The 65996-nt window shown below is 31.9% G+C and overlaps 5 protein-coding genes and 1 long non-coding RNA gene across 8 annotated transcripts; 1 reads left to right on the top strand and 5 right to left on the bottom strand.

The window, feature by feature from the left end:
* Window positions 1–10000: 10000 nt before the first annotated feature.
* On the top strand, window positions 10001–11518 carry LOC108839732 (U-box domain-containing protein 20). The gene has a single exon (XM_018612503.2). The coding sequence runs from the start codon at window positions 10160–10162 to the stop codon at window positions 11441–11443; it is 1284 nt and encodes a 427-aa protein (XP_018468005.2). The 5' UTR covers window positions 10001–10159; the 3' UTR covers window positions 11444–11518.
* A 1161-nt stretch (window positions 11519–12679) lies between these two features.
* On the bottom strand, window positions 12680–15516 carry LOC108827520 (PHD finger protein MALE MEIOCYTE DEATH 1). Of its 2 annotated transcripts, none has more exons than XM_018600934.2 (3): window positions 14955–15516; window positions 14563–14806; window positions 12680–14500 (listed from the first exon to the last, which is right to left on the bottom strand). In XM_018600934.2, the coding sequence occupies exons 1-3, from the start codon at window positions 15250–15252 to the stop codon at window positions 12883–12885; spliced, it is 2160 nt and encodes a 719-aa protein (XP_018456436.2). In that variant the 5' UTR covers window positions 15253–15516; the 3' UTR covers window positions 12680–12882. The 2 variants fall into 2 exon arrangements, with proteins under 2 accessions (XP_018456436.2, XP_056852881.1); XM_056996901.1 differs by having other exon boundaries at window positions 14963–15080.
* Window positions 15517–26012: 10496 nt separating this feature from the next.
* On the bottom strand, window positions 26013–27184 carry LOC108840140 (uncharacterized). Its single transcript, XM_018612968.2, has one exon. The coding sequence runs from the start codon at window positions 27059–27061 to the stop codon at window positions 26297–26299; it is 765 nt and encodes a 254-aa protein (XP_018468470.1). The 5' UTR covers window positions 27062–27184; the 3' UTR covers window positions 26013–26296.
* Window positions 27185–32708: 5524 nt separating this feature from the next.
* On the bottom strand, window positions 32709–39155 carry LOC108840023 (tropinone reductase homolog At1g07440). Its single transcript, XM_018612835.2, has 5 exons — window positions 39058–39155; window positions 38758–38965; window positions 38473–38689; window positions 33348–33454; window positions 32709–33264 (listed from the first exon to the last, which is right to left on the bottom strand). The coding sequence occupies exons 1-5, from the start codon at window positions 39135–39137 to the stop codon at window positions 33076–33078; spliced, it is 801 nt and encodes a 266-aa protein (XP_018468337.1). The 5' UTR covers window positions 39138–39155; the 3' UTR covers window positions 32709–33075.
* Window positions 34674–36110, bottom strand: LOC108825782 (uncharacterized). The gene is made up of 5 exons (XR_001945298.2): window positions 35847–36110; window positions 35416–35612; window positions 35230–35310; window positions 34855–34941; window positions 34674–34773 (listed from the first exon to the last, which is right to left on the bottom strand). It is a non-coding gene; the product is annotated as an uncharacterized LOC108825782 (long non-coding RNA).
* A 12444-nt stretch (window positions 39156–51599) lies between the features above and the next one.
* Window positions 51600–54014, bottom strand: LOC108843504 (glutamine synthetase cytosolic isozyme 1-2). Of its 2 annotated transcripts, XM_018616715.1 has the most exons (11): window positions 53798–54014; window positions 53574–53613; window positions 53360–53463; window positions 53221–53269; window positions 53033–53139; window positions 52867–52954; window positions 52659–52787; window positions 52503–52577; window positions 52319–52410; window positions 52074–52233; window positions 51600–52003 (listed from the first exon to the last, which is right to left on the bottom strand). In XM_018616715.1, exons 1-11 carry the CDS (start codon window positions 53869–53871, stop codon window positions 51851–51853), a joined length of 1071 nt encoding a protein of 356 aa, XP_018472217.1. In that variant the 5' UTR covers window positions 53872–54014; the 3' UTR covers window positions 51600–51850. The 2 variants fall into 2 exon arrangements, with proteins under 2 accessions (XP_018472217.1, XP_018472218.1); XM_018616716.2 differs by lacking the exon at window positions 52074–52233 and having other exon boundaries at window positions 51600–51952; window positions 53798–53974.
* Between the last annotated feature and the right edge of the window lie 11982 nt (window positions 54015–65996).

Raw genomic sequence — 65996 nt, 5'->3', positions numbered from 1 at the left:
GCCTAACTGCTCCTAGACATGTCACACACAAGCCTTAGCTGGTTGCCCAAGCCCCTGGTTCAACCACAAGTGCCCACCGGCTCACCGGCACACCCGGGTGGTCCACATGGTCCGACCACTGTCCGGACCTGGCCCAACTGCCCAAGACTTGAACACTCAGTCTAGCTGAGTTGAGCTGATCCCCAGCTGACCCAGCTGAGTGAGCTAGTTCATCCAGCTCAGGGAGCTGACACACTCTTCAGTGAGCTACACTGAGCTGCACTACACTTCATCTAGCTGGTCGAGCTTGCTCCCTGCATCGCCCAGCTGTCATACACTTTGTACAGCTCCTTTATACTTGTCTCCTTCTTGGTTTAGCTATATCTTAGCTTCCTGATGCCCTTAACCTTACTTCCAGGCCATGATACCCTTGTGTTTAGGTCACATGACCTGACTGGTGCGTCTCCTTGCACCATGGTCGATCCTAAGGATCATATCCATGATCAGGGACATGACAACTGTTCTCAAGCAAAGCAGTCTGCATATCATCTATCTTATGGCTTGGTTCCAAAACAGAATTTGATACCTCGTTTTCTTGCATCAAATCAGTTGATTCCACTTTGGTAGTTGAATCACCTTCCTCTCGTACATGAATCGGTGGAACTCCTGCCGACTCAACTTGCAATTCCAAAACAGTCCTCTCTTGAATCTCCTTGGCTGCTCTTCGTGATTCATCATCCACGAAATCACAGTCCACATTTGGTTCAAGTGAATCCTTCGAATCTACTTCCAACAATGCAACCTCTCGAGTCGAATGGATATCAAGATTGACGAGATGGTCCTTCACTTCTTGAATCACAGTAACTCGGTCAGTCAAAACCGACTCGTCTCTCTTCGCCTCCAACTGCTTCCGTTCTGGATCGTCAGGTTCACCAAACCACCATAGCAAGCTCGTCTTTAAATCTTTCCAAGTTTCAAAATACTTGATCTCGTGACGTCTTTGAACAAACGCTTCTGCTTCACCTCCGATCAGATACACAGCTAAAGCCAATTTGTTCAAATCCGTTTAATCATCAGTCGCAAACTGATCTTCCAAAGCTGAAATCCATGGACGCAAGTCACCGGAATCACCATCGAAGACCAGAAATTCCACACCTGCCATCGATTCCGAGGATGCGCTGGCTCTGATACCACTGATACGGTAAATCCGTATGTCGATAGAATGAAAGAGAATCAATGTTCATGAAACAAAGAGACTCAACTCAAGTGTGAAGAATCCAAATGAAGAAGAGGATTCTAGAACAACATTGAGTAATTTTCTAGGAAAATCTCGTAACAGAAAAGAAGAAGAAAACAAACACGTTTACAATTTTCTTGGTTGATTCTATTCATCTGCTCTTCCATCTTTTATAGCTCTGTTTCTGTGTAACAACCTTATGACGTGGCATCTCTTTTCCTTATGACGTGGCATCTCTTTTCCTGTATCATGTTTAGATATAAATCACATTAAGACACAGAGTTAAAACTTAAAACAAGAGAGAAGTGAAAATTAAAATGAAGTGAAACATTGAGATTAAATCAACCTAAACGTGTACGATGAAAATTTGGTAAGTGAGTCAAATCTAACTATGAAATTAGTTGATAGGGTCATTCATAGTTTTAATTTGTAAAGATGATCTTGGTTTTTGACCGTGTGTAAATGTCCCTGCACACCCTAATCGACTAACATATTAAAGGAATTGCCATTGTTTCCCTGGATCATTTCCACACGTGAGAGACGAGGTGGAGGCGGAGCTCTGCGGCAAAGGAGGTGGAGGCACGAAGAGTTAGGTTTTTTTTTTAGGTTTAATTTTTTTCGGTTTACCTTTTGGTTTACTTTTAAACCAATTTTGTTTATTTTATATGTAAACCAGATTTAATTTCTGAATAAGTTGTAATTTAATTTTAATTTATAAAATAATTTTAATCTATAAATTAGTCTAAATTAAATTGCAATTTTGATAATATAATTTTTTCTCTTTTTTTTTTAATTTTTAACCATACAAATAATAATAAAAATTATACGGTATTAAATAATATTTAATCGCATATAGAAAATGCTATATTATATTAAAATACGATAGCAATGCAAAAAACTGCTATCTAATGTATTTGATTTATTATGACGGGCGATAATATAATGTTCATAAAACCCGCTATCGTATAGTTAGATAGCGTTATTCAGCTAAGAAAAGCGTTTTTTCCCTTTTCTTCTTTGAACAGATTTGTTGTTCCAACTTTAACGGCTCGTTGTTCCATGCTCTCAACCGAATCTCCTTCTACTGAACCACATCTAAGTGAGTCAGAATGTTCCTGCGAAATCTTGGCCCAGTCTCACACTGCTTTTGCTACATCAAACAGGTTCAGAAAGACATAAATAAACACCAATCCGACCGTTCACTTCACAATCCCACCGTTGATTATGAAGTATGATATGTCATGATTATTTCTACAAAATTTCAACTTGATAAGAATTCATTTACCTTGCCAAATGATCTCTTGAAAATACTGCGACAGAACGATTTTCCCAGTTTCTGCAGATTTGGATATTTTGGGCCAACTTCGTAGGTGGTTTACGAATTTATTATAACTCCGATAAGTAATCCGATTGATCCTATAAATTCTATGAAATGAGATATTTCCAAAGATTACTTGTTTGTGATCCAGTTCCCTTTATTCTAACCGTAATTCTCTTCTAAAGTAGCCAACACGTACACTGTTTCCTGGGTTTTAATTGCAGTTTTTTCATAGATTTCTTGTCCAAGAAGATAACTTATTAAAATGGTTGGTTATCCAAGAGAACAAAGGCTCATACTTACATTTTTAGACTCCTGGGTTGATGGTGGTTATGTGTGCACCTTGCGAAGCGCCACAAGCCTTCAAATTGTCTCCTCTAAACTGCTTTACTTTTTCTTCTACTTATTCTTCTCTTCTCCAACACTGTTTTCTCTGCGCATCTGCTCCGTTCTACTTTTTACAACCATACAACCATCACAGTCATGCTTTAGACCATACCACTTCATCTTCATCTGGCGCGCCTCCACAATATTGCTCACCACGGCCGTTACACCACTTCATATTCTCCGTCTCTCCTCTCTTGATTTCACCTTCTCCGTCCGACGTATTTCTGTTGTATATTTTTCACTTCTCTGGTTTTTATTCCATGCTTTCCATTCCTCCATGAATCTGAGTTTTCTTTCTTTTCTATCACGATCTCTCATCTTTTTCAGAGCGGCTGCGGAATCGAATATGTATTCATATTATATATATATCCATGCTCACGACTTAGAACGACAAAACCCTTGATGTTCAATATTTGTCTTCTTAGTGCATGGGTTTTGTTAGGCTTGGCTTATCAACTTAAATGGATTCCCCGATTCCAGACTTTTTTTTAAATGAAAGGAATTGAGATGTTACAGTTAGGATGTTGCCCGGACGTTTAATTTGTGTGTCTTCTTTATTTTTGTCAGCATTTGTGTGTCAAAAGAGTATATTGCTAAACTTTAATCATATTTACACGATTACATATGCTTAGGTAATATCCAAGAGGACCAAGACAAAAACTATTCAATTGGTGACACACAAATGGCTCCAATTGACTCCAATGGGTGACACTTTGATGAATCAAAAAATGGAAAAATGAACAAATTTCATTTGAGGAAATGAATAAATATAAAAAGAGGAATGACGATGAATAATCTTTTAAAAAAAATTATATTTATTCCTCATCAAAATTTAGAAAGAATATTTTTTTCCATAAATTCATCTAAACATGAGGAGAAGAGAGAAATTTGATGAGATCTACATGTAATAAAATTGATAAAAAAATCAACATAAATGGTATAAAAGTAGAGGAACAAAGAATTCATCATCTTTTTTTTCCTAGAACATGGTCATCAATTGGAGCTATAACACTGAATTTGCTGGAACTGGAAGAGCAGGTATTGGGCATTTCAAATTGGAGTTCGAGTTTGGTGTTTCTGATCTAAGAGAAAAGAATAGTAGTCTGAAAAATGAATATGGACAGAGTGATACCTCAAGAGAAAAGATCAAACAGGTTAAACACGTAACGTAATGTACATATGCGCATGGTAGCGTTTTCAAGAGAAAAGATCAAACAGGTTAAACACGTAACGTAATGTACATATGCGCATGGTAGCGTTTTCATGCACCGACCGTTGACTGACTTAGTCAATCACTAGCCGATTTCACATTATTCATCATTTAAATATTAATTTGTCTCCTATTTACTAAAAACAAAAGTTATACTATTGCATGTAAAGTTACAGAAAGAAAATATATCATTTTAATTCTTATATTACGTATTAATAAAATATATATTATTTTAAATCGGCATGTGCTATGTCAAGAAAAAAACATATTTCATACTTCATATATCGCGATATGTTCAACTCATATCCAACTATAATAGAATACTGTAAAAACATACATACACATACTTTCAAAAATTTCAAATGATATATATGTTGTTAACTTTTTTTAGGCGAAGATATACACTATTCGCCACATGAACTATCATATCATCTAATTTTACTAACGTGGATGTTTTGTCAACTATTTTTCTGACGAGGATGCACATAAATAATATTAGAAAATAGTCATTTTATAATAAAATATTTTAGAAAATTTTAAATTTTTTATTATATCTTAAAATTAACAAAAAATAATTAAATAATAAAATTCTAATATTATAGAAGAAATATATTTGTTATAATATTTCGATCCTATCACAATATTGTCCTTAGACTATGTACAATGGTTAAAACATTCAACACTCTATTTTTCATCTTTTAATATTTCACACTAGATTTTGATCCGCCCTTAAAAGGGCGGGTATATATTTTGTTTTTAATTTAATTTTTGATATTTTTTCTTTGTGATTATATTTGTATTATATTTAAAATCATATTTGTGTATAAATATTAATCAAAATATATTTTATAGCAATTTAAAAATTGATCTGGTATACGCACAGTTAAAGTTGGGTTGCGGATCGAACTCGTCCGCTGACCCGCCAACCCGTGGATTTTCAATTTTGTTTTGGTCAAAATATCTGATCCGCGCAACCCGCAAACAAATAATTTTATACTCGCACCCGCTCCGCTTAATTTTGTAGTTATCCGCGGGTTATATATATATATATATTAAAAATTATTATTTGATTTTTATTATTAAAATATATTTATAATAAAAGATTTATACATGATTTAAATTTTAAATTATTATTTTTAAATTCCTGTATTTTTTTTAAATTTACCTTTTTAATTTTTATTTTCTTAATATTTTGCGGGTCGACGGGTAGTCACGATCCAAAATTCACCAACCCACATTCACTCCGCATAAATTACTCATAACCCATACCTATAAATCGATTTTTCAAATAGTTGGACCAAACTTATGAGGACGGATATATTTTTAGGCTTTGAATATTTTAAAAATAAATAACTTTGTTGATTAAATTTACAAACAAAAATGAAGAAAGGCGTTGACATGTGAATTAGAGCGCAAAATGTATTAAAGAAAATGCGGCAAGACTTAACTCACACGTAATAGGCCTGATTTTATTTTGAGTCTTTATGTGTGAGGGTCAACCCACTGGACTAATAGTAATGGGCCTGATTTAAAATCTATTCAATTGGGCCGAGATATAAAGGTGTAAGGTCAGTTAATTTTCGAGAAGGAAGAGAAGTTGTTGTTTAGATTAAAAGCACGGGCAAGTATAAGTGTATAGATAAAGTGTATTAAAATATATTAAAAGGGAGTTATAAAATTTAAAAATGGACAATTTTATCAATAGGACAAACTGCAGAATTAATAGAATAGATTATCTCATGAGTATTTTTTGTTATTTTAGTTATTTTAAGATAAGTTTGGGTAATTTGATATGAAATACCCACGAATAGAGTAGTTTTGTTATTTTAGTTACTTAATTTTAACCGAATATAACAGGTATACAAAACTTTTATGGTTCTTTTACATAAAAATCATGTCCACTTAAACCCATGAAGACACAATTTGAATCCAACCCAGTTTTCATAATATATGAATGAGACTTTTCCAAAACTAAAAAATGATACTCAAAAGAACTTCCCTACCCGAATAGATACGTGTATATTTATTCTTTTTTTTATCAACATAAACCTTCATTAAAAGATTAAACAGAGTTACAGTATACCTAAATCACTATGTAATAATTTCTAAAAATTATGTGTATTTATTTGTCAATCAAAATATATTTTAATTTGAAAATCTAATACCACATATAGGTTAAATATTTTTAAACGTATAACCGTTTAAAGTATATATCAAATAGATTTGAAAAAATAGATTCATTTAATTTTAAAATCTAATAGGATTATCTATTTAGACCTATGAGAACTATACTGATGTACTTAGACCTATTTAAATCTATTTAAATATTTGAAGTAATCAAATCTAATAATTTTAATATTTGAAATAATCAAATCTAATTTATTAAAACATTTTAAAATATTTTGAACCGTATAAAATATGATAAAGAAATCAGTTGTCAAACATATTGTTGCATGGATATTAAAGAATATAATTACTTAGCATTAGCTGTTAAAAATATATTAGTCGACCAAATATGAAAATATTAGTCATTTACATATTCGGTCAAAAAATAATTAGTCATTTATTTCTACATTTTCACATACATTATGTACTGTCAGTTATCTCTTGTCAGTTATTGTATGTATATGAGAGAAAGAACAGACAATTTTGGAATCGTAAAGGAGGTTACAAAATATATTAGTAAGTGTTAGTTATATAAGGCAGTTATATTTATACGCAGTTACCACTTACCACTAAACTCACATATGCACGTACATATTCGTTTACATAGAAATGCAGTTATATACTGATTTCTGTTTTTTTTTTAAGTTGGACATAACTAATATCAATAGGTCATGTTGGAGAATTAATAGAATAGATCTTCTCTTTTTTTTTCCATCTGGTGAAATTCATTCAAAATGAAATAGCAGTTGTAATACACAAGCTGGCGGCAAAATAAGAAAGCCCCAGAAACAAAAGCCCACATGAAGGCGGCAACTAGAACCCACACAGGGGTGACTTAGATATACGACTAATCACTACACAAGAGCATTAAACAAAATAATTCAACAGACTTTAGACACAAGCACAAACCAATGATCAGGGAAATATCGTTGCTGCCTCTAACCAGTACACGATAACATCCACTTCTTACAACCACACCATAACTTACCGCTGCTGCTTACGCCCGCCAAACGGTAACGTCCAAACTCCAAGAACCTGAGACTTCGTAACCCGACAAGAGGGACCGCCAATTCGATCAACCCAACCTTCGGATACGGATCCGACGCCCATACATCCACTTAATCCTAGATAGAAGCTCAACTAAAACCCCACAAAATCGAAGTCTTGCCGACAGAAACTCTCCGGATGCACTCTCGGCAGAAGAACCATACGACAAGCACTCACTGCATCTATAACTCTAAACTAAAGTCTGCTAAATCAAATGCTAAGCTCCACATATAGCAATACAAACGAACGGCCAAAAAGGAAATATGGCCACCACACACGCTGATACCAATCCCGAACCTTACCACTGTAGTCAAACCAAGCACAACATACAACTAAACCAACAACACCATAAACCAAACTAAAATCAACGCACACCACGAACAAGGAGGCCTCGAGAGAAGATCTAAAAGGGAAACACGACCTATCTCTCGGCCATAAAAAGCCGACTCGACCAACCATAACCCCTGCAACACACCGCGCCTCGACTCCAGAGCAAGCCGGATCTCCACCTTCGCCGAAGATCTCCCGCGCAGCTCCTTGAAAACAGAGATTCGCCTGACCAGAGACCGGAAACAAAGCGATATGAGAGGGGTTTTGATCGTGAAGCAAAGACAAAGACTATTTAAAGGAGAACGGAGCTCCCGACGGTCTGACGCGCGCGGACGCGCCGGTAACGTCGGAGCAGAACTAGGGTTTCAAATTCGTGCTCTTTTCTCTCTCGCCGCTTTTTTGATAGAATAGATCTTCTCTTTCTTCCACATTATTATTCAACATACAAACAATTTTAACAGAATACAATAGTTTTATTTGATAAATTTTAACAACCTATTTTACTAATTCATAATTATTTTTCCTACATCCAAATTATATAAATCTAGTCTCTATTTATAGAGATTCAAAATAATAAATCTTCATATAGAATAAGAAATACTAAATTAATAATGATATTATTAGTTTTAGTTAATTAAGAGCATACAAAAATATCAAAAACATTTAGAAAGTGACATTTGTCACAAATGGTCCCACAAATTTGGGTTTCAAGTAATTGAATGTTTTCAACTACATTTAATCTAAGTATACATTTTAAAAAATTCAACTCCCTTTTTACGATGGCTTCAACTATTGTATAAAAGATTCAACCCCCATTGTTTATAGTCTTATAAGAGTTATATATTTATATGTTATAATGATTCAAATTTAATACTAGTGTTGCAGTCGTGTTACTCTCGATCAATCATGGTTATGTTGTTTAGGAGGGTTTAGTGGGAGTACAATTTATGTAGAGTTGGTTGATTCAAAGAATCAATAGATTTGTTGAATGTATAAATTAAGAGTTGAAAATGATTTTTCATAGTTAAAAAATTATCAAAATTTGCTAGTATAATGATTTTCAGAATCCAGTGGCTATATGCAAGATTTTTAAAGTTTTGTTTATGAGTAGAATTATCTAGAATCAAGTCCCAATAATACTAGATTTAACAGGATTATATAATCGTTAAAAACTAAACTTTTTAAATAACAATTTTTTGTAAGTTATTAAACAATAATAAAACAATAATACTAGATCTTACTAAGAATGTTAGAATACATTAACCAATGACACTAGAATTTAAGAATTTTAACAATAATGAGAATTTCACATCCCACTAACACTCCCTTGCATTATTTAGAGTAGCATATCATTAATTATTAATCTCTTAAAACAAAATTATTTACATGACTGCACAACATAACCATGGTTTATCGAGAGTATCACGACTGCAACACTAGAATTTAATTTGAATCATTACAACACATATATAACTCTTAAAAAAATAATATTATGATAGGATCGAAATATTATAACTAATATATCTCTTACATAATATTAAAAATTTATTATTTAACTATTTTTTGTTAATTTTACTAAATAATGAAAATTTATAAAATTTTATATTTTCTAAAAAATTATGTTTACGTGTCATCTTCATCACCAAAAATAGCTGACATAATCAAAATTATATGATGTGGGGATTGGTGTATGTTTTCGCGAAAAAAAAAAGATATATGTTATTTGAAATTTTCGGAAGTACATGTATATTTTTGTTTGGTCATATAAGTTAGGTATGAATTGAACAAATCATGATATGTTAGATATGAAATGACTGTCTTCCTGCTAAATGACTGATAAAATTTGAATTTTTGATCAGATATTTTACTGCATGCTAATACTATTAAAAGTTTTAATAATTTTGTAAAAAAAAAAAGTTTAAACCACAAAAACCTTCCTTAAATTTATATTTTAGAATATCTACTCTGAATATTAGTAAGTATTTTTTGCATAAATTCGTTATTGTAAAAACTTTTCTTTTAAGTTCAGATCTTTTTTTGTCAGCAGTTCAGATCTAAACCAAAGAACTTACTAAAACACATTTTGGCATGTATGTATTTTCACACTTTTAAAGAAATAGAAAACCCAATCCTTGTGAAAAAGAGGAAAAAGAAAAGAAAACCCAATCTTAACCCAAAGAATAAGTTTACATCTCAAACTTTTTTTTCCTCTTTCCGCATTAGTTGTCAATTTATCATTCAAGATTTTCAAACATTCAACGGTCAATTTTTCCGATTCCTAACAGCTAGCGAATAATCAAATCATATGACATAAAAACCTTCTTCATTCACTTTGACCCACTCGCGTTTCCAGAAACCTATGACCAACCATTATCATCGCATTACAAAACATATATATACTCTTCCCAACTTGTCTCCTTCATTATTATGAAGACAGTCAAAGATTTCTCATAGTTTCATTTTTAATTTATATCCTTCTCTTGTTATGGGACTTTCGTTGAGAATGAGACGGCGAGGGGGAACCAAGAAGGACATATTAACTCCGGCGATTACTACCTCGGGGAAGGAGGAGGAGATAGTGATTCCGTCGCAGTTTCAGTGCCCGATATCGTACGATTTAATGAAAGATCCTGTGATTATCGCCTCCGGGATCACCTACGACCGCGAAAACATCGAGAAATGGTTCGAGTCAGGTAACCAAACGTGTCCGGTGACTAACACGGTTCTAGCCACTTTGGACCAGACACCGAACCACGCGATTCGGAGGATGATTCAAGAATGGTGCGTCGCTAAAGGGTCATCGTTAGATCGTGTCCCGACGCCACGTGTCCCCGTCACGGGCCATCAAGCGATCGAGATTTGTGGGAAGTTATTGTCTGCGACGCGGCGTGGAGATCACGTGGTGTGTGTGGAGATGGTCGAGAAGATGAAGAGGTTAGGGCAAGAGAGTGAGAGGAACAAGAAATGTTTTAAAGCGAACGGCGTCGGATTGGTTCTTTGCGTTTGTTTCGACGCGTTTTCTGAAAACGAGAGCGCGTCAGGGTTGTTGGAGGGTGTTTTGCTTTTGCTGACGTGGATGTTTCCGATTGGGTCAGAAGGTCAATCGAACTTAACTTCAACGACGTCGTTTACTCGTTTAGTGGGGTTTATGAAAAGCGGTGATCAAAACGCTGCGTTTTTGGTGAAGGAGCTTTTATCTCTTGACGAAGCAAACGTTCACAAGTTAGCCGCGATTAACGGCGTTTTCGACGCGTTGGTGAAGTCGATTCGCGATTCGTCGTCCCTGACTTCGATCTTCCACATGATCTCTGCTAAACCAGAGACTACGTCGAGATTTATGGAACTTGGTCTGGTTAATTCAACGGTGGAGATGCTTGTTGACTCAGAGAATAGCGTTTGCGAGAAAGCGTTACTGGTTCTAGACGCGATTTGTGAAAGCAACGAAGGGAGGACGATAGTGAGAGGAAACGAACTAGTGATGCCGATTCTGGTGAAGAAGGTTTTGAAGATTTCAGAGTCTGCGAAGAAGGATTTGGTTTCCGTGATGTGGAAGATTTGCAAAACTGGAGATGGGACTGAGGTTGAAGAAGCGTTGCGATTAGGTGCATTTAAGAAGCTTGTTGTGATGTTACAAGTTGGATGTGGAGAAGGGACGAAGGAGAAAGTTACAGAGTTGTTGAAGATGATGAATAGACATATGAAGATTAATGGATTTGTTGATGTTTCTGATTCTTCGATTGAATTTAAGCATTTAAAGAGGTCATCTTAATTCAAAGAAATTGCTTATATTTTGTTAATAAGTTGAAACAACATTTGTTTTCTAAATCATAGACAATTTTGATTCTTGTGACAAAAGAAAATAAAAGACAATTTTGATTCAAAAGAAAACTAGAGTTCAAGGTCGGGTTTGTTACGCGTGAGAGAGAATTTTTAATTCAGTTAATTGATTTGAGGTTCATTACAAAATGATTGGGGAGTAGGCATGCTAAGCCAAATCCGACTTGGATCCGTAATTTGGTGGTTAGCTCGAGCTTTGATATTCATTTTAACGAGGGGTTGGTCCATTTTGATTGTTTCTTTGCGGTAGTGAGTTGCATCTTCGAGTCACTAACCAGATTTAGAAATAGTCATTGTAGTGATGTAGTAATTGGTTTCTTTTTACTAGGGCTGGACAAAAAATCTGAACCCGAAAAACCGAACCGAACCCGATCCGAAAAAGTAGCACCGAACTCGAACCGAAATTGATTAAATATCCAAACGGGTTCAAAATTTCGGTATTCAAAGAACCGAAACCGAACCCGATCCGAATCGAAGTATTTTGGATACCTGAATATATCTGAAATCAATTTATATACTTAAATATATACATTATTTTTATATATAATGTATATTAAAAATATTAAAAATATATAAGATACCTTTAAGTTTTCCAAAATACTCGAAAAATATATGCAAATAGTCAAAAGTAAATGTTTCAAATAGCTAAAGTATAGTAAAAACACCAAAAATAGTTAAATATCTATTGATTTTTTATCCAAATATTCAAAACAAAACCAATTTATATGTTAAATTAAGGTATTTTGACATATATGTTATGAAAATTTATATGTAATATATTATCTTTTTATAGATTTTGAAAATTTAAAGTATATAATGAATTTTGAAAATTTAAAAACATTTTAAATGGATTATCCGAACCCGAACCGAACCCGCAAAGATCCGAACCGAACCCGAACCGAAATTTAGAAATATCCGAATGGGGCTGAAATCTTTGATCCCGAAAACCCGAAACCCGAATGAACTGAACCGAAACCCGAATGGGTACCCGAACGCCAAGCCCTACTTTTTACTAATAAAAGCGATCTTTTCAATAAAGACAAGGTTTTTTTTTTCTTTTTAAATAACCCAATGGTAACCAACCCATCTATAGCTTTATACATGTATAGTATGTACTATGTAACATCAATCTGTTGAAAAATTATTATTTTTACCTTGAAATGCAAGCAATCCGAACTCCATTTGGGTTAGAAGTCTAAACAAGTTTAGGAAAACCAGAGACCAAATTGTGACAAAGCATTTTGCTTCGTTAATACAAAAATGTCTATACAGTTTTTTTCCCCTTTTTGGTTTCATTACAATTTACAAAAGAATGATTTATCTACAAACAAAAAATCATCAGTGTTTTGGTTTGGCTCCAAAAAAAATGGTTTACAAAATGTATTGCTCACTAGCGAAACTATCTGAAGGAAACATTATCATTCCAAGACATCCCTCATCTTCGCCGAAGTAATCATCCGCTGCTCCAATCATCAGCATCTGATCTGGATTCGGAAACTCGTACTTGGGCAGCAAAACTCTCTTCTGTTGATCTGCAAATTCATCACAACAACTCGAACACACATAAAGTGGAGGCAAAGTATCTGAATCATCTATTCCACAGCATCTTGTGTGCTGCCAAACCTCACATACGTCACACGAGATCATCCTCTCTCCATCGTCATCTCTAGCTCTGCAAACACATTTCACCATCCATGTGTCACATCCACCTTGAAACTTCAGATCCGATTCCAAATCAATCCCATATCCTCTCACAGTCAAAGCAGAGCAAGACTCGAGTTTCCCAAACAGCAAGTCGCTATCCTCATCTTCCTTCAGCTCATCGATCTCGCTCACCACAAAGTTTGTCAAGATGCAGTAAGTATCTCTGAAAGTCTCTTCAATGGCTTGCTTTAGATCAAAGACTGTGGCTTGTAACGAGACTGTGACTAGTTCACCTGGAGGCAGCTCTGTGATCTGTTCTGTTCTCATATCAATCAAACTTGGATTGATACGACAAACAAATTGGAACATTTTGTCATCGCTGTCCCATAAAGGCCACTCCTTTATGAAATGTTTGCTGTCTAGGACTACTTGAACTGCAGCTCTCACTGACTCGGAGCTTGGGTAGTTCAACAGCACATTTGTGTATAGTAACAACAGATGATCTCCATGAACATTACCTCCAGCTTTTGATTCAGAGACAACCCTCAAAGGAACCGCCTCAATAACAGGATCTTTCTTCTGTTCCACCACTTCACTACATTCACCAAGCTCCTGTATGGTGTAGTGAAGAATCCTTGTAAGAGGATCCACATAACGTTGAACCAAAACATTCCCAACAGTCACATTGTTCATCGACTTCAACACGTAGTCTAGCAGACCCGTATCTCCGATATGCAATCTAGCTGTATCCCTAACATCTTGCCGAGTCATACCACTCTGCTTCCGTGCTTTCATCTCTTTTAGTGCCTCCACAATGACTCCAGCAGCATACTCCAGTCTCCTCACAGGCCATCTACTTCCCAAATTAGCTGCCACGGTGCTGTAACTCCTGTATCCCTGAGACTTCTCGTTCTCCACGGCATCGCTTTTCTTCATAAACGACCTGTTTGATAGTTTCTTATGAGGAGAATCAGTTGAGAGAGAAGGAGGAGCAGGAGCAGCGTGAAGCTTGTTCTTTTGAGGAGCGTGGGACTTGATGATAAGGATGAACCGCAAGAGATCTTTCAACGTCTTCAAGTGCCCTTCACTCATCTCTCTGTAGTACCGGAAAACCTGCTTGATCCTTTTGCACTGTTTATGCTCACCAAAATCAATCTCAATCTGATCAAGCTCAAGGGAGCCAAGAAGCTCTATAGCATTCTCGTAATCGTTCTTCGTCACACCGTAACTCCCACGACAGAACTTGTATCCCCATCTCCCAAACCACGAGTGTCCATACGCCACACCGTACAGCAACCGAAGATCCAAAGACCTCTTCTTACACGAATCCTCAACAGTTACCATCCTTCAACAAAACACAATTCACTCAATCTCCAACCAAAAAAAAAAACACAAAACGATCACTACCTTGCTCCGAGGCTAGTGCAAATTCGATCCCAAAGATCAACCGTCTCTCTCCCGCACAAGTACCTCGATCCTCCCTCCAAGCCATTGACGCAGATCAAATGACCAAACCCGTTAGTGTGAATCACTCCATGTAGAAGATGCGTTTGCAGATCGAATACATCATCTTCTAGAGGCATACTCCACTCGCTCTCAACCGGTATTATAAAATGATACTTTCGCTTTGACACAAAGTGATTGCTCCATCCTGTATAAAAGATTTAAACTTTCACTCATCTCTGATCCAAATCATTAACCATAACTCAGAATCTAATCCCCTAAACCGAAATTGATTCCGTAATAAACATCCGGTTCTAATCAGAAACTTGAATACGATTAAACCGAAGCGGACGAACCTGTGCACCTGCAGTGATCACAGTAGGGTTCGGAGGATCGAACGACGTCTTCTTCGATGACGTAGAGAGGAATCACTGAGCTCTTCGCCTCGTGATTCAGAAGCGTGCACCAAACAGGCGATCCGCGGACGTTGTACTCCTCGACCTCCGCGAACTCCCGGAGAAAAACCCTGACGTTGTCTCGGAAGCTCCCGCTCCGGCTGATCGGGAACTCTTCTTCTCCCAATCGCTGGAGACTGTACACGCTCGGCCTCCTCTTTCGCTTGCGGCAGGTTTCGATTATCGGAAGCGGCGGCATCGTTTCGTTTTGATCGATTGGTGTGAAAGCTAGGGTTTTTGAGGTTTCATCACCGATCGAAGACGACGAAGAAGACTGATCTCTCGCTCTCAGTCACTCTGTGGAGTTTTTTAGGCGCTTCAATTTGGAACGAAATGGAGTCTGTTTTGACGAAACGGAGTCTGTTATCATCTCGTCAAGATCTAACGGTTGAAGATTGATTTGGTTTTTAGATGCATACTGACCGTACATTTTGTAACTGTAAGTTTGTTACGCTGTAACTACCTCAGTGGAGTTGACCCCGAATCAGCCAACTGCAAACTGATTGTGTATTTTTATTTATTCAGGAGCCTTTTTTTTTATTTTTTACTTTCTTACTATTTTTATTTATTTTTTTGGGGATTAACAGTAAGGGTGGGTGTTCGGATACCCATTTGAGTTGGTTCGGTTCTATTCTGGTTTTTAGGGTCAAAAATTTCAGTTCGATTCAGATATTTCTGAATTTCAGTTCGGATTCGATTCGTATATTTACGGGTTCGGTTCGAGTTCAGATAACCAATTTAACTTATTTTTAAAATTTGAAAATTCATTATATACTTTAAATTTTTCAAAATCTATAGAAAGTAATATATGCATATAAATTTGAATAACATATTTCAAAATACATAAACTTAACATATAAATTGGTTTGTGTTGAATATTTAGATAGAAAACCAATAAAATATTTTAAGTATTTTTGGTGTTTTCAATATTGTTTAGTTATTTTAGACATTTACTTTTGAATATTTATATATATTCAAGTCCTTTGGACAATTTAAAAATGTTTTATATATTAATTTTTAATATATATTAAATTTAAAAATAATTAATATATTTAGGCACATAAATCTATTTCAGGTACATTCGGGTATCCGGACTATTTTGGTTCAGATCGGATTCGATTTTGGTTTTCTAAATACCAAAATTTTGAACTCGTTCGGATATTTAATCAATTTCGGTTTGGATTCTGAAATACCTTTTTAGATCGGGTTTGGTTCGGTTTGATTTTTGTTTAAAAAAAAAGAAATTGGTTTAGCATTTTTTTTTTGTTTTTTTTATCTTAAACGAATACATAATTACCAAAATACTTTCATCTTCATCTTCCCCAATTTCAACCTGCAACCCTAATTTCCGACTTTTACCATTTTCTTCACGATTTCAACCTCTTTTCTTGTGTTTTTGTGTTCAATTGTGATAGGATTTCAACCATAAATAGGATTCTAGCTTCGAAATAAAAAAAAAGATGAAAAATCAAAAAAATCCGAGTCCTTGAGCGATTTCAACCTATTTTTACCATTTTCTTCACGATTTCAACCTCTTTTCTTGTGTATATATATCTATTTACCTTAATGAGATATTTTAGTCATTTTGATTCTTAAAAACTATATTAATGATAAAAAAATTTAAGATCTAGGGAATTTTCTTCCACACTTATTCCAAAACTATTTTAGTTTGGAATTATTTTTCAAATTAAAGTTTTAATTTTTTTCTAGAATTTTATAAAATGATATGCAATGAAATTGAATAATTTTATATTTTCTTTTTGTATATGGTGAATATCTTAAGAAATGCTAAAGAAGTAAACATTCATAAAAAATTCCAAAAGATACATCTCAGTTGCACCTTTAATTTCAAAACAGTTTTTCATTATGCTACCTTAGGTTTTTTTTCCCTTTTCTTGTAAAACATCTATCTTTCCTCTCTTCTTCTCTAGCAAAGACTTTGTACATAATTGGTTGAGTTGCAGCTGTAGAAATTTTGCTGTAGAATTTAATCTATAATTCTTTTTATGTAATTGTATCTAATGTAGTTGTAAAGTTATCTTAAAAAGACGTGGAACTGAGAATGAAACAATTAATCACACCATCTTCAAATGCCCTCATGCTTTACAAATATGAACACTAGTAGCAACTCCAACCCCACCCTTGAGTTTTCCTTCTTCAAACAATTACACAAACATAGATTTTATTTTCTCGTAAAAGATTGATACTGTAGATCTAGATTTGGATAGAGATCCATATCCTTGGATAATCTGGTATATTGGGAAAGTAAGAACTGAAGATTATTCAGAGGAATAAACATGGACTTGTTGGAAACTGTTCGACATGTAGAATCTGAATGTCATGTGTGGTTTGAAGCAAACAACAAAAGAGAGGATATACCAGAAGTCAGACAACCTACTACAAAAAATGCAACCTCAGAGATCTGCATGTTTGACGGCTCATGGACACATGACACATTTTTTGGTGGTTGTGGATGGACATAGAAGAATCCAAAACAGAGCGTATAAATTTTGATAGACAGGAACCAAAGAAGAAGGATATCACATCTACATTCAGAACTTGAAGCACTATCTTGACAATGGAGTGCATGTTATAAATGTCGAGTGCAAGGAGCTAATCACAATGATTTAAGATCCAGGAGCATGGCTAAACGTTTTCACAGATTCGAAAGAGCTGTCAAGACTAAATGTTAGATTTAATGATTTTTCCACTCTTCAATTTTCCGTTTTGAAAAGATTTCGTCAGATTCATTAGCTAAGATACCGAGAGGTTTCTATAGGTATTTGTATTACATTGGTTGTTCTATTCCGTTCTGATTCCCCACACCACCTCAAGTTTGAGTAATAAATCAGTCATTTGATAAAAAAAGTTATCGTAAAAAGACTAAAAAGAATAAAAAGAGATAGAAATTTATGCATCAATAATATTTTTTAACTTTAGAAAACAATACTCATACATCCACTTCTTTATTTCTTTGGCTTTAACTTTCAAAATAAAATAAATCATGATTGATAGTTTATATAGTTGTACATAGAAACTAAAGATGAAGACATTTGGTACAACCTAACCAATTGCTCCCTTTATCACACATGGCACTTTTAGATTGCTATTCTGAAACTGATGGTGAACCAGCAGGCCGGTCCGAAACATAGGCAAAGGAACCAACGTTTAGAGCATGATGATTTAAAAGATAATTTTAATTTTATATTAAGCACTATAATTTGTACATGAATAATAAGAGCACAAAATTTTATATGAGCATAGGGCATCAAGAAAAAATTGAAAATGTTAATCGGCACTCAGCGACGGTACTATATCCGAACCTGGAATATCATCTCTCGCCTCCCTTGACTCCCCATCACAACCTTAATATCAATGCTCAAGACTTGATTCCCATCACTACTATTGCTGGTAGTGTTGATGGGATTATCTCATTCCGGCTAAAACTATAAACAAAAGCAACCAGCAACATTTATTCCAGCTGCGGTAGATGATGTTGAAGCTACACCTTCTATGGAAAATACAACGTCTCTATTTCCTTCTCTGGAATTTGGATGAAGCCTTTGAGATTGGAACCCTCAATTGAGACTCCTGTTTCCAAGGTTCATTCTTAATCATTTGACATTCTTCTTCCAGAGTTGAAGGAAGATGAAAATCTGTGATTTCCTTTGGAAGCAAAAAATGAATCAAAAACCCATATTCAGACCTGGTCCTGAGTGGAAGTTGTGGTCATGGCTTCCGGTCCTCAATAATTTAAATTAATTTCGGCCAATTTTTTTTGCAAAAATCTCTTTAATTTAGTGGTGTAACTAATGTTTCTCTAAGCTCAGCAGCCTTAGTTTAAAAGGGAAAATTGCCAAAACGGAACAAAAATTCAGCATGGTTGTCCCTATAGTATAAAACTATCATTTAGTTGTCCTTTTAGTATAATTTCTTTCATAATCCCAAAACTAACCCTTGATTAATCTAATTAAACACATTAAATTAATATAATTTTAAAAAATAATAATTAAAACGTTTAAAAAGGGAAAATAAAAATAAAAACTTTTATTTTCTTTAATAAAAATAAATTTTGTAAAATTTAATAAAAATAAAAAAAAATTTACAAAAGTTTTTAAATAAAAAACGTTAAATCAACCTAATAAAAAACAGTTAACAAATTTTTATTTTTTATAAAAAGTTTAAAATGTTTGTAAACTTTTTAATTTTATCAAAATTTTTAATGAAAATATTAAATGTATTTTTATAAAGTTTGTTTAAACTTTTTATTAAAAACTTTTTGTAAAGTTTTATTTTATTTTTAAAAATTTACAAATTTTATATAGTTTGTTTAAAGTTTTTATTAAACACATTAAACTAAAAGAACTAAAAATAATAATTAAAAACGTTTTAAAAAGGGAAAATAAAATAAAACTTTTAAAATTTTATTTAATAAAAATAAACTTTGTAAAAATAAAAATAATTTACAAATGTTTTTAATAAAAACGTTAAATAAACTTATTAAAAAAATTTTACAAAGTTTTATTTTTATAAAAAGTTTAAAACTTTTTAAATAAAATTGTAATTAAATAAAAAATTTAAAATTTATAAAATAAAAATAAAACTTTACAAAAAAATTAATAAAAACTTTAAACTAACTTTATAAAAAGAAACATTTGATAAAGTTTTATTTTTTATAAAAAGTTTATAACTTTTGTAACCATTTTAATTTTATCAAACTTTTTAATAAAAATATAAATTTTAAAAATGTTTTTAATAAAAATAAAATTTGTAAACTTTATAAAGTAAAAATAAAATTTTACAAAAAAATGCACCTAATTTCAAAACACCACATGTTGTATAGATATGTATCATAGTGAACAAGAGTTTGTGAAAAAAACAAAAGAAAAACTATGGAAAAACCATAGATTAATGAATAAGACAAGGGAAAATTATTTTTTAAAAAAATTTGACAAGCAAAATCGAAAATAACACGTTTTAGGAAGTTAGAATATTTTTAGAAGATTTTTAGAATATTTCCATAACTGAAATTTTCATTAATTTTCGCAAAAATCAGGTAATCTTATCCGTAGAAGGCGCATTCTAAAAGTTTAGAACATTGACAAAAATCCAGAACACGCATTCTACTTTTAGTAGACGGAAGAGTACATTTTAGAAAACGCATTCCGCGAAATTTAGAATACTTAATAAAAGTAGAAGATGCTTCCAGACGAAAAGTAGATAGCTTTAGGATTAGTAGAATGCGCATTCCACTTTTTTAGAAAATTAGTAAATAGTAGAATGTACGTTCTAAAAATAGTAGATGAACATGTTTATTTTAGAAAACGCTTTCTACTATACCATTTTCCGTAGAAGGCACATTCTACCTTTAGTAGAACGTATTTTCAAATTCTTATTTATCAACTTTTTGAAAACAAAAAAAATATCAGCATGTGTATATTGGTGTTTTATTAATTGTTTGTATTTTTAATATTTTTTTTGATTCACAAAAGTATTTATTTTATTAGTTTTCAGAAATACAAAGGGTAAAAAAGAGAAAAATTGGACAAAAAATGATTTATACCAAAGGGACAACACCTTTGTTTTTTTGTTCTCTATTAGCAATTTTCCCTTTGTTCTCTAGTTAAAACCCTCAGCTTTTTTCTCTCAATAAGCTTGTAGTATTTTAAAGCCAGGACCAGTACTGCCCATATTGTACGTTACACTACTTCACCAACTTATTTGGAATACGGCACAGCAAAAGTGACGATTCCAAACCATATGGTCTTGAAAACAAAAAGAGTATGTGATAACATTTTTATCGTTTCTCCATTCTATCGGGAGGTCTCACTCATGCTGTAATAAACTGGATGTGGAATAATAAGTGTGAAATATTGTCTCAGAAAATAAGGAGTTGTTTTTTTTTTTTTCATTTCTCGAATGAGTAAACTAGAGCTTAGTTTTAAGTAGAGGATTATGGCACACTGATAAGTGTATTACGTTTGTTACTCCTTAGACTCTGGATGATTCTTTTGTGTTAATCAAACTATTTAAAGGTCTATTCCGGACCTGAAGAAAATTATGACTATGAGCTTAAAGATCCAATTTTTTACTTTTTAAAAAATCGCAATTTTACGTTTTTAAATGCAGATATAGACATGTAAAAGTGTATCATATTAAAAAATTGTAACTTTTTAGCTTAATAATTTAAACTTACATTTATTTTTTCCGTATTCATGTGTGCATCTTCATTGAAACAACCATTTTATGATGGTACAAAATATATAAAATGGTGAAGTGGTTTTTATAAGATTCGCCATATGAATTTAAGTTAGGATTCTAATTCTCGGAGTATACTTTCATAATCATGGAAGAGCACTCATAAAATGCCTTTATTGTTAAAAAAACCCAAAATTTTATAGATGAGTTTATTCTGAATCAGTTATAGATATCCAAAATTCACACACAAAAATCTTCACTCTAAAAAGGATAGGTTTATTGTAACTAAATTTCCAAAATGATCAAGTTTAGAAACTTAATTTAATTTACGAAAAGCCTGACTAAATTAATATAAGATATAATTAAATTTTGTGATAAGAATAATATTTGCAGATTTGTATATTTTATAAGAGCATTTTCATTGTATTACTCTATTTTTTACTCCAAAATTTTGTAGCTTTGAAATGGAGATGGTTTTACTCGAATGTATTATTTTATTTTTTATTCAAAAAAGAATATTCCCAAATGATTTCCTTTTTATCTAATTAATAATTTTTGGTAATATTTTCAAATTATAAAAGTTTATCAATGAACCCAACTATTTTATTTTTACAAAAATTTCAAGAAATAGATTTTATCTAAATTAAACATTTATTATTAAATTACAATAAAGAATAAAACAGTTTTATTTTGTAATTTGAAGTTAGTACATGATCCAAATGTTTGTGCATCTATGAAGCTCAACAAGTACAAATATTATCAAATCAAAAAGTTGACCCATAATATAAATAAACTCATCATTTCAGTTTGAACAATAATTCACCGATCTAGGTAGTTCCAAAATCAATATATTGGATTATCAAATCATTTATTTCATATTATATTTATTTTATATTATTCTTTTAGTTTTGATTTTTATTAATTTATGCATATTTTATGTGAATTATTAAATAATAATTTGGAATATCATTTTTTCATGTTATCGTATCATTTTAAATATTATTATGTAAAAATAAATAGTATTTAAAATTAAAAGGACTATTTTATAAAAAAAAAAGTTCAAATCCAAAGTAGAGTATTGGTATGATTACTCTATAAATAGGGTAACCCTGATTATTATGTTATTTTAGAGTTGAATATAAAGTGGAGTTGGAGAAAGAATTTACTCAAAAATAAAATTTTGAGTAAAAAGTTGGATTAGGATGAGATGCTCTAAACATTTCTTTGGATTTGGAACACGTCAAAAGAATGAGAAAGGCATTTGATACTTTATGACCACTCACTTTGAAAAATCATAAAGAGGTGGTGAGAACTTTAGGTCGTTCGTGGAAATAGAGTCACTCTTCCCATTAGGATTAGATAAACACATCCCTCCCTCTTTTCTGTTATTCATCATCCCAGTTCTTAGATCTCAAAAAGAACTCTTATAATATTTCAAGAGAGATTCGTATGGATGATCCTCATGTTCCTCCACTTACATCTAAAGGTTCAAGTATTCCTCTTCTTGGTTGCATAATAGACATTTTTATTCATTTATTTACGTTTTCCAGTACAACCTTTTCGGACGAACGAGACCAAAAATTCATTGAAGTGGCGGTCGAAGAAAATCGTGCAGCTCATAAGCACTTTAGGCAACTCAAGTGTGCTAAGCTCAATTAGCCTTCATATTAAGTATTTCTTACTCTATATATATATATGTGTGTGAATATATAAGATGTGTTAACAGTTGCCTTAGATAAGAGTTTTCTATGGTATAAAAATATGGTTCTACATGAATAAATAAATAAATATATATATATATATATATTTTGGGTAAAAATGTAAAGACATAAAGATTATTTTTGAGTTCATACTATGTGAAATTTCCCATTTAGAACAAGAGAAGTTGTAAGCCTTTACCAGGAATATCCCAACTATGCATCTACGAATCCCAGCTCACAGTCTTCCAGATCCGCTGGCAGAATTGAGCTGTTCTTTTGTCCACATGAGAACGGAGAACATACTACTTGTGAACCAGTGATCCTATGTCTGTGTGTGACTCACATATATAGTGTGAGTATGTTCCACCATTATTTCATTAATACAAATCTTGTTTATAGCCACAAAATAACCCCAGAATATTTGTAGCAGTTTTGGAAAAGATACAAAAAGTTATGAAAAATCACAAAATGGAAAGTTTGACCGTTCGTGTCTGAATTGTGGCAAAAAACAAATATTGTGGCAAAAGCTATAGATTTGCCACAAGATAAAACCTGGCTAAAATAGCCAGACTTTTTTTTGTTCAAACAAAAAATAGCCAGAATTTTACCGTCAATATTTCGTAACAAAATGGGAATAAAATGAAATGTTGTTAAAACCATGACAAATCAGAAAAATATCTTTTTAATCATGATTTTTCATAACTATTTATAATATAGTTATAATTTTCCCATGAATATTTCATGAAAAAATAGTCATGAAATAAAATGTGGCTATAATCCACAAAAATATTTTTTGTCACGATTTTACTAAAATATTAAATCTCTAAACCAAAATGAGTTACCTCACTCAAATCAGCTCAACTCATAGTAAGTTTTTTTTTAGTGGGGTAGTTTAGCTCATCTCATTTATTATATGAGTTTTAATGTGTAACTTTGAATTCAGATTATTTAGATCATGAGTTAAATGAGGTAATTCACGATCTAATATGATTAACATAAAAATATATATAAAATAAAAGATAGAAGAGTTTCCATAATATAATTCAAAGTTTAAATATTAGAAAATAAAAACATTAATATTAAACATTAATATTAAACATTAACAATATCTAACCATGATATTATCTATTTTTCTTTCTTCTAAAAAGTTATAGATAATTTTTAAATTATAATTTATATATTACTTATATATGTTTTATAAATTTCAAATGTAAAAATATTAAATAAGATAAATACAAGTAATTTAGAAATTTTCTCTTAAAAATATATTGTTCTATATTTTAATTTTAAAGATATATATGATATGATGAGAGCTGACAAAAAAATATGATATAATGAGGGCATATAATTATGCTATCCAATTATATATATTTAAAACTTTTGTGTTTTACATTTTAATTATAGAAGATAAATATGAATAATGTAGAAACTATTTTTTTGCATAAGAAAAATGGACGTTATATATATATATATTATAAATATAAAAACCACCAATCTCATGAATTACATCATATTCATTAAAGATTATCCATATAACTCGTGATTTGAATTGAGTATGATCATTAAACTCATTTTTAAATGAGCATAAAAGTAAGAATTTGTTCTCATAGAAAAATCGAACTAAGATGAAGTAACTTATGAGTTATAACTCATTTTGATACTCATACTTATAACCTATATTTCAAACCCTATACTCTATTATAATAAATCTAAAAACTAAATCTAGCATTTTCAAATAAACACCAAATATTAAAAATAAAATATAAATATATTTTTAAAAATTTTATTCTCAAATCTTACTCTAAACCCCAAAATCCCATACTCTAAACCTTATATCATAAACACTAAACTTTAGATCAAAATCTAAAATTTAGTTCTAATATTTTAAAACTAAAATCCTAAATCTTAAACATAAACTCCAAAACATAAAATCTTAAAATTTAAACCCTTAACACTAAAAACAAACTTTATAGTTACAAATTAAAAAATTATATATTCTTAAATTACATACTCTCAATTAAATCCCAAATATAATATTTTCAAATTTAAAATCCAAAATTGTAATATCAATTTCTAGATGCACGTGACTTCATGGATAAACCTTATAATAATGTTTAAGACGATGTAAATTCATAAAAATAATTTAATTTTTTGATTGTAACGACTAAAAAGATATTGATGATTTATTTTGGCGAAATATGAGATTTTCAATTTACAAAAAATGTAATTTATGATTGGTGGAAAATGTGAGGTTTGTAGAAAAATGTGATTTTAAGTATTAGAAGAAAATGTCATTTTCAGTTTTGAAAATGTGATTTTATAAAAAATTTGCGTGGGAATATGGTTTTACGGTCTGAAAGAGAATGTGATTTTATGATTTTCACGAGAATGTGATTTTTGGATTTTAGAGAAAAGTTTGATATTTTGTTTTATTTGATTGGAATTGTGATGTTATGAATTTTGGATAAAATGTGATTTTTCATTCTTTTTCTGATAAATATGATTGTGGTCCTGAAGAAAATATGTGATGGAAATTTTAAATTTAAATACAGTATATTAAAAAACTTTAGATTATTTTATGTTTAAAATAGTCATTCTCTCATTTATTATTTGATTGAATTACGTTTATCTAGATGATCTGTGAAAACTTTATTAATATTTTATGAAAAATTCAGCTAAATTCAAAATTTATTTTGTTCCATTTCTATGTTGAATTAACAATATGGATATCGATTTGCAGCTTTATCCAGATGAATCAATGCATGTAAACAACACCATAATAAAAAAAATTATCTCTCTATTTTTTTATGTAAGTAGTTTTAGTTAAAATACACAAAGATTAAGAAAAATATTATATATTTTTAAAATAGCATTATATAAATTAGATATAGTTAAATCAATCATAAATAAGTCTATATTATTTGACAAGTCACACTATGCCCAATAAAAATAAAAGTTACATAGAATAATGAAAACTAGTTATATTTTGAAACAATTTTTTTAAAAAACTATTTATAATATTAAACAGAGGGAGTACTAGATGTAAAAGAACTGTTAAAAATCTAATGTTAAAATTATTTCGTATGATTTTAAGGCATCAGTACAAATGTGAGGTCACAACCGAGTTGGAAGAAATTCAATATTTTCTTGTCATTTTGGTCCCCCGAAGATGTACATATTAATTTGAAAAATAGATGTACGTTTTTTTTTGTTACAGAAAATATATGTACTTATTTAGTGAAACTGGAAGAAACTACACAGCTAGTTCATCAAAATACAGAAACATGAAAATGTACGAATTTTTAAGAAATTGTTCAAATCTTTCCATCCTAATAACCAGTAAAGTTAGCGACTACGGGTCTGAGTCTTGCCACTTGCTGCCGACCTGAGGAGAGCCTCGGCCGCAGCCGCAACCTTGACTGTTCTCCGGCTAGCTTTAGAAGCCCGTAAATCCACATCATCGCTTCTTCCACAAACCGTAGACACTGGACCCATAACAATCAGTCCCTTCCACAAACTTCTTTTGCTCACTTTTTTCACGGAAATCTTGTTATCAGTTTTTCCACTACTAGTAGTATTCTTATCATAGCCAGTTCTCTTTAACATACCATGATCATCACAACCACAATCATGATTATGATTATCGTCACTCAACATGAAAGCACTGCTCAAACTCACGGATAAACTAGGATCATCAGAATGAAGCCTTTTTGAGATGTTCTTGATCTCGTAAGTGTCAAGTAGACGAGAGTATTGAGTTTCTTGATCCTCTTGATAATGGAAATTTGTGTACCAAAGAGAAGACTTAGAAACCCTATTCTCGGCTAAAACCTTGTTGTCGGAGAGGATCATGTTCTTTGTAGCTTCAATCTTGTACCGCGAAGGTCGAGGTGTTCTCGGTGCTCTTGTTATCTCAAACTCTCTCATAATCGGTTTGCCTTCCTTCCTTTGATACCAAGCCCACGCCGCCGCCTTCACCACCGCCAAATTATCTCCTCCTCCGCCTCCATAAACCATCATCGAACGTTTCTTCTTCCTCCTCTTGCTGTTGTTAACATTGTTCTCGGACATGGATGAGTTAGAAATGTAGTAGTTGGTGAATGGGAGCATTGTGATTATGGTTTTGTGGGAAGGGGTGTGGGAGGGTCTGTGGAATTAAAATATGTCACAACATTTGGTTGATTATTGTTAAATAATGGCAATAGGCAAGGCTAAGAAAATTTATTGATGAACATATTTCATATTTTGATATGTGTATAATAAATAAAATGAGAGATAGTAGGTGCGTAGGTCTTACTTTAAGGTCCACCAGTGGATACGGATCTAAATAATTCCACAGGGAAAATGTTATTTATATTTTGTGTTAGTTGAAATTGGATGTACATAGTGTATATCCTACGTATCAACATCGGTCCCTCTACGCATATTTATTATCGTGAATTAATATATATCAATAAAGCATGAATGATGAAACTTAAGTCCATGTTCTGGACTACAAAAGTAGAATCTTTTCAATAGTAGTTCAAAGTGGAAAAGTAGTCATTGCAAAAGAGAGAAAAAGTGGTTATATACAAGATTTCAGATTAACAATTGTACTTTCATTTTGTAAAGATTATATTTAGGGGCTGTTATTGGTTTATGATTTAAAAAGAGTTTTGTTGATTCTAAAAATTAATTAGTAGATTAAATTAAAAATGATTTTAATTGTTTATCAAAAAGTTGTGTAGATTATCACAGATTCTGTTAAAGATATTGCTAAACTTTTGCAAAATATCAATACTGTCGTGTTTGTAGTTATCTTTATCATCTCTTCATTAACTATTCGTTTTCTATAATTTAACAGGTTGTAATTCAATTCATTTCAAAACTTGCAGAAAGTATAAAATTGCAGTTTTGCATGCACAAACTTGCAGCGATGTTTTTCTTTTCTTTTGTCCCAAATTATGTATTATTTATTATTGGGTGATTCTCATATTCCTGCTAAATTTTGGAATTTACCTTTTTAATTGAATATGTGTTCATGGAAAGAGACGAGAATCACTTGATACTGATTCGTTTGCTAGCAGTGACTGACAGTTTTGCAAAATTGAAGATCGGAAAAGAAAGATAAATGAGTTTTTTTAGTTATTATAGAAGTCTCTGAGAATACTGATCGAAATGCAATACTTCGAAAAATAGATTTTGTGAACAAATCATGTGTAATCAGTTAACTAATAACAGTGGACTTTAGAAGAATGACAAAGTCAGTCATTTACGAAAAAATTGAATAACATAAGACTTTTAGTGATTTTGTAAAGTGACAGAACGAATAACTCCAGACTTTTGAAAACTTGTAAGTATTTTTGTAAAATCCTAAACTAATAACATAAGATTTTAACGTACTCTAGAAAAGTTTTAATTTAATAACACCAGAATCTCTATAAAATCTAAATCTTTGAAAGTATTTATAAATACTCTATCTAATAACACCCCCTTAAACTTTCACCATTCTATCATAATCAATCGGATCCATTTAATCCATTGACAAAGAATATCACGCATTGTCTTATCTTCCTCAAAAACAAAGACAATCCAATATTCTTTTTAAGACAACTTGGCTTATTGTGGGGATATGTGCTCTTGTAGACGTGGATGAAATGCTTAGATTTAACAGCTTTCTACCGCAATTCAATGCCAAGACCATCTACCCTATCCCCAAATCCCATATGGTGGGTGATGAATATGGAGGTGGTATTTGCTTAACCAAACATGTTTTTTTTAAATAACTAATTTCTAAGGTGAAAGTGTTCTTGATACAAGATCAGAAACTGACCTTGAATCAACCATCCAAATTCCAATCATAAAGATTAAAGATGGCTCCAAGGACCGATCCGGAAGGGATTTAAAAGAAAGTTTCAACAAGTCAATAGAGGTTCTCCTGACTCAACCAACCAGCTTAGACAATCTAACCATCTGGCTCAACCAGCTCAGTCTCAATCAGAAGACAATCCGACAAAAGAGGGAATGCTTGAAGAAATAAGCCCAAAAGATATGCTTGAAAGATTAATTCATTCAGTCCAACATTATTTTATGAAGACCAGACCGGTCAGCTGAAACATCAAAGAGTGGCCCATACTTCTACCAGTCCATGGCCTCACTTTTTTTCATCGATATGGTCTAGCCATAGCCAAAATCCAACTCATTTCACCTAGATCAATAATCAAGCCAACAAGGAGTCTAGGTGCATGCTTAGTCAAAAAATCACTCATTGTCGACAGCCAATTAAGGTACGTGTGATTTTTAATACAATGAATTATTGACTAACCATCGTTTTCCTTTGTTTCTTCTTTATTTCTTTCTTTTGCTTTCATGTTTCGAATAAGAGTTTTCAAAGGCACCATGTTAGCCTCATTTAAGATTCTAGAATCAAGTCTTTATATTTTTGTCATTTGCTTCAAGTCTCCTAGTAAGGATATAGTTTCATCGGATATTCTATAAATCCGATATGAGCAGCTTTGTATCTTTTTACGACTACCAATCAATAAACAAAACCGAGTTTTTTCCTAAAGCAAACATTTTCTCTAAGTCTGTGTGTGTGTGAAAGAGCTCAAATAAACTAGGGTTGCCTGCCTAAAACCCCCTATAGATACATAGACTCTACTTATTCCCCCCTAAACTACGAAGCTCTTTACTAACCCACCCAAACATATACTTTTTTCTTTGTATATCCCCCTAATCTTTGTAAAACCCCCTCTCTAATTGAATTCCCAAATTGTGATTGATGAAACAAAAACAGCGTTTAAGAAATAGTGATTGCCCAATCGATATTAACCCGACCCAATATTAAAAAAAAAATTCAACCCAAATTTTATAAAATTATCGATCCCTGTTGGACTTAGGATTTAGGGTTTATTCTATTTTCTTCACGTCAAAGAAACAACCAGAAAGAGAGAGTCACGTGAACAGAAACGAAGAGAGAGAGAGAGAGAGTCACGGGAACAGAAACGAAGAGAAAGAGAGAGAGAGAGACGAAGAAGATGACAAAGAGAGAGAGAGAGACAGAATTTTTTGTTGCTTACAACAGAGAGACAGAATTGAGAGAAGAGAATGCAGAGGAGAGAGAGACAGTGAGGAATGAAGATGCAGAGGAGAGAGAGACATTAAAAAACGATGAAGCGGCTATATTTCTCCATCTTGAACGGTTTTGTACTCTTAATGAATAGAATATATAAATTATCCATAAAATAAAAAATGAATTTTAATTTTCTTGTTTGCGAAGAGATTTTTCGCAACGGAGCTTCCACGTTAAAAGTTAGAGCGGTTAATATTGATACTACCCTTAATGAATTATTCTATAATAATTTGTTATTACATAATTTTAAAAAGTCATATTATAAATATATGTATTAGATATTTACTAAACAATAGCTTATTATATGATCGTTATCTGAAAAAAACAACACTATAATAAACTAAGATACTTTGATGTAATCACGTGTATTCCCTTTCTCCAATACATATGTTTATGTTGCTAATATAACTTTTTAAAAATTAGTGATTTTTCGCAAGGGAACTCTCATGTTAAAAGTTAAACTGGCTAATATTAATTGTATTTTTAATGAATAGAATATATAAATTATCCATAAAATAAAAAATGAATTTTAATTTTCTTGTTAAAACAATTTTAAATTAGTAATAATAAGAAGAATTATCTAATATCTTAAAATATATTTTAAAAGAAAAAGACACTTCATATATATATATATATATATATATATATATATATATATATATATATATTTGGTTATATCTGAAATATTTTTAATATAAAAATTAAAAAAAAAATTGAAAATTATTTGATTAGATAAGTGGTTAAAATTATTATTTTTACAATTAAGCTCTTAGAGTGCTTAATATCGTAATAATATAATCTTATAAAATTATGTTTTAAATAATTATGTATTATTTGTCATGTTCTCCATAATTAGAGGTTTAGTAATATTTTATGCTTAATTATTAATATTAATTAATAAATAATTTTAGTTGCAAAATAATTTGTTCGCTTTCACGTTTACATTTAGAACGTTGAAAATATATATTATTCTTAGTAATTAATTATTTTTTTTTGTTAATATATATTTACCTACAAATTAAGAACAAAATTCCAGTGAAAATATTATTGTTTGTTTGAGATTTTTTTAAATATATAATATGTAAAATTTTCAAATGAGAAAATAGATAATAATTTATCAATATAGTCTTTAATTAGTTTTACACGTATTAGTAAGTAACTATAAAATGGTTATGTCCGCATGTGCGGACGAAACACCTAGAAACCCATTAGATAGAATATCTTTTTTTCTATTTGGATTTTTTAGGCTCTTAATATTTTGGGACATCAGATAATGGTCTAACCTCATTTATATGTTTGGTTTTATAAAAAGTTAATTTTAGTGACAAATGCATATGTATTAATTAACATGACAGAGATAATATGATCATGTATATAATAAATAGTTATATATAATATATACTATAACTAAAATGTTATTTTAATAATTTATGTTTATCTATTAGATTATATAATTGAACGTATATTAATATAATACAATTTTTGTCCAAAAATAAATAAACCAATTCTAAAATATATTATGTTGTTATCTGAAAATAATATATCCAATCATAAAGATTAAAAAACTAAATTCAATAATAGTCTATATATATTGTAATGAGAAACTTCATTATAGATACATATATCACCAATTTTAAAAATTTAAGAGTATAAACATAACTTATCATGTTAATTATTGAAATAATAATATATGTATTAATAGATATCTATAAGATTATTATGCCCGCATGAGCGGGCCAACCATCTAGTATCAAATAAATGTGGATGAAATTTGCATAAAATTAATTATTGATTAACTTAATTTATAATAAATAAATTTGTTTGTCATTTATGTCACGTCTGATCTAAAATTTTAGATTTTCACCTTACATTAATGTTCGATCAATTTATTATCAAAGAAAAAAAGATTGAAAGAACAATCCAAATACAAAAAATTTCGAGTACGTGCAAATGTGGAGAGTGTAATTAATGCCACAGGTTTATAATTTACATCATAAAAGTACCCTTAATGAATATTAATTTATGTTAAAGTATTATGTCATAAATTGTAATTCTATTTTAATAAACTATATAATGTTTAAAGGGATTATATATTGTATAACCAAATTTTAAGGGATATTATATTTAAGAAGTGAATATGTATAAAGTTAAATGAAAACCTTTTAAATAGATAAAAGAATGACTCGAAATTAATAGAATAGATAATAAAAATATGTATGTAGAATATTATTAAGTTTGTTATGACATCTTTTCTCGTACAATTAATTAAGAATTATTAGGGGTTTTCATTAATTTTTCATGGTAACATAAAAATATATATAAGCATAGTTAGAGTTATTAATTGTGTTGTTAAGAGTGATTAATTGTATGACAAAAAAATATAATAAATAATTATAGATAGGTTGAGCAACCCTCTACGGTAGATTTTTAGAATGATTTTCTTTTAATAGTATAGATTTTTTATTTATTCTAAAAAATATTTTACATTTATATACAAAACCTTAATGTTGTTTGGTATATTTGACCAATCATACTTTATTTAATGATTTTATTGGTTAGATTGGCTTTAATTAATGCAAAATGAAATAAATAAAAAATAAAAAAATTATTGGTTAGATTGGATTTAATTAATGAAAAGTGAAATAAAATAAAAATAAAAATTCATAACTTTTTAATAATTGTACATTTTTTGAAACATAACTTTTAATAGATAAGAAAATATGGGCTTTGACAAGTCCACCCAATGACGCACAAAGGTTTTTAGCAGTTTTTGGCCAAGCTATCTGCAGACTCATTACACGATCGATCTAGAAACATAGGAGAAAGAGCGAAGAGTAAAGGAAGATGATAAGCCAGCGATGTCGGAGAGAGCATCGTAGAGCTCCGAGAAGCTCCGAGAAACAGAGGGAGTAATGAAAAGCATAGACGCTAAAGTAATCTTAAGAAGGATACGAAGTCTGAACACTCAAACTTATTACTGAACTTCAAATTTTATTTGTTTTGGTGGTTGGGATTAAGAGTGTGGCTGATACGAGAAGCCATTGACCGAAAGACCTCCATCAATGCAAATGGTCTGGCCCGTTATATAAGAAGATGCAGGCATACAAAGAAATGCCACCAGCGATGCTACCTCCTCCGGTTTTCCTAAGCGCCCTAAGGGATTTGTTGATTCCACCACTTTCTTAAATTCATCATCAAACGCCTACAAATCATCATCCAACGCACAAGAAATCAAAATATTATCAAACTAAAAAAGCATATCTTCAATATACAATTGGATCTTACATTATCAACCAGTGGAGTGGCAATGAATGTAGGAGCTACAGAATTAGCCCTTATACTGTCGCTCGCCCACTCGCATGCCAAATTCCTTGCTAGCTGATTCATTGCCCCTATGTATTCACATATAATATGTGTTATATGACCTCAATTGTTTGTTTACCGTGTTGAAATTCATATTTAGTGTAATAGAACACATTCTTAGCCTTTTTGAACAAAGAAATTTTTTATTTAGCGTAATTTATTTATGATGTAACATGAACGAACAAGTTAATTTTCAAACAATCAAGGTATAAGTCTGATCTTCTATTCCTACTGGAACAAATATAATAGAACATGATTGGCATAGAAATATAATTGAAAAGATTCAAACCCGACAAAAAGGTAAATGACACAATCCATAAAGATTAAATTAGACTCTCTAAAAAAAAGAGTAAGAGCATCTACAAATAAATATCTAAATAATCTCTATTATATTCTTAATTTTCTTATAGAGTGACTTTCAATGTAGAACTACTTCCAATGTATTATTTATCTTTTATTTTAAATATTAATATTTAAATATAATATTTTTATTTTATTTTTAACGCCTTTAATTAAATTTTAGAATCAAAATTTATCAAAATTTAGTTTTATTTTTAAAATAGATGATTTTCCATACACATGCACAAATACAAACATTTACAAAATAATCAAATGATAATAACTTGTAACTAATTTCTTTCTTTTTATTTATAAGTTTTAAGTTATTTTATAATTTATATGTTATGATAAATAAATGAAATATTGTTCATCTTAATTAGACATTTCATTTAAAGTATATATTTTGGATCAGTTCAAGTATTCATTATGAGGTATAAATATGCATTTTCTGACATATAAAGATAATTATAGATAGTTTAAAATTAAATAGAAGTGGATTGATCTCAAACTGAATTATATTTTCGTTAGATGGATTTTTCAAATAGTGGAGACATCTACCTAATAATGTCTCAAATAAAAGGAAGTAGGATGAATTTTACCACTAGTTATAAATCTAGTTAATTCATTTATTTGAGATATCTGTGTTAGATACTTGCGTTAGAGCATCATTAACCCTAGCACCCCATTAGGGTGCTTAATCACTTTTTTAGTAATAAATGGGTGCTAAGCACTTTTTTTAAGCAATCTCTAATTTTTGTCCTCCAATGCAAGTATCTTATTTAGAGATTCTTAAAAAAATTAAACATTGTTTTATTTAAGATATAATTTTATTTATGATATAAAACATTTTAAAGATCAAGAAAATATATTAAGAAACACTTTGGTTTGTAAAATCTCTTGCCATCATCAGAAAGTAAGCCAACATTATTTGAAACATCCTATACAAATTTGACATATACATTCTACAGAAAAACTTACAATATGCTGAAGAGATGTGATGCTTTGCTTCCTGCCAATATGGAAAGGATCATTTAACATGAAAACAAAAGACTTACATCTGCTTTATAATCCACAACAAAAGAGGTCTGACCCGTTTATGAGAACTTTCGACCCAATACTTATTTGGATTGGAGTAACTAAACTACCCAGCTCTCGTTGCAGAGATAGCATCACCATCCTGAAAGAAACCCAATACACATGTCAAATCTCTCTCTAGAATTGTATTGAAACCCTAAAGTTTTGTATTAATAGAAAAGAAACAGACAATTATTTTGGGATGTAAGGTCTATAGGCTACTAGTATAATGTAATCAGCATTCATGTAAGGGTTTCAGACTAAACTCAAAGACAAGGTAATACTTTCAAGTGACTCTGTAAGATAGTTGCAGCTTTAAAGTCACCATGATCAGTTAATTGAAGTAGATGTGGATGGTTCTTCTTATCAGAAGTCAGAGACGATGACTGACCTGGTTCTCCAAACAGATATTAAGAGCATCAAAGCCCGATATGCAGCCTTGGGCAGCTTCATCCTGTGCGATTGCTTCTATCTGCGAATGTCCAAGTAAGTATCACAGTTATTCACTCTATACAAACCCACAATCATCTCAGTGCACACACATAGCAAGAAGAGAGAAAGACAATGTGCAACTTACAATGCCTTTGAAGAATGCAATCTGAGGAACAAAGTATTTAGTCCCGAGTTTGGATTGATCGTTAGAGACAATATTAACCACACCATAACAAACATGGCCATCATACTGATCTCTACAAGCCCTCAGCTTAAAGTGAACATAAGAAAGCTCTTTGTTTAACTCGAGAAGGTACTTGTCAAATATCTTATTAGCATCTCCTGCCAACAAAACCCAATGAAGAAAAACAATTCCTTTTAGCAATCAACATTAACATAAACCAGTCACTGAATCGTTTCCTCGGACAATCTCATTCAACATAAGCCGTTAACATCAATCAATTTACATCAAATTGGGTAAAATATAGATTTTTATTCAAGGAATAACCAATACCGAACAAACCCACAAAAGTTAACTACAGATTCATCCGAAACGTATAACAGAGAGAGACATACCTGGGTTTCTGCCGGTAACGCTAGTGGAGATTGAATGATTTTCTGAGAGAAGGAGACAACGGTGAGAAAGATCGCGAGTCGACAAAAGAGACTCAAAATCAATTGGTCGAGAGAGAGAAAGAGACGCTGAGTCTAAATGTCCAACACGTGTCTCATAAGACACGGCACTTGTGGAGCTTAATTAAGCGGTGTTGCTTAAGTAAATAGGTAATTTTCTTTTTCTTTTTAATTCTAAAAACTTAAAAACCTCACTAAGCAACCGCGTTAATGCTGCTCTTAGAGATTCTTCAAAACCACTATTTGGGTTGCAGATAGATTGCTATCAATCGTTATACGGAAGCATATCATACCGAATTTCATAGCTCGGTTAATTTAGGCGCTATTACCTATTTTGGAATCTTTTACTTATATTAAAAGGGACAATTATTTCACTGGACATGTTGACGACAGATCAGTATTCAAATCTATGTTACTAAACTTGAAGTACAAAAATAAAATAATTCTTAAACTTACAATTTAATTTCGATTAATAGTAACTAATCTTAACTTTCACCATCAATTAATATTTCTTTATATATTTATTTTATACATCTTAATAAACACTTCCTCAGCATTAACGACTGTTTAAAATGATAGTATATCTTAACAAATCTTATTTAAATTAAACGATTAATTAACTGTACATTTTATATAAAAGTTAATAAAGATATTAAAATATAAAATTCTGATAAAGTCATTTATATGTTTTCATAAATATTAAAACATATCAATTTTCCTGTGTAAAAATAAGTAGTCCATTTATTTATATATAGATAACTATTTTCAAAACTTTAAATATTAATGTACATGAATAATTTAAAATTGACATAAAACAAATAAAAATTCAAATATTTAATTAACTATTGTATTACTAATAATTTTTATGCGTTAAATAAATTAAATACAAAAAATATTCAGTATTGTATAACAAATACTTCCTCTGTTTCTTAAAGAGTGTCGTTGTGACATTTTTCACACAGATTAAGAAAGTTGTTGAAATATATGTAAGTTGTAATTAATTATACCTTTTTGACCAATAGTATTTTAGATAAATAAAATTATTTATAAAATCAATGTAGTTTGCAATTAATTTTCAGCTGAAAGTTAGTATAATTTACATTGGTATTGTAAAGTGACACTCTTTGTGTAACCAGAAAATGAGCTCAGAGTGACACTTATTATGAAACAGAGGGAGTAGTATATAATAAAAACAACATTCAATGCAAATAATAATTCAACATTAATTATAACAATATTTACGTACAATAAATATTTAAAAGTTAAAACATACACCCACACGAATAATGTATAAGTCAAAATCTAATCACTTTTAAAGTGAGCATGAATTCATATTATATAGGGGTTTGTATCAGCATGGAAGATAAACATGTGGCCGTTGTATTTTATTGACCAAACTATTTAGAATGTAATTCTTTGTCCACATTCGGTTTGAACAAAAAAAATTATCTCAATATATACATTTGAAATTATACAATTTATTTTAGATCAAAACAATTAAAACTGTATAAAGTTACGATATATATATATATATATATATATATATATATATATATATATATATATATTGGCTTTAACCTTTAAGCAACAAAAAATCATCTCAATATATACATTTGAAATTATACTATTTATTTTAAATTAAAATAATTAAAACTACATAAAGTTAGATATATATATACTTTATCTTCAATTACTAGATATTATATTTTTATTTATAAAAATATTTATTGTCTATACAATTCTTACAAATGTTTTATACAGCTGTAGTTCACCATCCGGCTAACTGATGATCTGCTATCAACTGTACCAACAAGACTCACACCGAGGTAGGTCTGGAATTAAAATCTAGATCTGTGGTCCGATCCAATATCCGGTCCGCGGATATCCGGGAAGCCCGGATCCGGATAGTATTTTTACGGATCTGCCGGATCCGGATACGGATCCGGGTAATGAAATTTTAGGTTCGGGTATCCGGATCCGGATCCGGACCTATTATATATTTAAAATATTTAAAATATAATTATATTTATATATGTACATCATATATAGTTTATATATAAATTAAGTAAAATTTTAATTTTATTAAATTTTAATAATTTTTCAATTTTATGTTTTTTAAATAATTTTAAATAGACTAAATAATGGTTAATTAGTTAATTTTTAATTTTTTTTTAATATTCGGATCCGGTATCTGCGGGTATCCGCGAGTATTCAGATTTTAGTCCGGATATCCGAACCCTTGATACCCGGAAGGCACGAATCCGGATCCGGATAATAACTTTAAAGATCCGGTGGATCCGGACTCCGATCCGGTTATCCTAATATACTCCGGATACCCGGTCCGTCCCACCCCTACACAAGGGGTTTGGATTTTTTCTGATATTTGGTTTTGGTTTCTTATTGAGTGAGTCAGTATCAGCGGGTGTCTATTCACCATTAGTTTTTCAACTTTTTGATTATTTATAAGGTAAGAAGTTATTACATTTGCACCCATTTACCAATTCATAAACTTTATGCACATAGTAAAATCTACATCTAGATTCGGGACTGGTCACTGGTCAGTATGTACCTTTTGTGGCACTGTAGATGGAGCTGATGCCAAGTGAGACGACCCCAGAAACGGAGGATATGAACACGATGTTACCACACCCTGAAGCCTTGAGCAGAGGATGTGCAAGCTGGCTAAAATGATATGCAGATTCCAAGTTGGTCGAAATGTGGAACGAGAAATCATCTGCCGTATGCTCTATTGTTGGCTTTGACCGGATTGCGCCAGCATTGTTAATCTAATAACAAAAATACAACAGGAGACATGAATCAGCCAATTTAATGATATAGGTTGGAGATTAGTTACAAGGATAGTGAGATTGGCATCAAACAAAGAGTACACAGTTTGCATCAGCTTCTCTCTTTCTGTCCAGGACGATACATCACAGACTGAACCAGTGACTTGAAACCCTTTATTCTTCCATTTGCTTAAACACTCGTTGAGATGTGCTTCGTCTCGAGCACATGTATGTACTATTACACCAAATCCTGCAAGTTCCTCTACTATGGCATGCCTAAAAAAATTCAAGAATCAAAAATATATATTAAAAAGAGTCTGTCACCATTGCTTTTAAGATGTATACCGAAAGAAGAGGGGTTTACGAACCCAATGCCTTTGGTTCCACCGGTGACAAGTGCGGTCTTGCCTTGAAGGCTCCATCTACGCTTTTGCTCTTCTCCAGCCATTCCCCTCAGATTAAAGTGGATGATGTAATGAGAATACTTGTGTTGGTTAATTATATATATAGTAAAAGTTTAGGCCACGTCCGCACAAATTTGAAGTGGATGATGTTATGAGATTTTGTGGTGGTTAGATTACATATGATTTTTTTTTCTTTTTGATTAAATAAAATGATAAAATTAAGTATGATTGATTATGGTTTCGAATGTTAAGTGTGGTTTGACTTAAACGCATGCAGTTAGGCTTAAAAGCATCCATTCAGTATAAAACACAAAGAAAATTAAGTATATGTGTTTCTGAAACGCATTTGAAACACCATAACTGCTAAGGTGGTGCGGGATAGTGGGTAAATTGGAGCAGATAGTGAGTTTGTGATATTCTTAAAAAAATAAATGAAACTTTTATATATGTGATACATTTACACATTTGATACATATGAAGTTGTTGACAAATTTCAAGGTACGTATATATCCAACTTTTTTTTCATTTTATTTTCCCTTAGTTATTAAATATAACTAATATGTTTACACAATATTTAATCTAATTTTCATTGATACAACAGAAAATTGTATGTTAAATTATATATATATATGTTAACGCTTAATTATTTAAGTTAGAATTGTAAGAAATTTTTTAGTTGTGTAGAATATATAATATAAAAATGTTAATTTTCTACTTATAAATTATATCTTTGAACAATATAACAAACCATAGATTTTAGGTGTTAAGAAAATTATATATGTTTATAAGTTAGTTTATCAAATGTCTTTAATTTTTAATCAAATTGTTATTGTTAAAATATGATAGTGTTCACTTAATAAATATTTTTTCAATAGATAATGTTTGATAAATAAACATTTCGAAATATATAGGTTTAAAAGAGAAATAAAATATTAATTTTATTACTAATATAATTAGGATAAAAATTATTGTGTAATTTCTGTTTAAATTTTCAATTTAGTATTATTAATATTGTGATAATAAAACAGAATGGTGTCTAATGTTGCAAATATATTGTGAGAAAAAAATAAATTCTTATTAGTATATTTTTCTATGTTGTTTCATAAGAAGAAATTTAAATTTTAGAATATTTATTAGTAATAATTATATTTTTGTTATATAAAAATACATTTAAATTTAATTTGTATTCGCACCGCTTATGTTACTTTTAACATTTTACTACTGGTTCCTTATCACATATAGTTTTTGTTACCATTCACATTTTACTTTGTACTGCTTTTTTTATTTAACCGCCGATATTCTGCAGTTTATAAAACTATAGTCAAACTATATCGCAGATCCAATTCCTTTTGTATCACACTTTTCAATTCGCTGTTACCATTCGAAATCTATTACTATAAAGTATGGTGTATCCCTCCTGTTGCGACAGCTAGGACGCCACATCATCAATTCGATCATTCTGGTCGCGACACGTTTCCATTAACTAAAACACAGCGTTTCATTTAACTAACATTTATTGTTACGGGTTTTACAATGTGTTTGGGCTTTAGGATGAGACCATCCGGCCAGCCCGATAGAGTCGACCCTAATCGTCTCTTTACGCCGTCTAAAAAAAATATAGGGTTCATCTCCTCTTTTTGTTCGATTGCGACGTCTGATCTTCATCACTGAAACGCTTCCAGTTAATTCAATCAATCAGATGTAGTTTTGAATGTGAGGCGGTGTACTGCGAGTATAAAAGGTTAGCCTTCTTTCTCTGAAAACCATCTTCTGAATCAATCAAGCAGTAAGCTTACTTTCTCAGAAATGACTAACTCATCCATCTTCCTTTTCTAATTTGAAAACCAGGTGCTGCTCCCCACCGATTGAGATGCCGAATTTGATGACAAAGAGTGAAACTTGGATTGAGATTTATAGATTTTCTCAAATAATTGCAAAGAATCACTTTCAGGAAGCGACCACACTACTCTGTCTCCTCCAGGATATCCTCGCCAGTTCATCATAAGTTTCTTCTATGAACTTTCCAGATTTTTTAAGGTCGGTTGTGGATTATTTGAGAAGATTTTACTTTCTTGATTTTGAATTTGTTTTCTTAAAAGATTTGTGGATTTTGTTTTTTACATTTGTTTCAGTCGACCCTCATGTTTGCAACCGTCAATGGTTCACATGCTCGCGACTTCACGACACCGGTTCAAGACTGGTTCGAAAAATTCTTAAAATGCACTATACCAATGATTTGTCTGTTGATCAGATCAAACGATGAGAAGAGAAAACCATCAGTTGCTCCTCCTTCCGGGTTAGGAATACAATGAAGTTGACTAAAGAGATAGAAAAAGAAGCTGGAAATTGGTTCATAAAGTTTATAGAAAAAGCTTTGGAGAAGGGGATGAAGAAGTGTAAAGGCACGGGTGATGCAGATGTTAACAAGTTCCACTGTCTCTGATTTTCTAAGTTGTAAACTAGGTGAAAGCAGAACAGACTGCTGATAGCACGAGATATAGGTACATCCAAAAGCATCATAGGTCACTAGAAAGCTCAGAATCAAAATGAAGAATTTAAACATGATTCTTTTATATTGTTCTCACTTCTATTTCAAAGGCTTTTTTTTGAACAACTTCAAAGGCTTCTTAGTTTCCACTTCTTATCGATAATTTTATTCATGGTATCTATTGCTGTTAATTAAGCTTATAATAAAGTGGCTGTTCTCAAATGTCATAAATAAAAGATGGTCATATCAGTAAGAAAAAAAAAAAAAAGACAAACAAAAAAATGTTTTACAAATTACACATGCAGCTTCGTGTAAATGTAATGAAGGTCAATTTTATCATCATCATAAGTGTTCATGTTTTATCAAACTTAGTCGAGAAATAAGCATAAGTCCAGCTGTTAAGGGTAAGTTGTCTGATTTGGTTTACAGTCAAGTTGGTCCCTTGATGGCAGTAACAACAAGCTTACATGAGAGTTAAAAAACAATTCAAGAACTGTCGACATGCACTATAACTCTTGACTTGAGAGTTAAAAATTCTTAAAATGCACTATACCACTGACTTTTTCATTTTTAGTCATAAAACTTAGCTTTGAAAAATCAATTTAAAAATAATGAAACAACAATCAATGATTAATACATAATCAGAAAATTCTAAGAGAAATGAAAACTAACAATATATAAAAAATATAATAACAAAATTATTGAATTATGCAAAATTTTTGAAGTTGAATAACATAACATCAAACAATTTTAACCGTCAGAGATGAACATAATAAGAGAAATTGAAAATAACGATTTAAAAATAACATTTAGTAAATGTTTTAATATAAACATAAACTTTAATAAATATCTAATGTTTCATAGTTTCTGTAATTTTAAAAAACTGTGTGTCTTATTGGCATAGTTAAACTAAAAGAAACTCCGACAGGAATTAAATAATTATTTTAAAAATTTTACTACAATTCGATAAGTTGATAATTTCTAAAATAAACTTTAAAATACATAGCTAAGATTGTTGCAAAACAATTATGAACCTTAATTGTATTTTCAGTTAAAATTAAGTTAGAATTTCAAATTTGTATTGTTAGTTTATTCATTCGCCCGCCCGTAGGGCGGGTTTACTCTAGTCTATATATAAGTAAAGGTTTAGGCCACGTCCACACAAATTTGAAGCGGATGATGTTATGAGATTTTATGGTAGTTTGATTACATATAAAACGTTTTTTAAAATGATAAAATTAAGTAAAGCCTAAATATCAATGTTTTGAACGTGGGATATTAAGCCAGAAGTCATCTTTGACGGCTTGTTCTTATCGGTGACTTTAAGAGGAAAACTAATAAATGCCTAGGAATAACATGCTTAACATACTTAGGGATGGTAATTGGGCTCTCCCGTCCTATCCCGTTCCGAACTGCTGTGGATCGGCTTCTGGTAGTACACGGTGGGCCTGTTCCGCGCGGAATACCGTCTTCAAACTAGCTGTCCAATCCCATACCGCAAAATATGCAGGCCTTTTTCACTGGCCATCCCGCATGACATCGAATATTACATTACTTGTTTCTACATGCACAAACAAACAAAGACAAGAATTGAGTTTCAGCTTGCACATGATCGAGCATACTCTTACAAGATCAATCATTAAGTTTATGCAAAACTAATGTTTCTATTATCATTTATGATGGTTTGAAGAAGCTCCACCGGTGCAGAGCAGATGTGCTTGGGAGACCGGAAGCATCATCGACCCTGAAACCACCATCAACGGGCTCCATAATGTCTAATCGCATTCTCTCTCTCTCTCTCTCTCTCTCTCTCTCTCTCTCTCTCTCTCTCTCTCTCTCTCTCTCTCTCTCTCTCTCTCTCTCTCTCTCTCTCTCTCAGGTGAAAGCAGAAATGGAGACTTATGATTGCGGGTCTTCAAAATCCTGCGGTTTAATCCATCCCGCTTTCGGTCCGTCCCGCTTTGAATCCATCCCGCTTTGAATCCGTCCCGCTTTGAGCCCGTCCCGCGAGGCCTGCAATTTTGCGGGCTTATCAAATGGAGGTCCAATCCTGCTTCGCAGCAAGCCTTTACGGGTCAGGCCCGCGGTCCAGGTCCTTGATTGCCGTTCCTAAACATGCTTATCACTAGATGTTGGGCTGGCTCATACTCCCTCCGTTTCAAATTATATGTCGTTATAGAGGAAATTTTTTGTTTCAAAATAAGTGTCGTTTTCGGTTTTCAATGCAAAATTTATTGACAATATTCTCTTTTCTATTTTTCTATTGGTTGATACATGATTAGGTGTATTGGTAATAGTGTTTTTATTTTGGAAATATGTAAAATTAAATGTTTTCTTAATCTGTGTGTATAAGGTTAGAACGACATATAATATGAAACGGAGGGAGTAGTTTATAGGGACCCTTGGACAAAAAAATATATTTTAGGCCCTTTAATAATAAAAATAATAATTCAATCAATTTTTTTTTATATTGTATTGTATAAAAGTTTTTAAATTTAGATATGAGAACATATAAATTTTCTTTTCTATTTCCATTCGAGTAATTCTTGGGTTCACTCCCTAGAGTGAACCTCTAGGTTCACCCACCAATAGGAGTTCACCATTTTATATTTAATATCTTTTAAAAAAAGAAACAAAAATATTGTCAAGTTATATTATCTTTTTAAAAAATTAAAAGATAAAAGCTCAATAATTAAAATAAAAAAATAATAGTAGTTGAAAAAAAATATTTTTTAAAAAGACTTTTAATACATCAGCAAAATGCTAAACCTTAAACCCTAAATCCTAAACTATTGGGTAAATCCTAAACCCTTGGACAAATTCAAAATTCTTGATTTTTTAAAGTAATTTTAGTACCGTCATTAAAACACTAAACCCTAAATATTATACCCTAAACCCTTGGATAAATCATAAACCCTAGAATTTAAGATTTATCCAAGGGTTTAAGATTTACCCAAGGGTTTAGGATATAGCATTTAGGGTTTAGGGTTTAATATTTAGGGTTTAGTGTTTTGTCGATGGCATTAAAATCATTTTTTAAAAGTTTTTTTGTTTCCAACTAATATTATTTTTTACTTATTCTTATCTTTTAATTTTAAAAATATGACAATATTTTGTTTCTTTTTTTAAAAAATATTGAATACAAAATGGTGAACTCCTATTGGTGGATGAACCTAGAGGTTCATCCTAGGGAGTGAACCCAAGAATTACTCTTTCTATTCAAGAGTTCTTATGTGTTTCCACGTTCAAAATTATTGCAACTAAAGATTACCATAAATTCCATTATTACAGGTAAATGTTATAAAACATACAAATAAAAAATTAGAATACATGTATATTTATTTATTTTTCTTCTTAAAACTATTTTTTTAAAGAAAATGGAAAAATCTGGATCCTTAATATCATGGACTCTGAGGGGTCGCACTGCTCGCCCTTCTATATGAGTCGGCCCTGAGTAGATGAACATAATCTCGTTATCGTTTTTAAACTAAATAAAATTTCTAGGAAATAACATGCTTATAGTAGATGAACGTAATCTTGTTATCGTTTTTAGGTAAACTAAATAAAATGTCTAGGAAATAACATGCTTACCATATGCTCCCGTCTGTATCATTAGAAGTGATTTTTAAAATTTTATATTTTTAAAATAAATGATGTTTTCATTTTTTAAATAAAATTTAGTGTCATTTAAAATTTGTAACCAATTACAAAACAATGTATTTTTATTGGTTAAACAATTTTATTTAAATGCTATTTTTATATAACCAAAATAAATTATATAAAATTATACATTTTTTATCTTTGTAAAACTTTAAAATAATACAGAAAACTGAGAACAGATCCAGTAGAAACAGAATGAGACTGGTAGCCGAGAGGATTAGAGTACGTGGCTACGAACCACGGTGTCGGGGGTTTGAATCCTTCCTCGCCCACAACCGGGCCAAAAAGGAAAGACCCTTTCCTTCAGAGGTAGGAAAATCTTATTCGAGATATCGGACTCAAAATTATGAAACTTGGTTGGGATGGGTCATTTTGTCACAATAGAGTGGAATGACCTTCTTTTTTTATTTGAATTTAGATAACTTATAAGATGTTCTATATCTTCATGAATCTAGAAAATTTTGCTTACATTATATTATTTGGTCTACGTACCGAAACTGATAACACTCGAGATTATCCGCAGGATTACACACAAAATATTTTTTTTGGCTCTCTCTTTGGCCCTATATCTTTTATTCCTAGAAGATTTTCCTATGCAAACATTTTTTTTAAACTCCATTTATTCTCGTATAAACGGCGCGAAGACTTATATTTTTTAGTTTCAATAGAACTCCTTAAGAGCATTCTTTCTATCTACAATTAGCATTTTTACTCATAAAACTTGAAAAATTAACTTATTTATATAAAATTTAAAATATTGTCACAGAGTTACAATATTATTTAAACTAAACAATTACTCCTTCCGTTTCATATTAAGTGTCGTTGTAGAGATTTTTTTTCGTTGCAAAATAAGTGTCGTTTTAGCATTTCAATGCAAAATTTATTAATTTTATTCTGCATTTTATTTTTCTATTGGTTGAAATGTATGAGTAATGATGTTTTTGTATGGAAAATATGTAAAATTTAATGATTTCTTAATCCGTGTGCACAACTCTAAAATGACACTTATTGAGAAACAGAGGGAGTATTATATAAAAGATAAAAGATAGACCACATAAAATCAACAAAACAAAGCAGACATTATCTAATCAACACTATTATTATATGTTCCCATACATAATTAACGGGAAAATGACCATTTCATATCCAACATATCACAATATGTTCAATTCATACCCGACTTATATGACTGTGCCAAAATATACCTGAACTTATATGGCCGTGCTAAAACATACCCAACTTATAATTTTTTGGTAAAATCATACACCAGTCGCCACATCAGCTGCCATGTCATATACTTTTATTCATGTGGATGCAACGTCAGCTAATTTTGCTGATGAATATGCCATGTGTATATTTTTTTTTTAAAAAAAATTGTTATAAAAATAAATTTTTAGAAAATATAAAATTTATATTTTTTTTATTTTTAGTAAAATTAACAAAAATTAATTAAATAATTAAATTCTAACTTATATAAGAGATATATTCGTAAATATTTCAATCATATCAAAAACTGTCATTACAAGAGTTATATATGTATTTTAATGATTCAAATCTAATGCTAGTGTTGCAGACGTATTACTCTTGATTAATCATGGTTGTGTTAATCTAATATTTTAAATGTAAATAATATACCCAAGATTAAAGCGTAAAAATGAATCATGTTATGCTTTATTAATTATAATTATGTTATTTACATTTAATCTATTTTTTGTAAATTTAAATAACATCATGATTAATAAAGCGTAAAAATAAATTATGTTACGCTTTTTTAATCAAGCGTAAAAAAAATCATTTTATGCTTTATTAATCATGGGTATGTTATTTATATGTAAAAAAATTAGATTAACACAACTATGATTAAATCAAGAGTAACACATCTGCAACACTAGCATTAGATTTGAATCATTACAATACATATATAACTTTTATAAGGACGATTTTTGATAGGATCGAAACATTTATGAATATATCTCTTATATAAGACTAAAATTTAATTAATTTTTTTAATTTAACTAAATAATAAAAAATATAAAATTTTACATTTTCTAAAGATTGCTTTTTATAACAAAATTATTTAGTTAAAAAATATTATACACATGATATCTTCGTTAGCTAATTTAGCTAACGTTGCATCCAGGCGAACAAAAGTAGATGGCATGGCAGCTGATGTGGTGACTGATGTATGATTTTGCCAAAAACATTATAAGTTGGGTATGTTTTGGCACGATCATATAAGTTCAGGTATGTTTTGGCACGGTTATATAAGTCGGGTATGAATTAAACATATTGTGATATGTTGGGTATGAAATGACCGTTTTTTCCATAATTAACTAATGCGTTTCAAATTGAGAAATATTTTTTTCAAATCTACCTAGAAACTTCTGGGAGCGATTATTTTCATCAACGGGAGGTGAAGCTTCTTTCTAACTCCAATTGGAACAAACAAATCTTTATAATAAACACATGCAAATTTTTAATTTATTTCATCATATAGTTACGGATTCACTATTTTAAATCATTTTAAACATTATTTATTTCTTCAATTCATAATGAACGAATTATTTTTTTCATCCATGATTATTAAGAACGTTAACATGTCAAAATTGAATCCAAATGTTTTGTTACCAATGTAAGAGAATTATATGCAGAAGCGTGTTAAACTGAATATATATCTTAGCCCATAACACTCGGTATGAGTTGAAAATGAATATAAAAGTCAGGAAAAAATAACAGATTGATCACTTATAGAATCCTTCTGGTTGATTTCTCAGAATTTTCTCTCTCAAAAATGTTTCGTCTCTCTTCAATTTTCTATAGAATTCTAAAAATAGTTCTTAATTATTGTTCTTGTTTTGATTAAGTCTCCATTCTTTGCAGTGTTTCATATATATATATATATATAAACAACCAAGAAATAATATGCGAAAAGTTACATATATTCAACGAAGAAACCTATCTGTCCGACAAAAAAAAATCAGGAGTTATGAATATAACTTTTCAAATATATTTTTAAAACATTCCATAAATACTGTTTTTGTATTAGAGATGGCAAACAGGTTGTCTCTTCTCATCCCGCAGAGTAATTGGGGGTCATGTCGGGTCAGGCCCAGGACTTTCTCAAACTTTTCACAGACCCTGTTTAAAAAAGAAAATAAGACCTCTTTTAATAATCTGAAATAATTTTGTTTTTTTTACAAAATACCATTATAATATAAAATAAATACATTAATTTAATTATTTTTAATCTAAATAACACTAATTAATTTAATTATTTATAATCTAAATAACACTATTTTTTTGTTATTAATGTAAAATCATTGATCAAATCACTAAATTTAATTATTTAGCATTTTTAATGCAAAATCATAGATCAAATCATCAAATTTGATCATTTTTTAACTTTTTCAGTTTTTTACGTTTATTATATTCACGATCAGAAATCATAATCTATAAATATAATAAAGTAAAAAAATCGAAATAGTAAACTATATACTCTTGATTGAACAAGTCACTCTTTTTTCTTGTCAAGCTAGCTTTATTTTCTTCGTGTTTGCTATTTTTAACTAAAAATGATGAAAAAAATATATTTTGTTCTCCGTATTTATAGATAATTGTTTTCTAAACATAATCAATTAGAATATTGACTTTTAATACTACCACTGAATATTCTAACACACACCAACTATTTATTACTTTCCATAATATATAATTGATATAAATAATAACTACTTCCTAATTTATTGCATTTTTAGTTGGTTATATAAAAAAAGATTGTAGTTTATATTTATTGGTTATAAATACGAAAACTAAATTAAAATAGTCATTCTGATTTTATAAAAATATGATTTTAAATTTATAACTATTAGTAAAAAAAATAAAAAAAAATATGGATCCTCTAAAATTTTGGACCATGTTCGACCGTTCCACTTGCACGTGCTAAAAGACGGCCCTGGTCAGGCCTATGCAGAATGCAGTCTCCAGAATGGCTGCCCAAAACCCTCCCCACTATATGCATGGGTCTATGCGGGTCGGCCTGCGGGAGTCTGAACTTCCACTGCCTGCACAACCACGAGCATGATTAGTACGGTTTGATGTCTAAGTCTCTTGATGTAACCAGAGCTATACTTTTTAGACAATTTCAAGTTGAAGATGAAGAGAAATTTGTATCATCTTATATATGAAATTTCTTTCAGACAACACATGAAATTTACCTGCTTGATAGGCGGCAAATAAGCATGTAACTGAGCTTCTCTAGAACAGCCTGATATTTTAATAATCAAAACTTATGCTCAGAAAGCGTGCGCAATTGAAGAAATACATCATTTGAAAAACACGATTCAGAGTAGTAATAGATTAGTATTAGAGAAGAAAACAGTTACCTCTCAACATGCAAGTTTGATTTGTGAAAACAGTAGAAGCCGAGGAGGAAAAAGAGAAGAAGAATCCCGAAGAAGAGAAGAAACTCCAGAAGCGCCATCACCGGAGGTCCATCAGTTGAGTCGGTGAAGATCGCATCTTTATCGTCATCGCCATTCTCTCTTGTTTGAGATGAAGCTCAAGTGGTTGCGGGTTCTATCTTTCCCGCAGAACAAATCAGGTCCGTCCCGTATGAAACCCAAATTCGCACAGGTCCTAACCCGCGAAGCCCGCTAAATAATGAGCCTCCTTTTGCCCTAACCAAACCCGCCCCGCATGGATCTTATATGGGCTAGGCCCGCGGTCACTATTTTGGTATCACTATTTTGGTTACTTCCTAATCATTGAGGCAAACAGACAAACTAATAAAAAGTTTCAAGTGGACAAAGTTCGATAGATCACAGAACAAGATTGATCTTGAGAAATCCTTGTTGCTTAAGAGTTAAGAGCATATGCAAAAGGAACTCTATAACTTCAGATATAATTGGTTTAGCAAAAATAAATTTTAAATTTAGAGTTTTGAGAAGTGAAAATTGAAGTTTTATTATTCAAAAACTCAAAATTTGAAGTTTATATTTTTATTTTCATTTTATTAGTTACAATTAATTATAGACTAAATTTATGGTTTTTAAATTTTCTCGTTTATTTTTAATCTTTAAAAATTTTATATCTCATAAATATTTCAGATTTGTTTTTATAAGTTCAAGTTTTACACAATGAAATTTTTAAAATAAGACATATTATTTTAAAACTAGAATTAGACAAACAAGAATATTACAAAAGAAAACATAATAAAAAATTCTTTAAAAAGTACATGAAAACATAATTATTACATAAATAAAAATGTTATAACAACACTAATAGTCGGGTAAATTTGCTTTGGAACTTCCAAAATCTCCTAAATATCTTACAAACAAATTTTGTATAATCGAAAATAGAGCATTACTGAAATAATTTTTATGGAATAATGTGGTATTTGCTTGTAGTTTAATATTTAATTATGTATTTCTATTTATGATTTATATTTTGGTATAAGATTTTATTAATTAATATTTCTGTAATATTTTTATATAGAGAAATTCTCTTTGACAGTCCATTTTTAGTTTATCTTCACAATAATAGCACTCAAAGAGGAAAAATGACCAAAATAGGTTTTATTAAAGAATAAAATATGTATTTATACCATTTGAGTTAACAAATTTAGATTTAGGGTTCAGAGTTAAAAGGTGAATTTCAAAAAATAAAAATTAAAATTAAAAATTAAAATTTTCAAAACAAAAAGAAGCTATTTTGATCATTTTATTTTTTGAGTGATATTTTTGTGACAAAAAATTAAAAATAGCTATTTGAGAGAATTACCATTTTATATATGTGCTGATTATTTATAAAAGTTTTATGGATTTATTTTTTATTATGCAAACATAAGAACAATACATTAAAAACAAATAATTCTGAGATTAGATTTGAAGTTTTGATTTTGGAGAATAACACTTTAAAATTTTAGATATAGAGTTTTAAACTTTAAAATAAAAAAAAAATCTTTTTAGAAATACTCTAAAGATTGCACAATCTTGGGACTCTTATCGCATGGTCCAAAGGATAAGGTGATCGAGTTGTCATTTTCGGGAGGTGCAACCAGCATCATCAAGCCAATTAAAGTTTGATTGAGGAATTGATGATACTCGCATTACAAACATTTCAAATGCCCAATTTCTAATAAGTTATGATCCATCAATTGTTCAAGAAAGATATGTTTATCCAGATTGAATATGATCCATGATTGTATTTTATAACGGCGCCTACAATACATTTACGTGTGTACCACTATTTTTAGAGCTGGACCAGTCTAGCTTACAGGTGCTCGGCCTAACAAAGAATTTTGTTATTTGTGAACTTGTTGAACCCTTGACAAAAAAGTGAACTTGTTGAACAGTCTAAAGATTGAAACATGAAAAGGCCTTTTTCAGATCGTCTTATTAATACAAATTTTAAGGGGTCAAATAAAAGGTCAAGGAAACAGAGCAAATCAGGTTTTGCTCCAATCACAAACCCCAAAACACAAAGAGATTAAAAGAAAGGCCCCAAACCACAAACCCCGGTAACATCAACCCGGTAATTGCTTAAATAATTATAGAAAACACAAACTTGAAACCCCCAAAAGATTTCAAGTTATATTATTGGCATATTTCTTCAAGGATTCCAAAGGATAGTAGTCTCTGCAACCATGGAAGTAACAATGTAAGGGTCCATGTTGGAAGCTGGCCTCCTATCCTCAAAGTATCCTTTCCCTTCCTTCTCCGTGTCACGTCCTACTCGGATTGATGCTCCACGGTTTGCAACACCCTTTTAACACAATAACAAAAAGTTTAGTACACAAAAATGTTATCAACTCTTTAAAGTTTTAAAAGTTTACCCATTTGAAAGTGTTGATGTCAGCAGTTTCATGGTGCCCGGTGAGACGGCGCTCGTTGCCTTCACCATAAGCAGAAATGTGCTCCTTGTGTCTCAGTCCGAGCTTATCGATTGCCTTCTTGATTATCTCGTATCCTCCTTCCTCCCTCATCGACTTAGTACTGAAAAAGTCATTTACCTAAATTTTCAGATTTTCTTTTTCCAAAAATCAACTACATAACAAGCTTAAGTTGCATGATCCTTTACCTGTAGTTGGTGTGAGCACCAGCTCCGTTCCAGTCACCAGGAATTGGTTTTGGGTCAAAAGATACAACCACACCAGCAATCTCTGTGATCCTCTGTTTTTTAAAACCACCAAAGCTTGTACTTAAGTATATATTTAATTAGGAGAATCAACAACAACTGATAGTGGATGATGGTTTAATGATACCTCCAAAATGTAACGAGCGATCCACACTTCATCAGCGGCTGAGATACCAACCGATGGTCCGACTTGGAACTCCCACTGTCTCAACAAAAAAAATGATTTGGTCATTACTACATTATGCAAAAAAAGATTTAATTCTATTGGATCTTGAAGTTATACCTGACCAGGCATGACTTCTCCATTGATCCCACTGATGTTAATTCCGGCATACAAACAAGCCTTGTAGTGAGCATCAACAATGTCTCTTCCAAAAGATTTGTCAGCTCCAACACTGCAGTAGTATGGTCCCTGAGAAAATATGGTTTTTGTATAAACATCAGAAGCTGAGAACAGAGAATTGAAGAAGAATTGTTAAAACAGAATATACCTGAGGGCCAGGGAAGCCACCAATGGGCCATCCAACAGGCCACTTCACATCCTTCTGCAAGAGAGTGTACTCTTGTTCAATTCCATACCTAGTATGTAGAGCAAAATCAGACCGCAAGAAACCGAAAAATATATAACCAAAACAGAACAGGGGGATTTGGGTTAACCATGGCACTTCAGCTACAACATCAGGGTGGCTAAAGATCTGAGCAGCAGCATGTCTCTTGTTCGTAGGAATTGGTTCACCCGCAGGGGTGTAAGTATCACACATGACCTAACCAAAACCGATAAAGAAACGTTTTCATTAACTGCCAAAACAGAACATGTGCAAGAAAACCGAAGTTTAACAACTCACAAGAATGTGGTTGCCTCTACGGAACGGATCCTTGAAAATCGCTTGAGGGCTAAGGAACACAAATAAAAAAGAGCGGTTATCAAAGCAAAAAAAAAAAGATGAGTTTGAAATAGTGATAAAATTTGAGAAGAGGTCTTACTATAAGATCACTTCACTGTCTTCACCAGGAGCTTGGCCAGTGCTTGAACCATCATAATTCCACTTTGGGAGTTGTGATGGATCGGTCACAGGTCCAGAGAGAGTCTGCAGGTAAACAAAAAAGAGAATCAGTAGTTCAATCTAGCTTTGCTTGTGAGTTAATTTTCCGATACATTTTTTTTATTTTTCATCGAGTTGAAGTGAAAAAGATTTACCCTAGCTTTGCTTCTCATGTCCATTCCTGAACCACCAACCCTGTTTATAAAACAAAAACTCTCCAAAATAAGAAAACGACAAAACACATGACTCTTTTTGTGTGGTTGAAGATGTAATTATAAAATGTTTTCTTCTATCCATTCCCGTTCTCCGGATAAGAAAAGAACAAGAACCTAAACGAGAATGTGTAAGAAAGAGGCAAGAACTAAGGAGGAAGACGAACCATATGTATTCAGCGATGATTTTCTCAGTGTTGTCTGAGAGGTCAAGGTTAATGAGATCGGTCAGAAGACTCATGGTTACAGAAAAAAATGACAAGAAGGTTGTAGTGAGAAATAATCAAATCTCGGATAATGTGGTTTTTGGTTTATGAGATGATGTTTTGGAGTTCGTGGTTGTGGGAGTACTTATAGAGAGCAACGAGGGTACATACTACAGAGATAGGGAGAGAGAGAGCCTATGCTTTCCAAATATTATTTTTAAATTAAAACCATAAAATGTAATAACGCGATTTCTTTTATCTAACCAATGTATTAAATTGAAGTTATATAGTTTAATAATGGTGATTATTGTTTTCGTGTCGTCCTTAAACTTGATTATTGACAAAAAAAACATCATTGACTTATTCTCAAATTACTGTATATTGTAGATTTGATATTCAAGTAGGTGGATAATTTATGAGAAGTTATGTATGCGTTGAATTTCTTGTAAAGAGTAACTGAGTAGGTATTCTAGGGTAATAATAACTTTAGCTAGGCCTGGGCATCCGAGTCTTCGGATCGGATTCAGATCGGATCATGTTAGGTCCGGGTCTTTCTAATCTTGGAATTTTGGATCCATATAGGTATTTATAATTTTTCGGATCGGTTTTGGGTAAGGTCTTGTCGGATCTGGGTCGATTCGGGTCTATAATTCTAATATTTGTAAAATACCCGTAATTTTCAGGTTTATATCGGATCTAGATCGAGTTCGAATATTTAGAATCTAAAAAGACATGACATATTATATTTAATCAATATTTATCATATATATCTAAAATTTCACAATATAACTTAAATTAAACTATTAGTAATTAAATAAACATTTCTGAACTCTAAATTTTAAAAATTTATATTATTTAAAAATGTTACATAATAATAATAAATATTGTTAACAAAAGATATTTCAACTGAATCATAAAATAATATATATATATATATATATATATATATAAAATATCATAGTTTTAAATATATATGTTTTTAAGTCGGGTACAAATCTTTTTTGTTGGGTCAGATCTTTTCGGGTCGGCTATTTTCGGGTCCGGATCTATTCATGTCGGTTCTTTTCGGTTTCAGTTTTTTCGGGTAAAAAAATTAAACCCAAAAGATACTCGTAAATATTCGTTTCGGTTTCGGTCGGATATTTTTGGGTCGGTTCCAATTCGAATTTTCGGATACAAGTTAAAATGTTCATGCCTAACTTAGTATTGTAAAGTAACCATTCATACTCTTTTCTTACAAGGAGGTTGGCCAAATAGGCGAGGAAATATAGAAACCAGTTTTTTCACCGATTTTTGACCAAAAATGTTTTGTAAGTATCGTTTCTGGAAAAAAATCAGACTTACGGAAGTCCGAGTGATAAATATAAAATATCAAATGGATGAAAATCAAATATAATAGACGTATAATAATTGGCTTATTACAGACGTAAAAATGTAAGAGCAGACGACGGTCAAAATAAAAATATCAAATGGATGAATCATATAATAGATAGACGTAATATCATAGTTAAAAAATAAAAAGGTAGATCATATATTTACATAGAAATATACACAAAATAAATGGAACAAAAGCCTAATGTACTCCGAAACACCAAAAATGAAAGTAACCAAAACTAAAAGCAGATTGTTTGCGGCAATTGATACTGTTTTGTTTCTACTTATAAAAAATACTCTACAAACTCATAATTTTCTGAATGGAAAGTGCATTGGAGGGAGTCTTTTTCCCTTTAGTTGAAAACACCAACAATAAAAGCTTTGCCGTCATCATTTTCATTTAAATTAATTTTTTTCGTTTTCATCATCTCTTACATTATGCATAAACTTTTTTGTTAAATTTTATGTTATTTAAAATGATTCGTCAAAAATCTAGTTATGCCAAATGAACCATATATTCTTAGTAAAGCTATGATAACTGTGAAATTTGTGATCCAACCTGAAACATGAAATTAACCAAAACTTTCAACCAAATTTTTTTTCAGTTGAACAATTGTTAAAAAGAAAATTGACAAAAACGAAAGAAACCCGTCGTTTGATGATTTGATTACAACAACACCGCCATTTTAATCCATCCGTACAAGATTATTAACAACGAAAGAGTAGTATAGAAGTAAAACATGTGCATGTTGTCCCAAACGAAAGGAGAAGAACAGGTTGAACCGGCAGCCGGTTAATGGCAATTAGGAAGGCGATTGAATGACGCGTCGGGTCCACTCTCAGTCTACAAACCAAAGTAACCGCTTCCTCAAAGTTGTTGCTAACTGGCGCCAGTCTTAAGGTGCGAGCCGCACTCTGTTATTATAAAACAATCAATCAAATATCAGAAAAGAAACAAAAAGATTCGATCTTGATAAGCACACTCCGTTCTTTGTAGAATATATACTAATTATTATTTGTGTTAAAAAATACTAATTATTATCTTTTTTGTTATTTTTACATGATGACTATATGATATTAAGAATTGTCGAGGAAACCAATAATCCATCTAACCATCTTGTGGCACGGAGTTAAATGCAGAGTCGGTCCTGGACAAAGTTATATGAAACATTCACTTATGGTCTCAAAGTTATATGAAACATTCACTCGTAGCTTGGTGGTAAAGGAGGTATAATTGTACTGCCCGCTATCTGGGTTCGAGTTTTGGTCACAACGGATTTAACATCCTTTCTGTTGGGGCGCTAGACCCCTTTCGGGGAGATAGTTGGGAATGTGACTGCCCAGATACCAGAGTTATCAAAAAAAAATTTCGAACCAAACTACACAAATATACATTTTCAATTTCTTTTTCAAAAAAGTTTTTTTTTTTCTAAATCGCATACAACCCTCAAAATCTCAAAACCAGTAATGTTAAAATGGTAAAGAAAATGGTTTTGGAGGTTTATGTTAGAGATCAACATTGACGATTTATTAGATTGTAAAGCTTTTCGAATAAAGATTAACGTTCTTATACGAAATCTAAACATAAAATAATATATTAATATTTACTTATAAATATCTTTAAATTATAATATTTTTCATTTTAAATTTAGGATAATTTTCAGTGTCATTTTTTTAATACTCAAATTAATATTTAATTGTAAATATCTTTAAATTGTAATATTTTCATTTTAAATTTTGGATGATTTCAGTGCCAAATTTTTTAATACTCAAAAGAATAGTTTAGCAATATTTTAGAAGTCTTACTGTGAGATACCCCTATTAAAAATGATTTCATAATAAATTTGTTTTGGCTATTGTAAACAGCTCAGAATGGTAAAATATTTTAATTTTTTATATTTCTTAAAAATTAGTTTGGATTTTAGTTTAAAATTAATCCCAGATATATGAAAAGAAAATCAAAATATGAACTACATTATATATAAATATTCAGCCTCAAGTAATATCAGTAATACTAATTTTAAAACAATTTTAATAGCAAACCATATATATACACAAATATCTACATTAAAAAGATATCAAATTGCAAAAAAAAAGATCTATCTCTTTTTCTTAAATATATAGTTTGAGAAGTAAGTTTTCTAAATTTAGTTGTGTATCATCATCAATTTGAATAGCGCAGAATATCTCCTATATTATAAACCATACATAATAAGAAAAATATATACATTCGATGAAAAAACCAACTTTTTTTTGAACACTTGATAAAACCAACTAATAGCTAAATTTCTCTGATTTTGATTTTTACTAAAATGACTTTGCAACAACGCTGGTCCGGTGTACAACCATCCAAACTACCGACTAGAACATCCATGAAAATAACATTTCGTTCATTACCTTTTCCATATTAATTTTTATTATTCATAGTTAAAATAATTTATATACTTTTAGCAATATTTGTATATTTTTAGCATTTTCATCGAAAAGTGATGATTATCTACATTCTTAAATATTTATTATTTTCAAGTGCATAGTCTCTAGCTACCAAATAATTTTAATAAAATTATATCTTAAAAAGAAAGTTTAAAATGAGAATGGCTAGGCAGATATGTCAAACTATAATGTTTTATGTTCTTGAGAAGTTTTTCTAAAAAGAACCAGATTAATATTTGTACCACCACAACAACCACAATGACCATTTTAAGCACTCCATTTTTTTTTGTCAACCATTAAGCACTCATTTCAAGGCCCGTGATAGCAAGAATTCTTTGACCCATAACCACAAGAAAAGATACTGGAAACAAAATAATGATAATAAAACTTACGTAAGCATGTTTATTGTCTGCCTGTTTTTTAGTAAAAAAATACATAACCAAAGTAAAATTAAAAATTATTACTTTATATCAAAAACTTTTATTTTCGTGTTTTATATTCTATACTTTTCCACAGACAGTTTACCTAGAACTTTTTTAGTCTATTCAATATGCTTCTTCTTTTTTTTAACACAGTGTATTCAATATGCATGTGAATTAATTCTATTAATTTTTTCTTTTTTTCTGAGAAGAATTGGAAAAGTAAAGTAGATGCTTTTATTTTTGACCGTACTTCTAATTTTTCAACTCATCAACAAGACCTTCACCTTACCAACCAAATAGGATCTTCTTTTTCACAGTTTTCTGTGTTTAAAAGTTGAAATACATTACCTTTTGCGGTTTTTGCAAAGTATGTTATTTTCCACCAACAGCTAGAGTCGATTTTACGTTCTCACAAAAAAATGTTGATATAAGTTGTTAATATCGAATCAACATGAATCAAAAGTCAACGATATGATTAGTTCTCATTAACAAAATTTGGTCTAATTTAAAATTCCAACTTGATAAAGGGATTGAATCTTAGTCGGTGATTAATACCGTGTATCACTTACGATGTTCTGTATGTTACGATGAAAGGATTCCATATCAAACTTTTAAAAGGACTAGTAATAGTTTATAGTATGAAACATGAGCCCATTCACTGGTCATATTGTTTTGATCACTAAACATATCAATTTAGCTTAGTTGAAATAATCAAGAGAAAATAAACAGAAGAAAAATTGAACTGGTATATTGAGATTTTTTTAAAAGAATGAGATCAAGATAAAAAGGAACATTAGAATAAATTTTGAGAAGAGAAAAAAAAAGTTTGAGAAAGAGAAATAATCCTGAAGTTGTAACGCTATATATGGGGACCAATTAAAAAAAATGATTGAACTTAGTTGTACAATTCAAAGGGTATTATTTATTATTGCATATGCAATTTGCAATGTAGATGTGGACACTTTATGTAGTGTAGATGTAGACGTAAACTGTTCTAATTTTCAACTGCAAATAATGTTTTTAATGCAATTACTGTTACGATATTTTAGATGATAGTTGAGTTTTTTTTAAAGAAAAACTGTATAGATGAGACTATTATTATTGATAATACCATTATTAAAAGAAGGAATTACATCTTTTTACTAACAATAAACTACACTACTTCAAACTAGACACCAACGAAAATATTCAAACCGGTGGGGCAGTATTAACATAAACAATATAGATGTTAGTTGAGTTTGAGCACTTCGTGTAAATTTATCCATCATTGTATTCTTTGTTTTTGTGATATGTTGGATTGTGACTCTAGAGAAATTCATTTCATTGTTAAAATTTCTTCAAATGTACGGTAAAAGCTTGTTTTTCCTATAGACAAGACACCTATGCACTATTTTTATGGGTAGAGAATAGTCTGCTAAAACACCATCTCTAAAACTGCAGAGTTTTCATCCACACTGTCGCCAAATCAAAAGTTTCACATTCTCCAAGTAAAACTAATATACTTCATCGGATATTCATAATTGGGCTTATTGCAAAAGTGACTCAAAACTTGAATTCAAACAGAAAACTAACCTTTTCTTTTGACTCATTTTTTTTTGAGTTTTTAACCCCACATCTGCATTTTATCTACGAAAATGCCATTAACCCTTTTTTTTTTGTTTTTCGAAAATGGCTTCTTTACTGTCTCAACCTCATTTTTTTCAAGTATTTACAATATTGCCACTGCCATGAATAGTGGGAACAACCTTGTACGAACTGTTTGGAGCTTTTAATGCCCTTTAATGCACGTAAATCTCTTTACACTCTCTCTGTTTCAATTGTTATGAATTAAAAACAACATTTCTTTCACTTTCTCTCCATATTCATCCAAAAAACTGAAGCTTTTGATTCAAAATATGGTCGATGGTTGACAGAGCCATATTTCTTTCGTTTTGACTTACGGTTGCTTTCGTTTGAGGTTCTGAGTGGTTGGAGAAGACCCTGTGTGCAAACGAAGTCATCTCACCTAGTTTAAGGTACAAATTTGATTTTTTTTCAAAATCTGTTCGCGTAGAAGACTTACAAGTAAGTCATCTGTATGTAGAAGACTTACTGATGAGTCTTCTGGTCAAACGGACGACTTAAACTAAGTCGTCCAGCTTTGTTTGTTGAAAAAAAACACTCCAGACGACTTATATAAGTCGTCTACGAGAAACAGGCTAGTTTTGCATTTGACCGAATCGTGTCAGATCTTTGACTATTTCTGGACGACTTATAATTCAGTCGTCTCTCGGAAAGTTAAAATTTCAATATTTTATTAAACTAGACGACTTACGTGTAAGTCGTCTTAGGTTAGTTTTGTAGTTGAAAAATAAACTTCATAATTTAACTTTTACCAGACGACATAATATAAAGTCGTCCCGTCAGAAGACTTAATTTAAAGTCGTCCGGGGAAAGCAAAGTCGTCCAGAATTTTTCCCAATTAAGTCGTCCAAACCTTGCTTATCCCGGACGACCTTAAATTAAGTCGTCTAGCTGGACGACTTTTAGTTAAGTCGTCTGGAGAAAGTTAAATTTCAAGTTTTATTTTTCAATTACAAAACAAACCTAGGACGACTTACACGTAAGTCGTCTAGTTTGAATAAAATATTGAAATTTTTATTTTCCAGAGACGACTGAATTATAAGTCGTCCAGAAATAGTCAAAGATCTGACACGATTCGGTCAAATGCAAAACTAGCCCGTTTTTCGTAGACGACTTATATATAAGTCGTCTGAAATTTTTTTTTAACAAACAAAGCCGGACGACTTAGAATTAAGTCGTCCCTTTTAATTTTCAATTGCAAAAGTGACCTCTTTAGACGACTTACCTTTAAGTCTTCTGGACGACTTAAATATAAGTCGTCTGCGATAATGTTTATTGAACTTCTTCATTTTCTCTATGTTTACTAATGTGTTTTATTTTGAATATTTGCAGATGATTTTTAAGTTACATGCAGTGTATGGAGAATGGTTGTTGAGAGATTTCCGTTGGGATTTTGTGGTTGATGATCTCAAAGGAGCAAGATTGTTTTTATTCAATGAAGATTCAACACATGCTGAACTTGTTGCAATGGCTCAAGAAGATTATAACTTGGACATGAGATCAGTGACTGTGGAGATTAGCTACTCATTACCAGCAGAAATGATGATGACTCCAGGCAGTCTTCCCATTCATGTTACAAGTGATAGACAAGTTCGAAACTTGCTCGAGATACTCAAAACGCATAGAGTATGTCTTTGTGTATCAAGCCGCAGCAAGGTGGAAACGGTTTCAGAGAAAAGAGAAGAAGCTGGTGAATGGGAAGAAGATGTTGGTGATAATGATGAAGCTGGTGAATGGGAAGAAGATGTTGGTGATAATGATGAGGCTGATGAATGTTTTGAAGATGTTGGTGATAATGAGTCTGTTGAAGATGAAAATCAAGATGGGGAGGAGGAAAATGGGGAGGAGGAAAATGGGGAGGAGGATGCTGATAACACTATTGTTGGTGAAACGGATCAGAATGGTGGGGATTACCGTCTTTATGGAAAGATTCTAGATGAGGACGAGGAAGATGATGATAATATTTGTTTTGAAGAAATTGAAAAGGCATATGCTAAGACAAATGCTATTGAAGGAGGAAAATCAGATTGTACCAGCATCTATGTCAACCAGAGTTTTGTTAGCAAGGATGCACTGCTTTCAGAGCTGCGGTTGACAGCAGTGAGGGGTAGGTTTTCTTTCGGAATATACAAATCAACAAAAACTCTCCTTGTGGCAATATGTCGGGTTAGCGGTTGTGGATGGAAGATCAGAGCGAGTGTGAAACATGGGCCAAACACGTTTTGGGTAACAAAGTATATGGAAAAACATTTATGCTCAATTGGAGACCGAATCGCTCAGCGGAGACACTGTACTCCAAAGTATGTTGGTAGTCTTTTCATTGATCGTGTTGGGATCATTGATGGGATAACTCCACAGCATATCACTGATGCAATGAAGAACATGTTTGGCATGACGCTTGATTACACCACTTCATACAGAGCACTGTTATATGCACAGAAATTGGTGAGAGGATCAGCAGAAGAAGGGTATTCGCGTCTGCCTTCATATCTCGAGCAAATCTCCATTGCAAATCCTGATTCTATCACGGCTATAGAACTTGATTCTAAGAAAAGATTTAAGTATCTATTTCTCTCTTTTGGAGCTTCTATCAAAGGTTTTAAGTATCAGAGAAGGGTCATTGTGGTGGATGAAACTCACCTAAGTGGAAAGTATGGAGGTGTTATGTTAGTTGCAGCCGCACAAGATGGCAATTTTCAGATATTCCCATTGGCTTTTGGGATCGTGGATGCTGAAGATAAACCTTCTTGGGAATGGTTTTTCACAAAATTGGCTAGTTGTATATCTCATGACAAGCCTCTGGTGATAGTCTCTGACCGGCACGCGGCCATTAAAAGTGCGTGTGAGAAGGTGTTTCCTTGGGCAACCCGAGGAATATGTTATTATCACCTTCAAGATAACATTGTCAAAAAGTTTAAAGGGAAACATCTCATGTACTTGGTGAAAGGGGCTGCTTATGCGCACACGGTTTACGATTTTAAACCGGTACATGGCTGAGATACGGAGTGCAAACCCGGAACTTGCAACGTATTTGGAGAAGGCTGGCGCCAAGCTATGGTCAAGGGTTTATTGTAAGGGGAACATGTTCAACATAAAAACAGCAACATCGCTGATCTATTAATTCCGCATTGAAGCGAGCAAGAGGATTTCCGATTCCGTTCCTGCTGGAGTTCATAAGGCAGAAGTTAGGAAAATGGTATTGGAAAAGGAGACAAGATGCTTTGAGTCTCCCAACTATACATAGCCGGGGTGTTGAATACTTGCTTGCTGTTCGATCAGAGATAACGAATACGATGACGGTCGAACCAATTGATGGATGGCGTTTTCTTTGTCAAAGGTGGCAAAATGGACTGTGTGGTTGATTTGGAACATGTAAAGTGTGATTGTGGTGTCTATGGAGTGGAGAAAATACCTTGCTCTCATGCTATAGCAGCTGGAACACATGCTGGTGTGCATATCGACACACTTGTATGTCCACTTTACTCAAAAAATCATCTGTAGGATACTCAGAGAATATATATCTATCGTGTCACAACATATTGAGGAACGAGAATGCTTTCCTCCAAACGTAAAGCGTGGTCCGGGGAGACAGAATAAATCAAGATGGCAATCTTGGTTGGAGCTATCTAGGATGAGAGGACACAAACCCAGGAAGAAACACAGGGCACGGAGATGCTCAAACTGCAAGGAAACTGGCCATACGAAACCACAATGTACACAACCAGTTGACTAGTTGTCCAGACGACCTAAATTTAAGTCTTCTAGTCTTGATTACCCGTCCAGACGACTAATTTCTAAGTCGTCCACTGTTTCGTCTACCTTCTACGAAGTCGTCAGTGTATTAGACTACCTTCTACTATCCCTTCAAGTGTATTTTTTTAGACGACCTTTTACGAAGTCGTCTAGTGTATTTAAGTCGTCCAGTGTTTAGACTACCTTCTACTATCCCTTCAAGTGTATTTTTTTCAGACGACCTTTTACGAAGTCGTCCAGTGTATTTTATTTTTAGACTACCTTCTACTATTTTTAGACTACCTTATTTGTAAGTCGTCCAAACCTTCCAGACGACTTATTTGTAAGTCGTCCAGCTGGAAAACCTTCCAGAAGACTTATTTGTAAGTCGTCCAGCTGGAAAACCTTCCAGACGACTTATTTGTAAGTCTCCAGCTAGAAAACCTTCCAGACGATTTATTTGTAAGTCGTCCAGCTGGAAAACCTTACACAAGTTAGAAAATCTATACAAGTTAGAAAATCTATACAAGTTAGAAATCAAATAAATCATACATGCCCACAAACATACAAATAGATTTGTGTATACAAATAGTTCAAATATACAAATAGATTTGTGTATACAAATAGTTCAAATATACAAATAGATTTGTGTATATATACAAGTTAAAAAATCTATACAAGTTAGATTTGTGTATCTAATCATACATGCCACAAACATACCACCATCCTCATTATCTTTCAAATGCTGATCAACAAGCTCCGTCCATATAACCACAACCATATTATTCCTCATAGTCTTCGCATTGGACCTAGCAAAGTCTTTAGGGCTAAAGGGGACCCCAAGAGCATGACATTCAATGTACTTTGCAGCGTACACGCCACAATCACCATTGTTGGCCGTCGTACATCTTTCAGCAGTCTCTCATATGTGTATCGCTCCAACCCATGCATCTGGTCTCCGCACTCCACAATCAGATAAGGGACCATCTGCTTTATCCTCCGGCAAGATCTTATATACCGAGATCGCCTCATCTGCTGTATCCTCCGGCAACAATCTCTGCAATAAAGTTGCAAGTTAACCCTGGACGACTTAAATAAAAGTGTCTGGCGACTAGTTGACCCTGGACGACTTAAATAAAAGTTGTCTGGACAACTAGAAGACCCTGGACGACTTAATTCTTGTTGGGAGAGGATTGATACTAACCTCTTTGGGCAGAGGAGAAGGCTGTTTCTTTTGAGGAGAAGGCTTTGCCTTTGAGGAGCAGGCTGTTTCGTTTGAGGAGCAGGCTGTTTCGTTTGAGGAGCAGGCTGTTTCGTTTGAGGAGCAGGCTGTTTCGTTTGAGGAGTAGGCTTTGCCTTTTGAGGAGTAGGCTTTGCCTTTTGAGGAGCAGGCTGTCTGGTGGGAGGAGTAGGATGATTGGTGGGAGGAGTAGGATGATTGGTTTGAAGTGTAGGCTGATCCTTTTGAGGAGTAGTCTGTTTGTTACTAACCCCGGTTTCTGGGGCTTGAGGGGTAGGCTGTTTGTTACTAATCCCGGTTTTCTTTGGCTTGAGGGGTAGCCTGATTGGTGACACCAACCTTCTTCTCCACAGCTTCCAATCTATCGGACATCTTCCTAATCTTCCCTGATGCACTTCTTAAACCCATCTTTCATCATGTCACCTAAGTCCTTGAACATTATTTTCTAACTCCTCTCTGGTCACCCAACTAGCCTCTTCTCTAGCCTTTTCTGTAGCCTCTTCTCTAGCCTCTTTAGGAAGCCTCTTTTCTAGCCTCTTTAGGAGCCTCTTTAGGAGCCTCTTTACGAGCCTTTCTTCCGAGGTCTCTCATTTGTCTTCCTCCTCCTCTCCCTCCACCACAACCATCTGTTTGGCTCTTTTCGATGGAGTCACAAACTTAGGTTTTGTACCAGTGACTTCCAGCAGTCCATGGTCCACTTCCACGGTCCGCGATCATACATGACTTTAATGATGTTCTCCGCGGCACGTCCTCAACCTCAGAGTCCCATTTTGGCCACATTTCACTAGTGTCCTTCTCAACAAAGTTGATCACGCGGGTCTGCAGTAAATAGAAGAAGAATCGAGTTAGATATTTGAAACAAAATACTAAATAGACGACTTAATTTATAAGTCGTCAACTAAGTCGTCCAGCTGGAACGACCTTCCAGACAACTTATAATAAGTCGTCTACTAAGTCGTCCCACCTGGAGACCTTCCAGACGACTTATAATAAGTCGTCTACTAAGTCGTCCAGCTGGAAGACCTTCCAGACGACTTATATAAGTCGTCTACTAAGTCGCAGCTGGAAGACTTTCCAGACAACTTAATTAAGTGAAGATGGAAAGGTACCTGACTCAAGATAGCAGCTTTCATGAATCTGCGGCCTGCTGCCTCGTAAGCCAGAATCAGTGGAGACGGACTGTTTGCTCTGGGTAGACCAATCTAGCACCCAATCCCCGAATAGCTGTGTACGCCCAGGACCTGAAGAACTTGTTATAACCCATCCACGTGTGTAACAGCCAGTAATATCTTTGTTCCACAAAGAGTCCATCAGCACCTTAAACGCGACTCTCCCC

This window comes from Raphanus sativus, chromosome 2, assembly GCF_000801105.2.
Source record: "Raphanus sativus cultivar WK10039 chromosome 2, ASM80110v3, whole genome shotgun sequence".
NCBI classification, from domain to species: Eukaryota; Viridiplantae; Streptophyta; class Magnoliopsida; order Brassicales; family Brassicaceae; genus Raphanus; species Raphanus sativus.
Note: the sequence above shows the minus strand (reverse complement) of the source record. Positions and strands in the feature narration are given on the sequence as shown.

Bases quoted from the DNA above. Each gene is read 5' to 3' on its own strand.
- LOC108839732 (XM_018612503.2), top strand. From the start codon at position 10,160: ATGGGACTTTCGTTGAGAATGAGACGGCGAGGGGGAACCAAGAAGGAC.
- LOC108827520 (XM_018600934.2), bottom strand. From the start codon at position 15,252: ATGCCGCCGCTTCCGATAATCGAAACCTGCCGCAAGCGAAAGAGGAGG. The intron at 14,807-14,954 runs GTTCGTCCGCTT...TCTTTTATACAG, and splicing joins TGATCACTGCAGGTGCACAG to GATGGAGCAATCACTTTGTG. The intron at 14,501-14,562 runs GTAGTGATCGTT...GTTTTGTTGAAG, and splicing joins TGCACTAGCCTCGGAGCAAG to GATGGTAACTGTTGAGGATT.
- LOC108840140 (XM_018612968.2), bottom strand. From the start codon at position 27,061: ATGCTCCCATTCACCAACTACTACATTTCTAACTCATCCATGTCCGAG.
- LOC108840023 (XM_018612835.2), bottom strand. From the start codon at position 39,137: ATGGCTGGAGAAGAGCAAAAGCGTAGATGGAGCCTTCAAGGCAAGACC. The intron at 38,690-38,757 runs GTAACTAATCTC...TTTTGTTATTAG, and splicing joins ATGCCAATCTCACTATCCTT to ATTAACAATGCTGGCGCAAT. The intron at 33,265-33,347 runs GTAAGATCCAAT...GATGATTTGTAG, and splicing joins CCACTCCACTGGTTGATAAT to GCGTTTGATGATGAATTTAA.
- LOC108843504 (XM_018616715.1), bottom strand. From the start codon at position 53,871: ATGAGTCTTCTGACCGATCTCATTAACCTTGACCTCTCAGACAACACT. The intron at 53,614-53,797 runs GTTCGTCTTCCT...TTTTATAAACAG, and splicing joins ATCATCGCTGAATACATATG to GGTTGGTGGTTCAGGAATGG. The intron at 53,464-53,573 runs GTAAATCTTTTT...GTTTACCTGCAG, and splicing joins ACATGAGAAGCAAAGCTAGG to ACTCTCTCTGGACCTGTGAC.